Here is a 59,609-nt window from a genome sequence, read left to right as displayed (position 1 = left end):
ATTCCTGGGTGATGGCTGCCTGCCACACACACCCTTGCAGACCCCTGGGACAGGGTGAGGCTCAGAGGAGGAAGGGAATCGGTGTGGAAGATGATGGGATTAGCCAGATTCCACTCCAGTTATCTTTGGCTGCTGGTATGTTTTCTTGAAGACCAGGATGAGCACTGTTCAGAGATCACTCGCATCTGAAGAGTCTGAAGCAGGCCTCTGCACCCAGCATCCAAGCATGGCTGGTTAGCACCAACATGGGGGTCACCGTAACACAGACACTGTTTCCAGCTGACATGGTCTCCTATAGGAAAAGCTCCACTGCAAGAACAACCACAGTCTTAAAATCTGGGTTTAAAATTTCCATTGCCATCTCTTGGGACCTTTCAGAGATCCAGCTCAGTTTAAAGGGCCATTATCAAACACAATGATGAAATCTGGCTACTTTGCAGTTGAAGATGTGTGAGTCCTGATCTCTAGCTCTTGCTCTGTTTCCACATGATTGTTCCTCTTTAACCGTAAACAGACGCCACCTCTTACCTGGCACAAGTGAAGCTGAATACATCAAATTGATGATCTACTTCGTACCTTCTTGTCTCATCTACTTTTTCTACCTCTTTAACTACTGCTCCACCTTCATGCTTTTCATTTTAAAATGAATTGTTCTTTTACATTAAACAAACTAAACTAACCTTGCAGAAGAATAAAAAAGACAGTGAGAGAGACTTCTAGAGTTGTCTTGTAGGACTGTTCTCAACAGGTATGCAGAAAATTGGATAGGTGCAACTTAAAGTGCAACTTAAAATGTATCAAAGAGGTTTGAAAGAACTGGTGGTGATTCTTTTAAAGCTTTATTCTTAAATCCTGCTGACATTTTGTAATAGCCATATAACCATTTCCTACTCCAGATAAAGCAAATGTTACCTTTCAATGTAAAAACTAAGTAGAGAGTTTGAAGGGCTAGTGTAGGGTTATTAATCACAGAGATGATGATAAGGTTACTCAGACGTGTTATAAAAGTAAAATGGTTAAAATCAAGATGGATTTGTATTCTTACTGAGACGGGTATGAAAGAAAAGTTAGCTTTGGTGAAGGTACAGAACTCTGACCCTGCACATGACACTCAAGGAAGCTTGCAATTTCCCAGGTCAGGCCCCATGAAACCCCTGTGAAACCACATGAAGTCTGACTGGATGTTACCAACACCTGAAAATCAACATAGAGGAAGGGGGAAAGACTACAGGCCTCTCACTTAGTACAAACAATCTAAAATGGCTAGGATTTCCTCACATTTTTTCACTGTATCTTTAACTTTCATATAACCAGTTGAGACTGCTGCCAACCTTCCCACCACCCTTCTCACTTGACCAGTTCCTCAAATTATCTGTGATCCAAAGAACTTTGCTTATGTGACATATCATGAAAAATGCATGAAGAATTTGCTATAGACAGTGAAAGTATGAGGGAAATAAGTTAATGGAAGACTAACTCCTACCTGCTTTACTGGCCTCGGCACAGCAGATCACATGTACAGTCTCAGATTAGATACATGGTGTAGAAAAGAACTATGACCCCTCAGAGATGTTCCTAGAATAAAACCAAACATACATAAACTGACCATGGAAATCAGAAGGTTTCCTCCTACCAAGAGAATGAAATTCTGGACCAAACACCCAAATAAAGTAGGAAAGTGGAAGGACAGGAGAGACAAGGAGGAAAGAGCGTATTGCTGAATAGCACAATCTCTTTATGAAAAAGATTGGGAATGTGGCTCACTGCAGAAGCAGAAGACTGTACTCAGCAACCTAAAGGTCATTTTCAATTCTAGGTTTCCTTTCTTCCTTTCCAAACCAGAACTGATGAGGAGTAATCCTAAAGGAAAAACAATCTGTTCTTTCTCTGCACTTGCCTGTGCAAACATATAAGTTAAAATGCATGTCACCTCTTTCCCATGATCCAGCAAGGACAAAAAAGGAAGAATGAAATCTCTTGTGTAGCCCATAGCAAGTATAAATTCATGAGGTTTTAATATGCAGTCAATGTAGCAAATCAATTCCCATATTTTATACAGCTTTACAAATAAAGCACATCTTCTAGGATTTATCACAAACCAGAACAGAATCAAGCAGGTAATACACAAGGACAAGATATTTTACAATTGATACTTACCTGTTGCTTTTGTAAGCAAATGAGAGTTGTGTTCATGTCTGTTTACATGAGTTGACCCCAAATCACTCTGGAACTGGTTCATAATTCCCACTCAAATTTGACATACTTGAGATAGTTAATTGTGAAAGTCAATAGACAAATAAAGAAGACACATTATTCATTTCTCATTAAAGAAACAGGCTAAAATGAACTCAATCTCCAACAAGCATCACAGAATCCATGGTGAAACACAATCCAAGATATAAATCCATAGGCAAAAAAGATTTCACTGTTTGCAGAACTACTTGTATTGAAGGAGATCAGAGAGAGATAACATCAGTATGACAGAATCTAATCACCACTCAACAAACATTTTGGAAACAAGTCAGCAACCACATCTGCTTCAACAGAACCAGAGCCTCATGTGACAGGAAGCTTATTAGAGACCCTGTCTCTCATTATTTTGCTTTTGCTTATAACTTCCCAGCATGAATATTCAATATTGCAAAACAAAGCAGTTTCCTTCACAGACTGTCCAGAATGGAGGAAGAAATTGTGCCAGACATTCCAGATTCTGAAGAAATTGGTGCCTGTGGAGCTATGGATTTCTACCAACGAAACATCTGGCACAAAATAACATGAAACATGCTTCTCTTTCCTCTTACCATTGGTGTGAGGCAAGAATAACTCCACTGAAATTTGCTTGATGTATCAAGCCTAAAAACAAGACAAAAGAGAAGCAAATCAGTCCTTCAAATATTGCAAGACATCTTAAAGGAATATAACTCAAAATATCTCATTTCCTCAATAGCATGTTACATTGTGAGACATTTTTCTTGCTTACTGCATGTAAAACAGTTGCTTCACAATATTCTGAATGCAACTTAGGAATTCCCATTTGATGCCTCTTCATGGCTTTGGTCCCACCTCCAGGAATCAGAGCCTCTGCACAGGTAAATTCATGTGATTTGCAACACCACTCATCTGAGAACCTGCCAAGGACCAGAGCCAAGTGTCCTCAGTCCCAAGAAGGGCAATGGGAGCTCTGTGTGCTTGGCCCTTCTTAGCTGAAATACTTCCTCAAGTGAAATGAATTAATCTCAAACACCTCTATATTAGGTGGTCCATGTGCATCAGACCTTTCTCCTCTGCTGTCTCAGTTACTGGAGAACACGTGAGCCTGCCCTTCCTCACTGTGCCCAGCAGTGATGTGTGTTTTGGAAGACTGGGGTTGTGGATCTCTTAAGTATAGGCACTTCTATCCATTGTATGGCATCAGTCATACAACATGACAACAGTTCCCACTTCCCCTTCTCACGCTGCAACTCTGCAGGAGTTCTTCTTGCACATAAAGCAGGACTAGCATTGGGATCTGTCAGTGATGAGCAGTGGGATACCATTCCCTTCCCCTGGCAGGGAGGTTTTGCATGGATGTATCCACATTAGGTCCCTACGGGGTGCAGAGACAGTTTACAGACAAAAACTCTCCAGCAGGGTTACACTCCGCAGACACAACAGACAATACCTTCCCTAGGTCTCTGGATAACCACTCTTTGCTCTTTCTCCATCACCTTGAGGACAGATAAAAAGCCTTTCAGAGGGATCTTAAGTCAGTGTTGCCATTCCAATCCCACAGATGCCAAAGTGATTTTTATACTCTTACTGCTCAACTAATTGCCAAGCCCCAACAAAGGGAGTTTAATGGGTTGCACCAGGCAATAAACCATCATCTATTGGCTCTAGAAACAAGGAAGGAAGAGAGGGAATGTAAAGCTGGAACAAAGCACAGACCCAGAGCAGGTCCAAATACTTGCAGAAACTGTTTAATCCAAAGATTTGATACCAGATGTTCTATTCAGACAACTTTAACAGAGCTCCACAGAACATTAAATGCTTCTCATGTTTTCAGTATTCAAACCGCTCTGTCTGGGCACTTCTGCCACAGGGTACAAACAAAACTCTGCTTAATATTAATCAAAGAAGTGGGTTCTGCTCCACAAGTTCAATACAAAAAAGAGTAAGAACACATGCTAAGTTGTTCCTGGGAATGCTGAAAACAACAGAGGAGCTGTCTTGGATTACCACATTTCTGAATTATGCCAGCCCAAAGTCTGACTTTAGGGAGGATATATTAGCGCTATGTTACTACACACATTGTGCTAAACTGGAGCACTCTGCATCTTTGGTTAATAAATATCCTGTTGATAACGTACCAAACATCCCTGTTTTCTTGTTTACCTGGAGTTTCCACAGACTGCTGCACAACTACTGGTCCATGGAAAATTTTCATGTTTTTCCTTGAACATCTATTAGGGTGTCACTTCTTTGGAGATAATACTAATTTTTGTCTGTGCCCATTTTTAGCCTCATGGACTCCTTGTTCTCCTATTAGTTCCTTATCTCTAGCCCACCAAAACCTATAACCATACTTACTCAGAATTATGACTACTGCTTGCACACTTCTGTACAAGACCTTTTTCCAAATAATTTTCCCTCTTGAAGTCCAGGATTATCTGCATTTGTCAAACAATACAAGGCTGCTGAGACTGGGCAGTGGCAGCTGAAGCCACTGCTCCCTTAGTTTCTCAGCTACCAGTGTAACTTCTTAGCCTCTTTGTGCTGATTCCACTCTGCAAAGGGGAAGGATTACAGGACAAGGATTTGGCCTTATTTTCTCTCTCTGCTACAGGTCCTTCCCTTTAAGGATTTAATATGCATCCTTTTCTTCACCAGCTCCATCTACTGACACCTGCACTTCCTCCTGCTTTTGCCTTTTGCTCCCTCAGTCATCAGTAACTCCAACCCAGAAAACAGCTCTTCTTTAAAAGATGTGCTCTTCCAGGTTGTCACTTGGCTTCCTGAAAGTCTGAAAATTTTGCCAGCCTTCCCTTAGAATCTTCTTCTATAATTGACTGTAGTCTTTTTTTATGTAGGTCATCATGCATCCCACCAAGTGTAGCTTGACTATGAGACGTGCAGAGACGCTTTTGCCTCAATTGCATCGACTTTTTGTGTATTTACTCTGATTAGACACTGGATGGTGCTCTTTGTACTTCCATGCCAGCAAAAGCTCTTTCAAAGCAATCCCTCCTCTCATGAGAATTGCAAAAATTCCCCAGGGTCAGATACAGTTACATGCCTAAGCCTCTAACTCCTGTGGGAAGAGCATGTTTTGACTACAAAGAACGCAGCTGAAGCTGCAGTGGCAGCAGCTCAGCTAGGTAAGGACAAATGCCAAATCAAGTATCACTACCTATTACAAATCCACCAAGTAGCAGCTTTCACATTCCTCCTCAAATATTTTATTTGCTAACTGGCTCCTTATCAGTGTTCCCCATAGCAACAGGAGAGATGCAAGTGGAATAAAGTAGGATGAATGGCATTATATCTGCATGTAAATGTAATTCGGATTATGCATGGAGAAGATGATCTGAAGGAGGTTAACAACGTAATGTGAAACCTCCTGTGGCCTCAGAGAAGAAGGGATCTATAGTGCTGCATGAACAGTGAAAGAGTAAGGCAGGGAAGCATATCTCAGCAGCAAACATTTATGAGAGAATCAAACCGAGATTCCATAGAAAATGAGTTCATTTGATCTTTTTCACCTGTTAAGAAGCATTCATTTCACAACAGATGTTTGTCTTCAGCTGTTTTTCAAAGAAGGTCAGAAGCTTTTTGACACTTTTAAAGGTGTGATGAATAATCAAAGAAAATCTGCTTTATAGCAAAAAAGCTATAAGGAAATAAGAGATACATGCTCAATTTCCCCCCCATTATTGCTGACTTTTGTGTATCCTCAGGCTTGTAAATCCAAGATAATTTCTTCTCTTCCAGATCCACTAAAAGGCTCTTTTTCCACTGAAAAGTGTCATAGAAGTATAAAATATTTTGTGTGTCTCCATCTAAAGGATGCAGCTCTGGAAAAGGCACTCTAGTAAAATAAAGCAGCAAACAGAGAGACCACTTTAACACCTAAGAGAAATTGGGAAAAATAGGGAATAAAAGGATTCATAAGGATGGGATGATATTGAGGAAACAGCTGGAATAACTGGGGGTACTCACTGACTGAAGATGCAGGATTTAAACTTGTACTAACAAGTACCTGGCTTGGTCTGCCTCTGGGCACATAGGCACAAGCAGAGGCCTGGAAAAGGCTCTGGAATCACTGAAGAGTCCCACCTGAGGCCTCGAGCTATTCTTTTGGAGCTTCCAGCAATCCTACCTGGATGAAAGAGTTCAGAAGGGTGAGCTTGTTCAGCTGAAGGATTTGCAAAGATCTGGTGATCCTCTGAAATCCTCTGGAATCTCCTCAGTTGGTCCATGGTTTACACAAAGATTGCTGAGTCTTCTTGGGTATCATGTTCTTCTAAATATCGCCAGAGGCAGTTCTGAAACAGACATACTAAGAGTTAACAGAGGTTGGATTAATAAAACACCCCAAAATGCGCACTGCTGTTAAAGTCTTGACATGGAAGCCTTCTGATTACACCACTTAATATGACACACATGGGACAAGGAATTTCATAATACTTGCAATGCTCCATCCTTCTCTTGGCATTGCAATCATTAGAATTTATGAGATATCTGATCTGCTTGTGCCTAAGAGGAAGAAAATGGGATAAATGGCCCAAATCCTGCAGATCTGATATGGGTCATCTTATCGATGTTAATGAATTGCTCTTCTCAAGATTTGGAAGTTGAATGCATGAGATGCTACCGTTAACATGGTCTGTTCTTCTGAAGATTACTATTCCATGCAATACTTACATGCAAAACAGACCCAAAAAGCAGCTCCCCCATTGTTATTTTAGGTTTTTTTAAAAGAAAAATATTACCTCAGAGCAAAAACCAGGAGTTCTTTCTGGGTTCCACTACCTTCATTGTCTCTGCTGCTGGACCACGTTGGGCTTTGCTGGGCAATGTCTGATGAATGTGTGGGGACTGACATGGGCCCTGCTGATGCCTGCTCTCATCTATCATAAAATCCTGCTACAGTAACAGAGCTGGCAGGAGGGACTGTGCGTCCACACTTAGCTACTGCAATACAAAGTCCAGTATCTCTGCTTAAGTCACTGATGAAGGCAGTTTTGGACTAAGGCTAAACACTGCTCAGTCCGACACTCAATCTTAAGACAGTTTAAACCAGTATGGGAAGCTTTGCCAGCATATCTACTGAACCCCTTTTCTTCCTTCCCTGTGTGTCTGTAGACAACTTTGTTAATATGGGTATAGGGAGTCTAAATGGGTTATGGCATATTTTTAGATCTTGCAGTGAAGGGGTATGTAAGTACAAAGCAGTGTTGGTTTTGTGCCTCCCTGCAGTGACAATTCTAATGAAGCATTGCTGAGCAAGGTTACCCAAAGGACTATGCTCTTAATGTGTCCTTTGCTATGCACATTGAATAAGTTTCTGATTCCTTGCTTATTTTGCAGTAAGAAAAATTGTTTAGTTTCATGGTACATCACAATATTCAATGAGCTTGCCCCTTGGGAACCCAGAGGGCTTTCAAATCTTAATATAGACATCTTTCAAATGAGATCATTAATGCGCATATATCTGGATTTAGGGCCAATGCAAGCACTTTGTTTTTTGCCTGCCAGATTTTCATTTTTGGCTTCATTTGCTTCCCATATATTCAAAGAACTGGACCACATGGAATCCTTTAAACAATAGATGGGATAACATGATTTTTCAATAGCTCATGAAAAGGTTTTTAACCACATGAACTATTCCAGGGTTCACTAAGAAGTTACCATTGCAAATAATGTAATTGTTCCAGACTGAATTCCTTGCATTCCAGAATAACTTTTGAAGCAAAGAGCATGACTGGTTTGGGATTTTTAACCAACCTCTTTATGGTAATACTTAGATGAATGTAAATTTTGTCCAAAAGGTTTGTATTAAAAGGAAAGGACCAAAACCTACAAACACTCATATCTGCAGAACTAATACTTAATTCTAATGCCCTATCAATCTCAACAAAAGGAAAATAAACTTCTAAACATTAGGGAAGTCTGAAGATTTTTTATTTTAAACAAATAAAAGAGTGAGGAAAACAGTAGACAAACTCTGGCAAACCTAGAAATATTTAAAGTGCAAGCAGTAAGTTCTGGTTTTCCTCTTCTCTTTTGCTAGAAGGACAAGTATTTGCCTACTGAATGAACTCAAGACTTGCTATCATGAGCAGCTGAGTCCCTCTTTAAAGATAAATACAACTTCTGTTTCCCTGGGCTTCACCTGCACTCAATTTTGTCTGGACAGATGTTGACTCTCTACATTCAAACATTCCTGTTGCACTCATCTCAACACAAAGTCATTTCATGGTTTGTTCAGGGAAGGAGTCTCTTACCAAAATCTTCACTGTGTAACACCTACAGGTAGAGTCATGTAGGATAGATGGTTATCGATAGTATGTGGGATAGTTGGTCTTGGAATTAGTTTTCCTACTTGCTCAGGCAGGGGATCCTCAGTTCTAGAGTTTTCTTCCTCTCTGAGTGCAGTGGAGTCTAGTCTAGCAATCCACAAAGCCTCTTCCCAAATCTGCCTTCTTACTCAGCTTTCTTGGATGAATTGAATTAAACAGTGGATGGTTTATGAGATGAACACCATGGGGAGCAGGGCCTGTAATTCACTGCATGCTCCTACCATACAGGGCACAATAGAACTGAACTTCTTTGTGGCCAGTAGGCCAGTAAAGCAGCGTAAATGGGAAACAGCACAATTCAGAGGGTCTTTTTGATCTCCATTTTGATTCTGTGTTACAGGCCAGCTTCTCATTTTCCACACATCAGCCTGTTTCTTCTGAATTCACACCAGATGTAGCCTTGGCCCTGCAAGTCCAGAACTTCAGTTTACCTTTTTAAAGACTCTGTTTTTTGTATAATCAGCTTCGCTGTTGTATAAAACAACGGTATCTTGTACCATTCAAAACTAAAGGAATTACTTCTGTATTTTATTAGTCTCACTTCCTACAAATACAAAGCTTTCATGATTATACTCTTCATCAGTCTATCAGAGGCCTTTGTCCTCTGATCATCCACACCAAGGGACTTGCTGGAGTGTGCAATGACTTCCCCCAAAGCTGTGTACTTTGTTGCAAGTTGTAGTTCAATGTATGTAATTGGGTCTTGTCCTGTTACGGAGTTGGGACACAGCCAGGGTAACTCTGGCCATGTCCCAAATAGGATCTGGGCCTAGGATCTGGGACTAGTTTCAGAGATAGTGACCGTGACCATTCTTTAAAGCCTAATGAAAAGAGATGCTTCAGTTGAGGTTAAAGTGCTCCAATTAAAGAAAAAGAAAAAAACAAACAAAAGAAGAAAAAGAAAAACCACAGAAAGATTAAAAAACAGAAGTTTCACTTGGAACTTGAGCATACATGAACATCAAATCAATCACAAGACTGATCTACTAGGAAAACAGGTTTAATTAGCTCTTTTGCTACTTGTTTTACTTTCCTCAGGGAAAAAGAAAATACTTCTCTTCTAGATGTGTTGTGTAAATCACTTCACTACTCTCTTTGCAAACCAAACCACCACAGTCCCCCTCAATTTACTCCTGGTTTCCCCTGAGAGTACACACTCACTGCTTCTCACTGGATGTTACTGTCTAAACAAAAGCTGCAAACATTCTCCTTTCCAGTAAGGCTGTAAGATTACATTTGAGGCAGAGTGCAAGGTGCCAGCTACTCCTCCAGCTTGTGCTAGCACAGCACACGCTCCCCAGCAAGATGCATCTTCCATTACCTCGTGTCTGCAGTTTGTGGTACTGATGCTGAAAACAGCCATGTTCGACTTACAAGCCAAAAGTATTTGATAAAAATGCATGGGATTCTAGAGGCTTTGTTATTCCTGGAGCAGCTTATTCCAGAAATAGTCTCTGCCCACCTGCAGCTCTCAGCTCTGATCCATGCCTCACTGATTCATTAATACTGTGCTTGTCCAACACTTACAGCAACAGAATTCAGGATTTTTGGTGTCTGCTGGTTCTGCCACTGCAACAGACCTGTTTCTATGAATGCAAACCACTGTTAAAACCTCGCTTGCCTCTTCTAAGGCTTAGCTGAGTCATGTTGGAAAATCCTTTGAGACCAAGACTATGAGAACTACAAGTGATTAGAATTAAATGGGACATTTTGGGAGGCAAAGAGGAAATTACCCAGTTCTTCCAGGTTACAAGCCATTGTGACTAGATACTACATAAACCTTGGCCTCTTTCATGTTCAATTATTGTCTAGAAAAAGAAGTAAAGATTAAGTAAGAACCAAACCTACAAAGCTAGTACAGCTTTAGGCTGGAAAACAAGAAGGGGGGGAATACAAGCCCCATAACAGTTTTTCTGTTCCTCAAACTACTGTATAAACCCCATTTAATATGTACCCCCAAGAGTTCTGATTAAGATTTTGAAACGCTGCAATTCCAATAGTCAATATTTTGTCTATGGAAGTGATGCAAGAGATATGATATTTATCCCTTAATAAGCACTTGTAGGTACAACAGATATCAAGTTTGATATTATCTTACCTTCTGTTTGCAGCAGGGGTGATGCACGAGTCTGATCCAGGCCGAATCAAAACGTGTGGGAGTTTTGCCATGACATGAACAGGATGCAAACAGCTGGTGGTATGGGGAGGTTGGGGTACTCATACAAACACACACCAGGAGAGAGTTTGAAGCGCTCAGTTCCCTTCGTTAGGCCTAGATTTTCAACAGGATTCTCCCAATATCCACAAAAAGAAAGCCCGACACATCTCAAGTTGGGAACACTGAAGAGTTGTCTTCAGTTTAAGCCTGTACTTTACAACAGCAAAACCTGACAAGATTTACCTCAAAATAGGAAAAATGTAAAAGATTAGTTTTCGGAGGTTCTCCATTTCACGTTTGTATTTGGTTCAACTGAGCAAAAATGCAACATGAAACATAGAAACCCACACCTTGCCATACCATGTCTTTGATTGCAAGGCCTTAAAAACTGCAGGAACAAGTGAGATCCAGCTTAAAAATGACTTTTTGGGGATGCAAACCCTAAGGCCAGCTGTAACAGACCGGCCCATGACAAGACTTGGTATCAACTCTTCACTCTTTCTATGGTTTTACATGCCCTCAACAGATGTAAATCTATTTATTGCTAAAAACATGGAGCTCAGACCCCATCTCCCAGTGCAGTGGAAGGATTAATGCCCTCCTCCATCAGTGCAGAAGAGATCCTGTGACCCGGCAAGCTCCATCCACCACCCCAGCCCCGGCCACGCCACCTTCACTATGCAGCACAGCACTGTTCTGGGGCCCTCACAGCCCCGGGGGTGTCCCGCTGCCGCTTGGCCAGGCCGAGGCGGGAGAACCGGCCGGGAGCAGGGGGCAGGCGGCGGCTCGACCGCGATCGAGCCTCAGGGTGGACTCGGGGCGACGGGAACCCCGCTGGGCGCCCTCAGCCGCGCCGGCTCCTCCATCGAGGCCGCCGCCGCCGCCCCGGCCCTGCCCGCCACGGGCGGAGGCCTCAGCCCCGGTCCCTCCGGAGCCGGCTCTGCCCCGCCTCTCGGCCACTGGGTGACAAAGCACCTCAGCAGGTGCCGGGCGGCGGCCGGACCGAGAGAAGCCACCGCGGCCGCAGCTCTCCCAGCTCCGGTGGCGGCAGCCGGTCCCGTGGTCTCACCGTGGGCGCCTGCGCGGCGCTCCTCCTCCTCCCGCCGGCGGCGGCCGCTGTCAGGATGAGGCGGAGGAGGAGGAGGTCTGGGCCGGCAGCTCTCGACTCTCGCCGGGGCCCCCTGGCGTAGCGGTTCCCGCTCCGACGCCGCGGCTGGAGGCGGAGGAGGCCGAGGCGGCGCCGCCCGCCCTCCGCAGCCATGGCCCAGCCCGGCCCGAGCCCTCCAACGGACGGTAAATGGGGATGCGGCCTCTCTTCGCGGAGCCGGGCGGTTGCGGCCTGCCCAGCCCTGGGCTCGCCTGCGGGGCCGCGCCGGCGGGGGGACGGGGGGCAGGGGCCTGGAGGAGGCGGCCTTGCGGGGCCGCGAGGGTGGGTGGTGAGGGCAGCGAGGAGGTAGGATCGGCGGGGCAGGGTGCGTGGGGCATGGCCCGCGATGGGGAGGCCTGCGGGGCCCGGGGGGGGGAGCTGTGCCCGGCCGGAGGCGGGTGAGCTCCCATGGGGGGAGCTTGGCCGGGAGAGGTGGGCCGGGAAGGCCTTGAGAGGGCGAAGGGGGCATCGCAAGGGGTTATTAGTTTGTAAATGTGTTTAATGTGGAGCAAGGGCGGCTCCCCAGCGCTGAGGAGGGAGGATAATGCTTCGGAGCATTATCGGGAGCGCTGCTGGCTCCTGCCGGGAAAGGGGCTCCCAGCCTGCGTGTGCGGTGGGATGAGGAAGGCCTCCCGCCCTGGGGAGGAGGGGGAAAGGGTGGTGATGCTTGTATCCAGGTAGACATTGATCGACTGGGTAGGACTGTGTCATTGATTTAGCCGCAGCAGGTGATGTTGGGCTGTATTCGATCTGTGCGTGCAGCAGAAAGGCTCTTCGGGAGGTTGAGGTCAGGACGCTTCGTGTGGACAGTTCATTCCTGTGCTGGAAAAGACAAAAGAAAATGACAGCTCTTCTCTCAAGATGGTATTTACCTGTGCAAGAGGCAGCTAAGCTTTCCCTGAAGGTTTTTGTTATGGAAAGGTTATTTATGTCTGATCTGGGAGGAGTTACAGACAAGAAAGTATTTTTTCCCCTTAGAATAGGTTTCAGAGCTGTGTGCACATCAGAAAAAGTGTAAGTAATGCTTGGCTGGACAGATGGGATTGAAGGGGCAGTGTTTAGTGTATGGGATATATGGGAGGGGGCAAGAGAGCAAGAAATGTTGGTTGAGGCTGGACAGGTTGTAGAAGTAGGACTAGAGAGATGTGCAGAATCCTGAAGGATAGGTGCTTACCCAGCCATGGGACTATGCCAGAGCTCTCCTTTTAGGGAGCAGCGAGTTTCCCTGGGAAAGCACTATTAGAAAAGGGCAGTCATGGATTCGTAATTATGCATATCTAGGGAATTGTGTGGGCTTTTTCTTTTTTAGTGGAGTTGCACCAGAAAGTGCTTCTTAGGGATTTCACTAATTCAATCTACCTTTTTAAAGTGTTAAAGATGAAGGTGCTTAGCTTGTGGGGGTTTTCCCTACATTAAGGCCAATGATTGCACCCTTGTCCTTCTAGAGCACTAAAGGGAAGGTGAATTTGCTTGCTGTCATGCTTGTAAGATCAGTGTTGGTATGGGTTGCTCTTGTGTACTTTCTGATGAATAACCATTGTTTATTGTTCTTTAGCCTGTGCTTCTGAAAGCTACAGAGCAACTTCCAACATACTTTCTTCTTGGCTCTTGCAAACTTGTCTGACTGCAGGTGTGCAGCGGAGCTGTGCATTGTACAAATGTTCGCTGCCTCTTGACCAGGAAAGGTAGTTGTATGTTAGTAGTATATTTGAAGTTCCAAGTTGGGAAGATTTTATTTTGTTGATGATGTTCTTTAACATAAAAGAAGGCAAAAAGGTGCAAGTAAAATTTAGTAATTAGGTAGGTTGATGAAGTCTTTCTTGTAGGAGGTACCGATTGTTGTCTTTCTTATGCTTACTAGCTGTGGGAAGATGAGGATGCTGTAAATAAGACACATGGCAGAAGGGAACTGCCTGCACGTCGGATGGATTCTGAAAGTGGTTGCTGTGTTCTCACACTAAAGAATTGGAGCTCCTAAAATGGCTCCTCTCCCTCATCCTCCTTTGGTGGTAATAGGACCAGTTTGGGGAGGGGTTAATCCACTGAGATTACTATACTGTTGTTATCAAGTGTGTTGGTATTATTTTTAAATAACTTGCCAAAAATGTGCCTTGAAACTTCTCCATTCTATTTTCATATAGAGAAAATATTGAAGAAAGGAATTTCTTAGTATTTTTAGTTGTCTGCACTGAATTTATTGCTTAAAGGAGTAGTATAACCTCTGATTTAAGATTATATGTGACGAAATAGAACTGGATTAGTATGTTCCCCTAAGGAAAAATAATGGCTTGTTATAACTACTTATATTGATTAGAAATGCCTTATGCATTCTTTATTTCTTCAAGACACATCAGCTATGATTTTCTTCTTGTTGTTGAAAGCAAGTATAAAAGAACTAGTATTTCTCTTGTAGTAATAACATATGGACCATCAGGAGAGGAATATCATACAGAATGTATATTCTATTCTAATGCCCATACTGAAATGAAAATGGGCCGAAGAAGAGGGGAAGGCATAGCACAAAATACAGGAAAAGAATGCAGTTCAGGTCCTACCCTACTTTTGTGCTTTGCCTTAGTGTGGATGTTAATAACCCTCTAATTCTTTTGTGTGTGGTAATAGAGTTTCCATACGATAGCAATCACAGAAAGGCTGAGTGCAGAGTCCTTTCACTGGTGTAGCTCTGTGCACTGTGCTGTGAACTCACAGCTAATGGTGTCAACCTGTGCTGCAAGTAGGTGTGTGCTGCTTATTGATCCTGGTCAAAGTGCTTTAATTCATGTGTGTTGTCTAGATTGTGTGAGTGGAACACAAATGCCTTATTTTTCCAAACATTTTTCTTTTTGAGGGTGGTGTGCTCTCAGCCTCCCTGGGTTTAATTCGGGTCTGGATGCTTGCCCGCTCTGAAAATAAGGTTACAAACAAAATATTTTGGCATCAGAATGCTCGGGCTTTAATATTATTCCCCATTTCATATCTGGAAAAAGCTTCAAGAAACTGCAGTTACATAAAACATTAATTCTTCAAGACTAAAATGAATTACAATAATATGCAAATTATTAAACTCTTCTTACTGCACTAGTAAACTTGAGCCATAGTACAGGCAGACTGGTAATTAGCATAACTGTTGGTATTATTCTGTACTAAAGGAAGCTGTTAATGGCACAGTCTATCAGATATCTTAATCAGAATTTGCCAGCAGAAAGCATTCATGCAGTATTGGAATAACTTGTTTCTACCCCTGTGCTTAGGCCAGTGAAAATGGTGTCTTTTTGTTGTGCTCGGAGATTCTGCCAGCTCTCAGGGGCAAGAGCGTTCATCTCTACATGGAAGGTTGGAGGAGGTTGGCATATTGATTTTAGTACCACTAGCAGTGCCATGAGCAGCGTTGTTTCCCTGTGGCAGTAGTATGGGATCCTGGCAAGAGCACAGACTGGCTGCTGCTGTACTTCTTACATATTCCCACAGCTGAGCATTGCTAGTGGAGGGGTCTGGGACGTCGCATAGAAAATTAAGTAACAAAACTTAAACCTTAGATGCTTTTATGCTTCTAGTTATTTTCCTTGTCAGTATCACATTTAGATGAAATTGAAGTATCTGAAAATGTGACTACTCATCTCAAAAGCCGGGTGTGGTTGGCAGGGGACTGGTTTTGAGCACTGAAGTTCAGCTGTTGATGTAACTGTCAAATGTTAAACTCTCCTCTTGGGAGTAACTTCAGAATTGTTGGTACTTTCCAAGAGCCAAAAAATGTCTTTCCTCACTTTCATTTTGCTTTATCCTGGGTTTATTATTATTTAATATTACTAATATTATTAAATAAATATATTTTTCATAATAATACCCTACAAACATTCACAGGTTTGGGTTGTTTTTTTTTTAAGCGCTCTTTTTCTCTGTGTCAGTTCAATGCACTAATCTGGGATTTGGCTTCAAACACAAAGCAGACACCTTGAATGTACATGTTTCCACTGTTAAGAATTTCTAAGGAAGTTCTGGTCCATTCAGCAGGTCTGTTTGCTCTGGAGTAGAAATATACCCATTGAGGGTGTCTGGTTTACTGCTGAAGCCAAGTCCCAAATCTCTCTCTTAATTTTGAAGGATACCCTGACCCTGTTCATTATAATTAGCTGTTGACTTGCCTGAAGGCACAACGAATCTATTTTAGCACATGGACTGACTCTCTTGTATTTCAAACACTGGAAAATAGAAATTCTTTGCCCATTTCTATTGCTGCTTGGCCACTTGATCATCCTCACAGAGAAGATAGCTTTAGCAACTGTTTTCTTCCCTTTCTGGCCTGCTGCCTCAAGATGCTTAGTTGCTTTCCCATAGCCCTTTGTGGGTGGAGCAGATTCCCACTGTGGAACTAGTTTCTGTGCACTTCCTTGAAAGTGACTGAAGAGGAATTTTGTTGTAAAACTTTGAAGAAGCTAAACCAAACAGTGTGTCTCAGTGTGGGAGCGGACCAAATCCCATAGGCTTCATTCACCACATGTGATGGCTGAATGGCAGGCTTCCTGGGTTGTCACTCCAGCACTTTATTAAAAATACCTTTCAGATGTGAAGTTTTCCATGTTACATTGGGGTATGTGATTATATTGGGTATTGTTAAAAAAAATATGTAGTTGAAAAGCAAACCCAGGAGGTTATGGCTTTACTGTGATTGAAGTCTTCCAAGATAAGAACCGGGAACTCTGATAAGCAGCACTTACTAAGCAGACTCTGACAGTAAGGCTGGGGAGAAAAGAAAAGATAACCAGCTATAAATGCCATTGTGTGTGTGTGTGTGTATTTAAGAGGAGCATCCTTCACTCCAAAGGTCTAGTGCTTCTGAGTGGTTCATAGTCTTTACTCTCAGAATTGTTTCTAGTGACTGATTTAGTGGTGTTTGAATTAATGGTACTAGCCTCTGCAAGTTATTCTATAAATAGTGTAAGCATTGTGTAATTTTAGTCATGATATAGTCAGTTAAACATGATGATGAATTATCTCTGGAAAAATTGCAATCATTTGATATCTTCACATAAATTAACATAGGAGGAACAAGGGAGTAGCACACTTGTAGTTAATATTTCTGTCTTTCAGAAATAAGAGCATTGCTTTTTAGTTCTTCACTGAAATACACCTGGTGCTTGAGAAAACATCTGGGTTGTCCTGTTGCTTTATGGCAGTGCCAGTAGTACCTTAAGAATGCGGAACTGCAGCATGGCTGCTCGTGTAATGAGGAATTGCTATGTTTGATTGATTGATTTATTTCCATTCATGTCTGCTTCTGTCAACCACAACTGCTGTTGGCGTTCAGCTGACTTGTGGCGCTTCTTCTCTCCTTCCTGTTGCCATCCTATGCTTGTCTTCCCTGGCCCGACTCCTCCAAATACAACAAAGAGGGGAAAACAGAAGCTTTTGAATCACAGTTCACATCTGTTTCCATCTCCCCTGGCAATTTCTGCTTCCACACAGTTAAGTGGAAGAAATGTGGTCTTACTTGACCTTTGGTCACAGATTTTTAACTCTCCAGTCAAACAACCAGTCATTTGACCTTGTCTTGGGCAACTCCTGCTCTTCAGCTAATCCTCCAGTTTCCTCAGTCCCAGCCATCATCTCCTTTAAACGTTGCTCTCCTTCTCACAGGCCTTTTGCAACCTCCAGTCCGTGGGTGATGGTGTACTTGGCCCTTGTTTTGGCTGCTCTCTGCTTGCTCTGCTTTGCAGTGAGCATACCTTTACTCTCCATTTACTCTATGCTTCCATTCTTCTGCAGAAAATTGCATGACCCTACAAACTTCCTCTGTGAAAAATGTCTTGCAAGCAGCATTGCTCCCTGGCTGTGTTGGATCTTGGTTTGTTCAATATCTTTCTTTCTTTAAGATCTTTCCATTTCTTTTACTAAGAAGGGAAGATCTTTTTGTGCTTTACTCTTGGTATAGAGCAAGAGCAAGTCAACTGCTTTTCAACTCTGCCTTACATGTGTTCAGGTTCTGAATGTTTTCTCAGAACAGGTTTTTTGCAAGCAGTGATCATTACTCACTCATCTATTTATCATATGGTTGGCTGACATCTAATTCTTTAATACCTTCCTTGGTATCTTTTAAAGCAAAGCAGTTAAGTGCCTCACAGATAGCAAAAATTAAGTGCTGGAAGTTAATTTCTGCCTCTTGAAAAGCTAGAAAAATGTCAAAGTTCTGTCTTTTGGATGTCAGAGCAGTTCTGAAAGGTGGTATCAGTAGAGAGCAGGGCAGGAAACACGCACTGTTGAGCTTTGCTGGGCTTGTTCTGTGAGCCCTGTCTGGTCTTGTGTGTCTGGCAGTGTTAAGAACTGAAAAATAAGATCTTAAAAACCAGCCTGATTTAGTTACTTTAGTAAGTGAAGAGCTGTGTCTTACTGTGATGAGTCACACCAAGAGCAGAGATTTCAATTCAGGTGTTTTTTTTTGTTGCTAATATTTATTTTCTAGTTATATTTTGTGGAAAATGCTTTTCAGTAAAATATTGGAGCAAAAATGCAATAACAGGTCCAAGTTATACATGGCAAAGAGAATCAGAACCAATAACTGAAAGATAACAAGCATTGACAGTGAGGTGCTCCAATGGGAATGGCCTGTAGGTAAGAGAAAAGGCTTAACTGAGGATCAAACCAAACCAACTTTGATTATAGCAGTGCTGCCCATGCCTTTAGGGAAGTGACCTGAATAGGCTATGTGGGTTATATTGCATCTTTTGTCAATACGTGTTTTTAACTTACAGCTAATTGCTGCAGGATTTGAAATGCTTTTAAAATAGTAACAAAAGAGAGAAATCAGCAAAACCAAAGAAGAGCTCTCTTTCACCTTTTCTGTCTGAGTGTTTCTGTGTCGAACTGTTTACCCGCCACACCTATGCCTTGGTACAGTAACTTCTGGTATTTGCATGGGTGGTCACCATTGAAATACCAACAGAAATTATTTTTGTGTTCTATTTTCCTCTGTGCTCCGTCAGTGCTATGCAAACTGATGAGACAAGCACCACGGTTGATTGCTTGGAAAAAAAATGTACGGTAACTTGCAAACAGTAACTTGGGTACAACCACAGAATATAAACCAATCCTTACATCTGTATTTTCAGTGTTATTGGCTTAATGTACATAGGGAGAAACACAGATGGGTGCTAGAAGTTATTGCTCAAGCAGTAATTATGTTAAACCATCCACTCTTAATTTTCATATCTGGTACCCTTTTAAGAAAATGGCCTTTCCTAAGGCCTACTGAAATTCGTATTAGATTCCCATTGACTTCAGACACAGGAATTGGAGCATTCATCTTGCATTAACAGTAGTCTGTGCCAAAATCACTGTGATATAATTTAGCTGTGGTGTTCCTTGGTTTATTTTGGTGAAATATGAAGCATAAATTTGGCTCTATTAGTTCAAGCCATCTGACAAGCTGGCATCTTTGTGACATCCACCACATATTTTAGATTTTCTTTTAAAGATTGGTTTCAAGTAAGGTTTTGTTAATTGACACTTCATGATGCCTGTTTATATCTTCATTTTTGTGCTCTATCTAGGGATGTGTGCTAAATTAATGAGAAAGCAATTAGCCAGCCTCAGGATTCTGTGCTTGACTGATGCTTCTAGCTGTGAACATATTATAGCTGTCTGTCAGGTCTTCAGCTTCTGTTTGAGTTTTAGATAAAACTGGAGATGAAAATACTAAATCTCTAAATGGTGTAGGAGCTCTTGATGCTACAAAGGTTATGTTCGTTTGAGGCACTGAGGGTTACGTTTAGCTGATGGTACAGCAGGAAGGGTTGTAATAGCACATTTTAGGTCTAATCTAACTGCATTGTTGTACTAGCATATTTGCTTTTAAGCAGAAGTAAATCAGAATCACAAAATCAAATGTAAGCCTAATCTTGTTCTGGAACACAAATGTTTTCGTATATATTTTTATCTACAGCTCTAGGTTTTGTACCAGTCCAAATCCATCTCTACTGGAGTCACCCTTTCAAAAGCTGCATTTGTTCAAAACCCATGTGTGTACAAACACTGATGGGAAACTTGAGCTTTGGAATTTGCTTTCAGATACAGATTAAGTTTGTAAGCTTCCCCTGGAGAGCCTTGAATGGAAATCAGGATTTGAGGAAGGTCATTTATCACTTACAAATGACAGTCATCAAGTCTTAAAAACTAAATTCTGCTGCATGAGTACAGTGATCTGTTGCCGCAAGAGAAAGTGCAGGACAGAAGGAAGGCCCGGCTATTTCTTTTGGCAAGCAGCATGCACTTAGGTTTAAACTGATTATCAAACTAGACCCATGGGCTGTGGTTTTATGTTGCAGCTGAGGCAGCCTAGAAGGTTGCTGCTGCTGAATGGAGTGATCCTGCTCTCTTCTTCCTGCTCCCACAATGGCATTCCCGTCATTTCTTCTGTGCCACCTCTGTGCATTGAACCCATTACTCAGCCAGTTCAACTCAGTCACCTGGGTGATAATTACTCACTGCTGGATTAATGAGTTTAATTTAGTGATAGACCTGATGAGCATAAAGGGTGGAGACCTCATATTAGTAATATGAGTGTCCAAGGGTATCGTTCAGTCTCTGTTTATCACAGTTTAAATCAGTCTACATCCTCGCCATCATGTTTGTGCCAGTTCTGGATATTCTCAGCCAAGTGATAAGCCTGGGGACCTGTTTAGACTGAAAGCTGGTTTGACTTACTCCCCTGCCATCCCCCAGCTTCTTGCTGTGTAACTTCTCTGATCCTGTCACTGTACAGCCTCAAAGGCAGCATGGTGGAGATAAAAGGCATGTGTGGTCAGGGTGAAGTGGGAGTGTTAAGTTACCTCTTCAGGTGACCATCAGTACTTAAGTTGATGTAAAATGTTCATACCTACAGGCTTAGTAAAGTCTTCATGTTCTATACTGCTTGTATCCCAGGCATATTTAATTAAATATTAATGCTGGAGGAGGATTTTCATCCTTTTAGCTGTTCAGAAATTCATTTGGTTGACTAGTGGTAGCAAAAAAAACCCTGTATATATAGAATGATGGCAGTGTTTTCTGGCAAGAAATAGATTATGGAGGCTTGGGGGAGTAGTATCCTGTTGTTCTCAGGGAAGCTATTAAATTTCTGTAGAAACCTTGCTCCAAATGACAGGAACCATATCCTGTTCCTTATCAAAGAAAGATGGTAATCATCATTTATTATCTGTCATCTGGCAAAATTATTTTCCAGGCCATTTAGTAAGATTTATATCCTTTAAGACGTTACTCTAAGCACTATGTTTTCAGGCCTGCAACCTGCTGTTCTGACAACTAACACTTGTAAATTACTCTGGAAGTAAGTCTTCACCTGTTACTTTTCTCAGCATCTTCTCTGCCTACCATTTTGAGTGGCCAAGAAGGGATAGGGAGCCACAGAGGAAAAGAAATCTGGAGTTAACTCCCTTTTGTAATGCCTGTTCACACTGATAACTCTCAGGTTATGCATGAATTACTGCTGTTTCTGAAGCTTTGCTGATACCTGTAGCGGTACAGTGGTGCTGTCTGGTAGCTGCACATGTGGAAGTGGGTTTGCATGCTATTATTGACTGTAGCAGCTTTTGAAAATGTCCCCAAAGATGCTGATTTCCTTGAAATGGAAGTCTCTTCATACCTGTAGTAATGGTAAACTACACAAGCTATTGCCTGTATAAATTTCACAGCAGTGATGACTTTTGGGGTTTTTCTGCATTATTTTCTTGGTCTAGCCATGTGCTTATGTCTCCAATTGCTCATTCATTTTTGTCACCTTCCTTTGAACTTTCAAGTGTGCTACCTCATCATAAATTTATTCTTTCTGCTCAGAAACTGGGAAGCAGAGTATTCGGGATGGTCCAGTCTGGATGCTCCCAAAGCTACACCTCAGTTGTTGTCCCAGTGACAAATGTCAGGTGAGCACGAGATCTCAGACTAGGGGTCTGGGGGGAATTTTTGAGTTAATGGAATAGTTTTATTTTTGAAGAAGCAATTTAATATAGAAGAACAATGCAGCAGGGTTGGTTTGTTGTGCTTTCTTCCCTGAAAGCTGAGTCATACACTATTCACTTTTCCTCCCGAAAGAGGACCGCCTTTAATAAATCTGTAGGCGAAGGGATAAACGTAAGGAGTCAAAGGGAATTTTTTCCCCCTCCCATTTTCATTTGATACCCAAATGAATCAGCAAATAAATGATCTTGAAAGAAGATCAGTACTGAGTTTGTCTTGGCTTAGCAAATATTTACATTGTAAGAAAACATATTTGTGGTGTTCAGTGGCAGATTGTGAATGTGGCCTCCTATGTAGTGATGTGCGTGTCAGAATCTCTCCCTCAGTGGCTGTCAATCAGGAATGCTCCCTCATTTGATCAGAGGAGCAGATTTCTGATGGTTTTTTAAAACAGACAATATCCTCATTTTAAATTTTGTTTTTCTTGCAAGATACACTGAAACCCTCACTGTCAAGTGCAGTTGCTATGTGAAGCAGTTAAATCCTCTTCTGCGTTTTGAGGTTATATCATGCAAATGATGAGATGTGGTAGCATGGAAAACCTTGGCAGAAGCAGTTCTGTGTAAGTATGAAGACTCATTCATGTTTTCAGTGTTGCTTTGGTCAGGAGGTATTAAGTGACTTGACATTTTTGGGGGACTTGCTTTAAAATACTGTGGCATTGGAGTAGGTGGCTCTGCCTGAAGGAGGTGTTGCTACAGGCTGAAGGAGCCTCCTCTGTCTGCTTAACGCATCCATTGTGTTGGATGTTTAACATACCACTTAATGCGGTAGGACAGCCTGATGAAATAAAAGGAGTGGTGAAAGTGTGTGTGAAAGCTGACATGTTTGGTGCATTGTTTAAGCTTCTATGTATTAAATGCTCAAAAAGGTTTGCCAAAGGGATCAAGTCAGGCTGTGACTGCAGGGTATATAGATCTGTCCGGGCTTTGAGCTGATAGTGGTGTAATCACAGTAGCAATGACACTTAGTGCAAGCTGTTAAACCCCTGTAAAGAAATGTCGCCAGTACCTGGCTATATAACTTGCTGTGGGGGTTGACTCTGGCTGGACTCTGGGCGCCCACCAAAGCTGCTCTGTCATTCCCCTCCTCAGCTGGACAGGGAAGAGAAAATACAAGGAAAGGCTTGAGATGACAGGGAGAGATCACTCAACAGTTGCTGTTGTGGGCAAAGCAGACTCAGCTTGGGGAAATCGGTTTAATTTATTATCAATCAATCAAAGTAGTATAATGAGAAATGAAACCAAATCTTAAAACTCCTTCCCCCCCACCCCTCCCTTCTTCCTGGGCTCAGCTTCACTCCTGAATTCTCTGCCTCCTCCCTGCCAGTGGTGCAGGGGGACAGGGAATGTAGTGGTGTCAGTTCATCACACATTGTTGCTTCTTCCTCCTCAGGGGAGGAGGACTCATATTCTTGCCCTGCACCAGTTTAGGGTCCCTCCCATGGGAGACAGTTCTCCACCAACTTCTTCAACGTGAGTCCTTCCTATGGGCTGCAGTTCTTCATGAATTGCCCCAGCGTGGCCCCCCTTCCATGGGGTGTAGTCCTTCACGAACAGATGGCTCCAGTGTGAGACCCCTGTGGGTCACAGGTCCTGCCAGTAAACCTGTTCCAGCATGGGCTTCTCTCTTCATGGGGCCACAGGTCCTGACAGGAGCCTGCTCTGGTGCAGGATTCCCACAGGGTCACAGCCTCCTTTGGTCACCCCCCTGCTTTGGTGTGGGGCTCTCCCCAGGCTGCAAGTGGATATCTGCTCCACTGTGAGCTTCCATGGGCTGTGGGGGCCAGTTTCACCACCATGGTCTGCACCATGGGTTGCAGGAGAATCTCCTCTGCTCCCCTCACCTTAGTGACCTCTAGGTCTGCAGGACTGCTTCTCTGGCATATTCCCACTCCTCTCCAGCTGCAATTGAAGAGGTCTTTTTCTTAACTATGTTATCCCAGAGGTGTTACCAACATTGCTGATGGGTTTGACCTTGGCCAGTGGTGGGTGCGTCTTGGAGCTGGCTGCACTGGCTCTGTCAGAGGAAAGGTTTCCAGCAGCTTCTCTCAGAAGGCACCCCTTCAGCCACCTGCTATCAAAACCTTGCTAGGCAAACCCATTCCACCCCTAACCTCTCTCATTTACATATCTAAGAATTATCACTAAAATCCACATACAACACAGTCTTCACAAGCTTCACTCACATCAACAACAATGAAAAAGAATTCCCTATGCCAAAATCAAAAACATCATCGCATCACTGTATGAGAGTGATGAATTTACACGCAATGACACCCTTCATCCCTTCACCACAGTTACAAAATTCCCCATGACTTGGATACTTAACCTTCTGCTGAGTTTTGTGCAGCCATCCCTATGGTCTTGTTTGCTCAAGCAGTGCCTAGTTTGAGTAAATGTACACAGCTTGTAGAGTAAATAAACCCTTCATAAACCCCAGAAGTCATTGAGCTTCTTTCCTGCAGTCGTCTTTTAAAATTGATCCTCTTGTGAAGAGCGGTTATAAAAAATGAAATCTGTTAAAGCAAAGGGAATAAATGTGCCACTGAGAGAGCAGGGAGAATGCTGATGAGTGGGATGAGATTGGGAATTCAGTTCTCTCCATTTTGTGTCACTGGAGATGAATTCAAAATTCACCAGAGAGTAGCTTGCTGTGGATTTTTGAAATACTCTGCTCTGTATTCAAGCTTACCAGTTCTGCCTGCCTGAGATTCGCTGATGGTAGCAGCAGGATGCAGCCAAAATGCTTCCTGTAGGATAACCATAGTGTTCGGGTGACTTTTCTGACACTGTGGTTCACTCACTGCTGCCCTGTTTAAGTTATCACTGAAATGATGACGCCCAAAATTAAAAGTGCTAACAAATAACATTTTCCTGAAATGTTATAAGGGGTTATTCTCCCCACCTGCATTCAGCAATGGAAGAAATGAAGTAAAAACTAATGATGCCAAAACCCCTCATGCATCAAGTTGAAACTTCCGTGGGGAAAACTGTGCGCACAAAACTGAGAGGGCTGATGGTAGTGCTAGTTAAATGGTGAAGGCAAGAACCAGCTGCTCTGTTAAGGGATGTAGGAAAAACCAGGCTTTAATGATGGAGGTAGGGGACTGTCCTTGGGAAGAAATGGTGCTTTTAGCAATGAAAGTAATTGCTGGAAGAAAATTCAAGCCCACTTCTGTCAACACAGACATATGCAATTAACTGCATTCCTGTGATACTTGATGTGAGTGAATGCTGTTCCACTGCAATCTAATATATATAATGTTTAACTAAGCATCAATGTAAAACTAGACTTAAGTTACCTGGGGCAGAATGACTAAATGGGTAGAAGAGGTGAGGAGCTTTACTCGTCACATGAAATGGGCTCATCAAAAGTGGGAAGAAGTCAGGAGTGGTTCCACTTTACTGAGTGCAAATGGAGTGTCAAGGGATGGAGAATTGGACCCCAGAACAGCAAGTGCCTGGGTTTGTGTCCAAGAAAGAAGAGGAGGGAGGCAGTAACAAAGCAAGGAAGTCCTTAACATGTGAACGCTGTGAAAAGGGAGAGAAAAAGCAGGAAGTGGAAAAAAAAAAAAAGAGGAAGCAGAAACAGCACGTTGGCTTTTTTCCCATGTAATGATGCTGTATAAACATACTTCGAGGAAGATATCAGTAAAAATGGTTGTACACCAAAGACCCAGGACAGCATGTTGTCTTACTAAGAAGCATTGAGTGACATTTTTGGTAACTGGTGTTTGACCTGAACCTGGAAATGCTCTCAGGTTTGTTTGCCTTCTGCATCAGTGTAAAGCAGATGTAACTTTGGTGCTGATCTTGAGCAACACTTCACAGTGAACAGCAGCTGGTGGAAACGGCACCAAGATCTTCAGAGATGATGCCCCTGGGAAATGCAAGCAGCTCATGTCAAATGCCGTGAAGATGGTCCTATAAACAGTGATGCAAGTTTGTACAGTATCATGGCAAACATTGCTTAGCAGTTATTGTGTATGGCTGTTCAACCGTGCAGGGGTAATTAAGCCATTTAAAGGACCCTTATTTTGTCTTCCCTTTATTCTTGTTCTCGTCTTGATTGTATTATAGAAGAGTATATTCCCATTTAGTCAAACACTTCAATTTCTTTAGATTTTAATTGTGGTGGCCTTTCTGTTTGTTTTTTTTCCTGAGATCCTTAATGTAGCATGTCATACAGTGTTTAACATAAAGGAAAATAGAGTAGGAATAGGCACTACTAGGGCTAAAAGTTACAGTGGAAAGGTGTGTTTCAGCCATTCAACTTGAATGAAAAATAAAATTACTTTCAAAGTTTGTGTATTGCAAACTTCCATTAATGTAATCATTATAACATGGTTAGATGTTCATAACATGCAGTGCTCAGCTGAATATTTTTGATCCTGCAATTATTGATTCATTGGAATAAATAAAAAGATATTGTAGCAGGTATGATGCAGCGAGGTTCAGTTCTGTATCGTAGGCGAGATCTGCATTTGTCAACAATACTAAGTTTTTACGTATATAGCATTAAATTTGCACTGGACTGTTTGCCTGTGGATGTTTAGTCAATAGAGAACACACTGTGGATATTAAATTGTTGGATGAATGCAATAATGTCTCTGAAAGCCAAAATGGGGAACTGCCTCAGAGTTACTTCTGCAGAACCACTCAGTGGTAACAGTGGCGAGCAGCAGCACGTCTTCCTCTGCAGAGCTGCTGGTTAGAGCCATTTCTTTTTCCTCTTCTGTAGCTTAAGTTACTTACCATCATTGCATGCAGTGAAGTACTCTGGAAGGAGAGGTGTGACAATCCAGAGGGATTTGTTGCCACCCTGAAAACAAGTGTCAAGTGAGAAGGCTGGTGTAATTCTGTGTCTTCAAATAAAACTAGGAAAGCTATGCTGACCAGAAATGGATTTAACCATTTCTCCGTGTGAATAAAATACTTAATGCAAGTTTGGGAAAACCAAATAATTCTTTCCTTCCTTTTTTTCCCCCTTCAGTTTAGTCTGTCACTGCTGAATATCTCTGTGGAACAGTAAATTTTGTTCCTTGAAAATAAAGCAACTTCCATTTATGAGTCAGGAATTACTTCTGTTCAACGTATTTATTAAAAGAACCATGATCTATTCGTTTGCTTCCGGGTGCCTGTCGCAAACGGGATGTATCGGAGTGTATTTTAAGGATGTGGGAGCTTTTGGGGGGTTATTTATGTATTTATTAATCAAATCCTGTTTGAAGAAGACAAAGAAAAGCTTTTGCAGTCTAAACACACGTCCTGGTGGCAGACTCTTACATTAAAAATTTATATGCTAAGATAATTGTGGCTCCAGAATGATGTCATGGTAAATGAAAATGAGTACTCTTAGGAAATAGATATAAATATGCAGCCATATATGTTTATTTGACCATACTTCTGTCTTGAGCAATCATGACAGGAAAAGAAGGAGGTAGGAAATGACAGAAGAATAACAGAAGTGAATGGTGGTTGTTGTTGTTATTAATGATAATAATTTCATTTTTGTCTCAAGGAAGTTTGTTGTATGTATAGGGTTTTTTTCCTGTTCTGTTTTTCAGATTTCAGCTATGTAGGACTGAACTCTTGATGTCATGTTTGACACTTTAAATATCAAGTAGAAAGCTTGGTATTAATTTTATAAGAGATTTAGTACTCAAAAATAGCCTTATTGATAATCAGCTTTGTCTGTCTTGCTTCTGGAATGGTCACTCCGTGTTTGTGTAACTGGAAGCTTTGTCATACATAAAATTTAATCCGTTTGGGAGCTGATCTGTGGAACAGCATTTCAGTAACTACTCGGTGACAAATGTGTGTTCGTTCCTGGGTTTTTGTTGAACTGAAACTTTGCTGTGTAGTGGGTTAAGAGAAAGTTGTCTCTTTTTCACTAGAGTTTCTCTTCGTGTAATCCTGTAGTTTCATGGTTCTCCCATCAGTTGATGACTCCACTCTGAATTAAGTTTCGCTGCCCTTCTTTTGGGTTCTTCTACCTGGTTAAGCCACAAAATAGCATACTCTACTTGGCTGTAATGTTAGTGTGAAACAGGGAGATGGTGATCCTGAAGTGTCTGCCAAAATCTGGGTTCCTTAGGAACAAATAAGTAATATTTGTGTCATCAGGAGCCTATTTGCCTTAATACATTGGGGGGGGGGGGGGAAGTGTTGTTTACAGCCAATAAATTGTTGGCCAAAGGGACTTCTTGTGTGCGTGTTTGTTTTTCAGTTTGGCACATCAGTTTTCATTTAACTTCTCAATGGTCAGGAGTTAAGGAATTTGGTCTGCTTTCAGGAGTTAAGAAAATGGGTCTTTAGGGGTTTTGTTTGTTTCTTGATGAGTTGGGGCTCTAATTACGGAATCAGGTCTTCTACTGCTTTTATGACTTCCAGCATGTTCTGTGCCTGTTTTGATCTCATGTGTGACACAAGATCCTCTTTCAGTCAGGTGTAGCTCCACCAGAACTGACCATCTGTCAGACTTTTGTTTACTATATACTTCACTGGTGTCATTAAACACTGATAGCTACATATCTGTGCGTGGAAATAGGTGCATAGGGACAGCGATCCTGGCAAGTTAATGAGTACTGTCACTGCAAAATGAATGGTTGGGATTGGGATTGATTTTAAATTGATAGCCTGTTGATGGTAAATAAAAAGTTTTCAGCTCTGTTACAGGCCTGGGGTGAGTTGGACCTAAAGGCTAATTGAAAAAAAGCTATGAATGAGTCCATTTCCTGCCATTGATTTCAGTACCTTTCCAGGCAGACTTTAATTGGTGGTGTGCAGACTACAGTTACCTGCATCTGGCAGCTTGGGTTCACACTTTCCTTTTGGAGTGTCTCCATACAAGTCACAGAAAGAAGAAAATGTTTTTGTGAGCTTAATCACACTCAACAGAAAGGAGGTAGTTGTCATGCTGTCTTAGAAAATAAACCTTATTTTGCTTTTACTTTCTATGCACATGAATTTCCAGGGGATGATGGGTTGCATAGATTACTGTCCTCCAGTTGGTGTGCCTTGGATCACTGCAGTGTGGATATGCTAAGGTCTGTCCTGAGCTATGTATGTAGCACAGGTGGTAAAACCACTTCAGACTTAGTACCTGAACAGAGCACTGATGTTAATGCACAGTAGCAGTGGTGCCTGACCTGCAGGTGATACCTTAAATTGTTGGGGTTTTGAATGCCTGCTGCTGGTGCTGCAGAGCTCTGTTGTGGTGGAGGTTGATTATTTATTTATTGCTTTTTACACATAACTGCCAGGCTGCAGAGAGGGGGATAGTGTAAAAATGGAAATAGTTAGATTGCATTTCCCGCATGGTGACTCTGCCATTTCTTTCTGCTGGGGCAGGAGGGTTTGAAACAGTTGAGTCTGTTGTTCCCACAGCTTTAGCACACTTGAACTTTGTGCTTTTGTGGTGTCCTCTCATCCTTCCGTCCTCTGCAGAAGCAACTCTCACCTTGGGAAGAAATACAGCTTGTTTGCTTTGCGCAACAGCTCTGATGGGCGCAGTGGCACAGCTGCTGCTGTCTCTCTGTGGGAGATAGATGGAAAGAGAAACCAGTAAACAAGGAGGGCTTGAGTCTTCTTTGGGATGGGGGTTTGACTTCAGTTGGTTTGTTAACTGTCAGAATTAATGGTAGAGTTAAACTCTTCTTGGTATGGTCTTCAAGGCAGTGTTTGTAAGGTGAGTGGTGTCCACATTCCTCCATCCTGTGCTGCACCTGTCCTATGGAGACAGGCTAAGAGATTGGGCTTGTTCAGCCTGGAGAAGAGGAGGCTCGGGACAGACTTAATAACAGTCTTCCAATACCTAAAAGGGGCTACAGGAAACCTGGAGAGGGGCTTTGGACAAGGGCCTGTAGGGACAGGCCAAGGGGAATGGCTTTAACCTGCCCGAGGGGAGACTGAGGTGAGCTCTTAGGCAGAAGCTCTTCCCTGTGAGGGTGCTGAGGCGCTGGCACAGGGTGCCCAGAGAAGCTGTGGCTGCCCCATCCCTGGCAGTGTTCAAGGCCAGGTTGGACACAGGGGCTTGGAGCAAGCTGCTCTAGTGGAAGGTGTCCCTGCCCGTGGCAGGGGTTGGAGCTGGATGAGCTTTCAGGTCCCTTCCAACACAAACCATTCTATGGTTCTATAAATGTGCATGTGGCTTCAGGCCTGCAGGCTGGCAGCTGCCTGGCTGGGCCTGCGCAGTTTAGCCCGCACCGCACCATACAGCTCACTCAGGCTGTAGTGCCTCTAATGGTTTCCTTTCAAGAGCTGAAACTGAGATCAAACCCACCTGCTCAGAGCCAAGCCTGGCTTTTCATTCCTCCGAGGTGTGAGGCACTGTGGCAGCAGGCTGAGGGGCCAGCCAGTGAGCTGCTCTTCCCTCCGGGCTGTGGAAGTGGCTTTGCTGGCATCATCCCCCATCACAAGTAGTGGGGAGTGGAGATATCAGCAAACCCTTTCCCTTTGCAAGACTTCAGCAGGAGATCAAAGGCAGCTCTCTAGCCTTGGGAAGCATTTTTGCTCTCTGGTCCTGGCTCCATGTGTGCTATTGCTTCCCTGGTTTTGATGTAGCCACCTTCCTAACTCACTTGAAGCTTTGCTCTCAGTGTGTCGTCTTTGCTGCAGGTTCCTTTATTTTATGGAGAATATTCCTCTGCAATTGGCTTTGCACTATCCAGGTAGGGTTGCTGGCAAGAAAAACTGATTTATTGATATTTAAGGTAATAAAAAATATATATACATTGGGATTTCAGTAGAAAAGCAACACTAAAATTTCTTTAGTCCTGGATCTACATATATCTTTTAGCTGACAGATATAATGCTGTATTTTGTAACACTGTATGCCCTCATAACCAGCAATTGGTACAACATACCTGTGCTTTTAAAAGGTGCTTTCGTTTGTATCTGCTCTAAGTCACCAGGTACTAAAAATAAATATAACTCAGCCAATCCCAGTGGCATTGAACATCCACTGTTTTACCACTGTAAGCTCTAGATCTAATTCCAGCTGTTTGTAAGTAAATGTTTGATGCAGCCTTTGTACTATGTTGTCACTACTTGCTTTTGGCGAGAAGCGTGTTGGGTGTCATGTGTGAACACTTCTGATGGATCACTATTTTATGTATCTAGTCTGTGCTATACAGAGGCTGTAACTCAAAAGAAGAGATTCAGCTTTGCACAACAGATTTGGAACGTGTCCATAAAATGCTTTTGCAGAACAGATAGAGAATTGTGTAGAGGAGCAGCATTTGCTCAGTGCATTGCACCATGGAGATGGGTTTTGTTCTGGCTCATCTGTCTTTTGCTTCTGTTTCATGTTTGAATTTTGAATTCTGAGGTATGCAGTATAAAACTGATATCTAAACCAGATCTATACTTCTTGAGGTGCAAAGTAGTCAACATTGCACACAAAAATCAATATTACAGGGTCGGTGGTTGTGTGGGACCTCTATAGCACAATACAATGGTATTATATGTTTTCTTCAGTAATAACTGCATTGTAACAATCTTTAGGTGCTTTGTGGACTTCTTTCTCTTTTGTTGTACCACCAGATTTAAGGTGTTTAAAGGACTGTGACTGGTTGTCCTGAGGTATCGTGGGGGAACAGCTGAGTAAAGACGTTTTTAAAAGGATAAGCCCCAGACCTCAAGCTTGCAGAATGGGATGCCTGTTAGTGATGTACCTTATCTTCTGTTTCATTTCCAGTTGCTCTTCTACAACGGGTGGCTGAATTGGAAAAGGTCAATGCAGAATTTCTGCGCACAAAACAGCAGCTTGAACAAGAATTTAATCAAAAGAGAGCAAAATTTAAGGAGTTATACCTGGCTAAGGAGGGTAAGTTCTCAATTCTCTGAATTATTCTGAAGGTTATTAAACTTCACATACTTTCTGTATGAAGAATAATGTTTGTAAGGCCAACTACTACTTCCCATTTGCCTGTGCATGCCACACACTTTCTTTTTTTAAGGATAATTAGGATTTAAGGGGGGTTTCTACTAGGATATCCAGTGTGGTTAAATGGCATACGGTATTGTTTGATTTGCCAAAAATAGAAAAGTAACAGTAATCTTTTACACAGCTATAATAAGAACATAAGAAACAAGCAGAGAGTGAAATTCAGTAGGTGGCTACTTAGCTTCCTAGAATGAATTTTTAGGATTCAGTTTGCCTGCATGGATAGGAATCAGCAGAGTAACTTGGTGTACACTGAAAAACACCACTGAATTTTAATACTCACTTGCTGAAGTCATGGTGTGCTCATTCTCTGTGAACAGCAGCTGATCTGGTAAGTGGAAAGAAGTGGTCTAGATGGTGTACTGTTTGTGCTTTGTGCCTAGCTTTTTAATGCAGTATTAATTTGTCTTCAGTTTCCATCTGAGGTAGAATATAAGCAGGCGAACATAAAAATTTTAATACCAGCCAAGGGCATCTATTTCAATAACACTCTTTAGAGGAAAATTTGAACCATATGAGTTCAAATATCTGATGCAGAATTGCAGAGCAGAGATAGCTGTTGTTCTGAGAGCCAAATTGATTTATTTCTAATCCTGATGATTTTCCTGTCTTTAACATATGAAAGCAGAGCCAAAAAAAAAATGCATTAAGACTGCAGCTGCTTGTATAAGCTTGTGAGAGCAGAAATACAACAGCCATAATGAAGATCAGACCATACAGAAAGCCTTTTTCTTTGCATTTCTAGCAGCTTGATAAAAGGAAATTTAAGCTACAAGACACTGCTGATGAGATCAGCAATAATTCTCCCTTTCCAGAACAGTAAAAACAAAAGAAAATAAAAATCAATTGTGATGGAAAAAACATCCAACTTTCACATGTACTTTCGCTCCGGTGAAAGGATACCAGAGGAGAAAGTACAAGCAATTACTTTTCTCTCCCCCTCCCAAGCTTTTTTCCCTTCCAGTTCTCAAGACCTTTTCCTAAATGTACATTGTGACTGTTGCAACCCATCCTTAATACTGTTTGAAAACTAAGTAATATAAATACTATATGATCCTGTTTTGTTTTGTTTTACATGAGAGTTAATGCCTTTTTGAGTACCCGATTAGCTCTGGGTTCCAATCTGTCTCTCAAGAGGTAAGGTGTGAGGCATCAGGATTGATAAGCGTTCTGGTACTGAGGAAAAGACATGGAGATAACTGGTGTCTGCTGTACACTGGCCAGATGTTTCTGCTAAAAGTGATTGCCATTGAAATAGGCGATGTGGGCATAAAACCATATTTTGTGTTAGTGCTTTTGGAGTCAGTTGTATAATATACATCTTCTAGAGCTTTTTGCTTCAGATTAACTGAAAACTCAGGAAGATAATGTGAAGTTAGTTTAATTTCTATTTGTAGTTGCAACAGTTAGACAAGTAGTGGATGTTTCACTGAATGTATCCCTTTTTTAGTAGAAGCTCAGTTTTGGAAAAGCCATGATAAAGCGTATATTCTTCTGTGGGCTCCACGTAGTGGTCACAGAGTGTTTCTGTTCAAGAAATACGAAGTGTTCTATCCAAATTCAGGATCATTTTGGTGCCAAAAGTGAGGGAAGAACTGGTTTCCTGTCTGTTGTTCTTATATTTTCCAGATTAATTACCAGAGTGAGTTAAGTAATAATGAACTAATTAAAAGCACAGTTCACTTTCATCCAGTCTATTGATTTCGTGGGTTATATCTGCAGTGTCTGCTTTTTGGCTGCATCCATGAGAAGGTACTTGTTTAATGAAAGGCAAGGGCAAGTGACATCAAGAAATAATGTTCCCTAAAGGTACCTGTTAATGTTTGTTTGGTTGTTATGGTTAGTTGCTTTAATATCAGTACTTCCTTCACCCCCTTGTTAGAGCGCTGTTCTTTGCCATAGCAGCTATGGATCCTCTTCAGATTGAATTTATTAATCAAGCTAAATGTAAATAAAGCTCATTGTAAATATTAGTCAAGCTAAATGCAAATAACACTTCTTTTCAGAGGACCTGAAAAGACAAAATGCAGTGCTGCAAGCAGCCCAAGATGATCTGGGACAACTGCGGACCCAGCTGATGGAGGCTCATGCTGAAATGGAGAACATCAAAGCTATCGCTACCGTGTCTGAGAATACAAAGCAGGAAGCTATCGATGAGGTGAAGAGACAGTGGCAAGAAGAAGTAGCTTCATTACAAGCTATTATGAAAGGTAAAAACCAGGGAAGCTGCTGCCATGAAGATCAAGCCCCTCTTCAGGAGGCGTTCAGTGCTATGTGCTGACTCTTGCACAGAACATGGATAGCTGCTTTTCATGGCTTGGCAAAACCTGGGTGCAGAAGTGATGGATGAAGCATAGTTCCTAAGTTTGTGAAAAAGAGCTTGTTGGTTCTTTTCTGTTAATATGAGGGTAGCATTTAGAAGGAATCATGGCAATGGGAACACCCACATATATGCAAAGCATTTTTGAGGGACTATGAGTGTGATGCTTCATCATTCCATGAAGATAAGTGTAATGAATGTAATTTGACAAGTCTGAAAACAGCTTTAGGCTGGCAGCATGATTCTCTTCTCTTGTTGTGTGTAAACACTGTTCTGCTGTCATACAGTTGTGTCCTTCCAGTACTATCACACAGACTTTTCCCCAGGCTAGTGACTGAACATGCTGCTCTGTATCAGTCATGGGTCTTTTTTTTTCCTTGATAGTTTTGAGCTATGCTTTGTTATGTTTGCATGTTGCACAGCTGTTGACGTTTCTGAGACAAACTGTGTGCAAGGAACAGAATGCAGGATGTAAACTGGGGACACTGTTGCCATAACTGGCTGCTCTTTAATGTTCACAAACAAGACCACAGTATCCTGAGCCTCCAACCTGTTGGCTGTAGGCAGTTTTTCTCATAACCTGATTGTGCTTTTCCCCAGAGAAGACAAACATTCATGTATATTGAGTACACAAATTTCTGTTTATTTATGATCTACATAGGTACAGGCACCTAGATGAAGGTGCAGTTGTGCCAGCTTCTGTGTGTAAACAAAGACAGCTCCTTACCTGAAGGGGTAGTATCAGGGAAATGAAAGCTACATGAGATGTTCTAGTTTTTCTGTATTTTGGAGTAAGTAAGTAGGGGTTAGATTGCTTGGATGATGTGTTTGGAAGTACGAATGTGCTGGTAAATAGGATGTTAGAAATGTATGTTATTTTGAAATGAGGAGTTACACAGTTTTGGGGGCTTGTTGGTTTTCTGTTCTAGTGGTGGTACAAATCAAGATGCGATTCCTTTGGATCTTTTGCTTCTGTTAGTTGGGTTTTGGGGCAAGAATCAAAGGGAAGAGAGAGGAAGGGAGAGTTGTCCTGTTTTGATCAATTATGATAAATCATTGGCTGGTTGGAGGTAGAGTTCCTAAGGCTCTGTTTTTTTAACTTCCACTGAAAATAAGTTTTGAAACTGCTCTTTTATAGAGACTGTTCGTGACTATGAGCTCCAGTATCATCACAGGATGGAGCAGGAGCGAGCTCAGTGGAATCAGTATCGAGAAAATGTGGAACGGGAAATAGCAGAGTTAAGAAGGAGACTGTCTGAAGGTCAAGAGGAAGAAAACCTAGAAAATGAAATGAAAAAGGTACGTTGAAATCTAGGTTTTCAGTTTCAGTTTCAGTACAGACCTGTAGTGGTATGGATGAGTTCATTTCCACTGCCTGCTCATAGTTCGTCAGAAATATGCACAGCCTCATTCTGCCAACTTTCAGCTGTGTGTTCAAGAAAGTCACCATGACCTAATCCTGCATTTGAATCCATAAACATATTGTACATGATTCTGAGGATTGCATCTGAGAAGCTGGTTAAGGTTTGGCCTTGAGCTTGTAAAGGCAGGAGGCCTTGTAAAGCCTCTCATTGTAACGTCAGGTGAACTCAAGATTCTTCTGAATTGACTGTGAAATCATGGAATCTCTTTTACACTTGTGCATCTTTATTCTTTTTCTCAGATCATATAATCTTCTGAGGTTTTTAATGGGTGCTATATCTAAAATATCTTGTCTTTCTTTAAGGTGAGTCATGTTTGTGCAACACAATACTAGTAGCTTCCTAGGAAGTGCAGAACCTTGCTGTCACAAAACAGGCTCTGGATAATGAAAGATAATTGCCCTGCAGTTTGGAAACGTTTTATTGTTGCTGTTGTTCAGAGATCTGTGACTTAAAAGAGTTCATGAAGTAGATTGCTGTTAGTTTGGCAAAATGTTACAATGGAAGAAAAGAATTTTAAGGATCACACCTCTAGGAGAGTCTGAATAACACATTTTAATACAGGAAATGAGATGCTGTGGCATCTCTTGCATATGACAGTATCTTTATGTATCATTTTTCAACAAGATAGATAATATCATTCTATTAGAAGTTTGAGTGGAAACTTTAACCTCAATTTTGGAGTCTCGGTTATTACTTCACCGTCAAAAGCAGACCTAGTGACCAGCACTCATTTTGTTAGGAGATAGAGGCTATTCAAGGTGCTTAGCTCACTATCACACTGATGTTTAATTCACATCCTTACTCCCAGCCTTCCACACACCCCCCTTTTTGTGTTTTTAATGGACACATTTGCACTATGTTACAACCATGGTGTCAAACTTCAGCTGTGTTTACCAAGCACTAAAAGCTAGAGTAACTTCTGTCCTGGAATTTGATGCAGTTGTGCCTTTCCAGTTGGTTATGTTCAACAGTCTGATTCTGCTTTCAGAGACCTTTCTGACTGTTTCTCTGAACTGGTTGGTTCCAGCATGGATACATTTGTTGCTCTATATTCAGCATTGAACTGTGTGAAATCAGACTGGTGATGACATATTCTTTCAGTTATCATGAATAATGAGGAAAAAGCTTTTTTAACAGGCCTAAAAATGTTAGCCTGTCATTAGTTTATATGAGTCAGATATAGGTAGCATTAAATGAATAGAACAGATACAATAAATGAAATATAAAGCAACCTGAGAAGTTGAACTGCTCCCATCTGCTCTAAAAATGTGACTGCTGAGTTGCTGGCTGCGAGTGACAGGATATGTATGTACGTGTGACACTGTCACATGTCCCTGGTATTGAATTCAGTGCATCATGTGATGTCCCTTGCTTTCCTCATGGATTTTATTTGCACTCCTTGGACAAGCAAACTAGCAGTGACAGAATGTAGCAGAAGTCAATGAAACATGAAGCAGTTTAATTTTGTTTAGTCTACAGAATTTTCTTTAAAGCTTTTCAGAGCCCAAGGTGCTGGTAGCATGTGTATAATGGTATTGCAATATTGTTTTATTTTGCCTGTTAATTTTAGGTTTAGAAAAGTTGAGTGGTTAAAAATATTGTCTATTTTTCCTCCTGAAAGTCTTGCTCAGAATTGAGTTGTCAGTAAGCTTACCAGAAACTGAAAATCAAATGGGTAGCCTTTAAGATCTGCATTCTGTGAGGGTGGTGGGACACTGGCACAGATTGCCCAGAGAAGCTGTGGCTGCCCCATCCCTGGCAGTGTTCGAGGCCAGGTTGGACACAGGGGCTTGGAGCAAGCTGCTCTAGTGGAAGGTGTCCCTGCCCGTGGCAGGGGTTGGAACTGGATGAGCTTTAAGGTCCCTTCCAACCCAAACCAGTGTAGGGTTCTAGTTTAGATTTTAAACAAGACACGAACATTATCTTTTAGTGGCTGCCTTTGCTGATAGGTTAAGAAAGTGTCATTTTTTGATGCTTCAGCTTTGGGGTGCAATTCGCAGCCTTCCCTCCCCTGCAGTAGAAGAGAGAGAACAACTGAGCGCTCTGAACCTCCAACACATAAATCCACCCAAATTAGATTGCTTAAATTCCTCATGGCTTGAAGAATTTTACTGTGGTGAATATTTGAGTGTTCTGCTTGCTCTTGTGGAGTCTATGGGAGCTGTTACCTTCACTTGGAAAGATTTTAGTGCATCCATTTAGGAAATGGGGATGTCAGGATCGCCCGTTGACACGAGTAATTCTGATTTTGAGCACTGAATGCGGTTTCTCATTTTAATTCTTGCTATATTTACCTGGCTGTTTCTCTTTTTTTCCCCTTATATCATTCTTCTCATTCTGCTGTCCAGCTTTGATATATTCAGAACTACTGTTTGAGAAAAATCATGGGTTTTTTGATCAATTGTGTATATATAGTATTGAAACAGTTAGTACAGTGACACCAAAACCTGATGCTACATCAGTAGTAATTTTAAGTTGAAGAATGGTCTTCTAAAGCAGAGCAAAGCTACACTATGCATTACTGTGCAGATCCTTTTTATCTTTGTAAGTAAATGAATGGCCAATAACTCATCCTGCAGTTCTGTGTTACTCTTTCATATCTGCTATGTGGTAGCACATTGCAGGACAATGAAGGCCTTTAATAACAAAAACGAACATATTTTGGAATGCCTGATCCATAAATTTTCTCCCAAGTATCAACAGTGATAGATTTACTAACGTTCTCTTTAAAAACAAATATTCATGACCTAATCCATACATGGATTTAAAATTTAGCTGCCTTCTGTGAATGGAGTAATACTGGCCTGTTGTCATAGAGATGACTGCTGAACTAAATAAATAGCAGTAAGACGAGTATTGAAAGTGGAAGTTCAGTCAGCTGTATTTGTTGGCATAGAGATTTTCTCCAAATGGCTCCCATAATGGAAACTGTTGTGGTGAAAACTATGATAATGTGTTATTCATAATTTATTGCCTTAACTTCAGGCCCAGGAAGATGCTGAGAAGCTGCGTTCAGTTGTGATGCCCATGGAGAAAGAGATTGCAGCGCTAAAGGAGAAATTGACAGGAGCTGAAGAAAAAATCAAAGAGTTAGAAGCATCAAAGGTGAGGTGGAGCTGCAGCTGTATCTGAATTTATATCTTGCATCATGCTGGTTTGATGTAGATAAGTCAAATTTTATAAGAGAGAAAAATATGGATTGTGAGAGTGTTCATGTGCAATACATCTTTTCTCCTGGACCTCAAATAACATATTTGGCTTAGATACGTTTTTCCATCTTCCTGTTTTGAGGGTTGTGTTATGTGTGTGTCATCTGTGCTAAGTTCAAATGCCATGGCTTCAGGTCTGCTAGTAATAAAAAAGAAAAAACTCTAGAAAAATAGCTGCTTTGCATCTCTCCAACAGCCTGGCCTTTAGGTTATTGTCAGGCTTGCAGCCACAGGAAGATTTGCATTTGGCAAAATTCTTGGGATCTGCTTCCATCCAGCATCTGCTATGTTTCGTTGTCTAACCCTGGGCTTAAAACTGAGGCAATATCACCAGGATTTTTGTATCTTAACCTCAGATTCATAGAGATACTGGTCATTGCTGCCAAGAAATCACGGTCAGTGATTTATTTAGCATTCCTGTGTTCTTCACGTACATCAGAACCCCTGTTGAATTTTCTCATCAGCTCTGAAGGGTAAATAATATCTACAGCACTGTAAGATAGTTGCATTTAATGGACTGTTTTATACAGAAATGAAGATGTCTGCTGTAACAAATACTTTAACTTGAAAGTCAGATATGCTGAAGTTGCAAAGTAACTTACCATGGGGATGTTTTTAAGACACAGGAATAAATACCTTCCTTATAAATTCCTGAGATTTAGGAGTACAGTGTGAATTCATTTAACAGTCTAAAAATATTTTTGCTAGATTGACAGGCCATGCTTGAGTGTTTTCTTTCCTCCTAGATTCTTTGCTCTTTATAGGTCAGATTTTTTTCAGGTTGAAATGTGCCTAGGAATAACAGTTCTGCAAGTAGTTCTGCTTTTTCTCTTGATGCAAATAATACTTCCTTTTCATTGCGAGGATGAATGTGGGGAAGATGAGGAAATGTGAACTGTCTCTTGCTGGCTTGTTCTCAGAATGCTTTTTGGTTTTCTCCTTTTTTATCTTTTCTTCTTAAGAACAGTCTAGAACTTTCCTTCAAACTTTTCTGCTGAATTTGGTTATAAAAATCATAGGTCATTCTTGTGGCAAGGCCTGAATAAAATTGATAGGGTTTCAGGACCAATTTATTTCAGAAATAAAATTGTGCTGGTGTCTCTGTCAGGCCTCTCAAATCTGACAGTGTCATTCTATGGGATTAGTAAAACACAACCACACATCTCTTGGAAAAAAGTGGATAATCACTTCATACATGTTTCTAGTTTATTGGGAGGTCGGTTTTAAAGAAGTCTTGCTTTAGATGGTGATTCTTACCAAAGAAAATTACTTAGGCATTTAATTCTTACCTGTGGTCAATTTTTTATCGTTATTCCTTCTGTCTGAAGTTGCCAAAAGCCCTACTTCAGGTCGCCTTTTTAGCTTATTGGGAAAGAATTGCTGGTCTGTATGTAGCAAGGAGACATTTAAGCACAAACTTAGGAAGTTGTGTAAGTACTTTAATACATGGCAGTATAAAACTGCAAGATATTATTTACATGATGTATATTACTAGGTGGGTATGAGAATGATGTGCAGAATGAGCGGTGTGTTTGACTTTTCTGTTGGTTCATCTTCTGCCTGAGTCATGTCATTTTCTTTTTCAATGTCGGGTATTTAGCTGGATTAATGAAACAATGTGTTTCTTTTCTCTCCTATCCCACATCCCCCTTCCTGTTCCTTCCTTCCCAAGGGCTGTTCCCTGGGGGTCAGATTTCTCCATTCCAAAGGCATTTAGTGGATAGAAGACTTGGTGTCCTAGGGGAGGAGAAGTTGTCTCCACCATCAGTGGCAAGTTAAAGCCGAAGGGTTGTCTTGAGTTCCGAGTTGGTGTCTGTGGCTTCTACACTTGCTGAGGAGGAAGATGAGCAGCAGCTCTGTGGAGCCAGTTAGGAATTGCCTGAAGGCTTTTGTTTCCTTTAAAATAAAAACTCTGATTGCTGACTCAGCAAACCATGAAACTGAGTAGTGCCAGAAAAGAAACCTTTCAACCCATTCCTTGCTCCAAGATGGGATCCATTTCTAAGAGCATCGTGTTTGACAGATGTTTATGTAACCCTTTCTTACAATCATTATATTTCTTCAGTATGTCATCATGTAATTGCTTTGCATTGACAGATTCTCCTGTCTTTTTGCAGCAGTCTTTCATGGGTTTGAAAACTGTTTTCTGTTTCTAATGAGTAATATATTCAGAAGTAAATTCAAGTACTGTTGGCACACATATATATTTGCACACTGGTGGTTGAATATTTGTGATTTCTAGAAATAAACTTGTCCTTCAGCACCTGCACATTACCCAAACAGGAGATGTAGAACTTCTAACAAAAAAGAAATGCCTGAGTGTGGTCATGCACTGAGATGGTAGATTTCCCTCTTTTTATCCAGGTTAAAGAACTGAACCATTATTTGGAAGCTGAGAAGTCATGTAGGACAGACTTGGAGATGTATGTGGCTGTTCTCAACACACAAAAATCAGTCCTGCAAGAAGATGCAGAGAAGTTGCGGAAAGAACTGCATGAAGGTATCTATCTAATAAGAATCTTTTGACTCTTTTACACTAAGGTTGCAAAACCCAACATAGCTATTAATTCTTTTTTGATTTCTTATTTGAATTGGATTTAAGGAAATTGTGGGGGGAGGAAGCAGTACTTTTAAATGTGAAAGCCCTTAAAATGTTTACAGAAGAGTTGAATGTGGAGTTCTTTTATGATGGAGAAAAACAACAGCCATTCACTCTCTTGAGGGATGCTATTGAATTTCTGCTTAGTTCTTAGAGTACTGCAAGTGTTTTTAGTGGTGTCCTTTATTTGTATAGTTATGAGCGTCATTTCCATAATGTGTTGATGTATCTCCCTAAGGTATGTCAGTTTGAATGCCTGGTGGTGGAATGGATGTGTCAGTGTACAACGCAGAATCGCTGTAGAGGAATGAAAACCAGAACCTTCTGGTGAAATAAATAGGGACATAGAAGACAGTGTTTTGAAACCAGCACTAGAAAAAAGTCAACTTAGAAGTCATGAATGAAGTTAAGGCGTTAGTCTCCTAATTGAGGAATCCTAAACTGTCAGTAGTATGTCCCTACTCACAAGCCAAGTTTGGGAATTAAAATGTTCTATTTCATCCTGAATAGTTGTTGGGCAAAGCCTGGCTGTTCTTGATTAGAACAATAATTACTTTTATTCATGAAAATGCTTCTCTTTGGAAAAGAGGGTAAAACTCTCAGTTTAGAATAACTCTCTGTTCTTGAATAGTCTGCCATCTCTTAGAGCAAGAGCGACAGCAGCACAACCAGTTGAAACACACATGGCAAAAAGCCAATGACCAGTTCTTGGAGTCTCAACGTTTGCTGATGAGGGACATGCAACGTATGGAAATTGTTCTGACCTCTGAGCAGCTCCGACAAGTAGAAGAACTGAAAAAAAAGGATCAGGTTACTTGCTGCTTTTGTCTTTTTTCTTGTTAATACTGTAGACTTAATGTGATAGAACAAGTATGGAAATCACGTATTGGAGACAAGTTATTAAATGTGTTACTAGCTCAGAAAATGATAGCTGACAGTTCTAATAGAAATTCTCCATTTGAGTGACAGCTGGTGGTTCTAACAGAAACTCTCCATTTGTGTGAATAATATTAATGTATATAGTAACTTTAAAAGTAATTTTGCCCATATCATTAAATGAAAAGGTAAAAATATCCACAAGTTAATCTGGGAAGAAGAAAGAGTCATCTATGGCAAAGAACATTTGGACTAAGGATGTTAGGGTAGCAAGTTTCACTTCATAGGTTTTTTCCGATACAGCACCTAGTTCTGGCATAAATCAAGAGCTTCATTGTAAATTAGCTTATGCATATGATTAGTGCTCTATACTGTGTCTTTTGATTCTTTTTTCATATGTTACATTCCACCTTTTCGCATTTTAACATTCAGGCTTGTATAATGACTGTTAATGGGGCCATTAGTGATGAAAACATGTTACTAGGTTCTATGCAGTAGCCAGTGTAACAGCTACTTTTGTTACTTATTTGGTAATCCTTATAGTAAGAATTTTGATCTAGGTAATATGTTCTCTGAATAAAATTACTGTAGAACATGAATTTGCCAGTAAACTTGACAAGTAAGTTTGGGTACCTTGTGAAATGAACAATAGATTTGTAACCAAAAGAACCCTTATGTGAGAAATACCAGGTTTTTAACCAAAATAGTCTTTCCTCAGTACTGCCTTTGTGGCTTAGTTTTATCATAGAAACTATAATGTCATGACTGCTACAGAAAAATTCTGTCTCATTTATATGTGTTCTGTATTGACCACTGATTTCTAGGAAGAAGATGATCAGCAAAGGCTTAGCAAGAGAAAGGAGCAGAAGCAAAAAGATTCAGATGATGAAACAAAAGCTTCATGTTCTCTCGCCCAGGAGGAAACACTCACCCAGCTCTCTAATGAAGAGGTAAAACAAGTGGATAGTCCAAAGTGACTTGGAACGCTCGTGCATTCCTCAGGGTGTTGATTACAAATACAAATGCCAAATTAATGCCCTTTATTCTCTGTAGCTTGTAATTCTTATTAAGCAATGAAAAATCTTTGCAGTTGCACCTGAATGGATAAATTTTAATAAAGAATGGAAGACAATACTTTATAATCCTGAGAGGTACTGTTAAAACCTGTAATTTACCTTCTGCATTCTGGATGTTAACTGCTGTTAAGTTCTCTTGGGATTTATACCCACGTTCTAGCACATCTAAGTGTTCAGAATTAAACCAATTATATCTGAACAGTCATCAAGTCTATTGTATCTGCTTTGCTGACCTACTTGTTGAATTCTGTGCTGACCTGGCACTGGTTAGACAAGTCAGATCACTGACTGGGGGGTTAGCCGCTTGCGTAGCATGTGCACACACCAGTATGATGTGTAAATCTGTATGTATTGAGATGTATCCAGCTGTGCCAGTTGAGGAGTTTGGCCACATCTGTTCAACAGCGAAAAATGAGCTTTTTTTATTTTTTTAGCCAAGCCAGTAGTTGGGGCTCTGCACCAAGCTGCTTGAGCTGTATTAGTAACCCATTCCAACAGCCAGAAAAAGGGATGCTGCTGCATGTCATGAGTTAGCAGCCATTTGGGTGTTGTAGAGTCATCCATAGGGACAAGCTACAATTGTGTGTGATGTTTGCCTCAGTGAAACTTGGGAGGAAGCAAACCCTATGAGCACACAGGTTGGAACTTGGATGCAGTATCAAAATAGGCAGTTACTTATCCTTTTCCACTGCATTTTGCTTGCCTATCTAACAGGTTCCATTTTAGTTGTAAATCAGAATAGGGACAAATTAATAAAATGGTCTTGTGCTATAGTCTTGCTTGGAGACAAGCCAGGAGACTTGAGAATTTGCAGTGTGAGCCAGTTTTTTGCCTTTTTTATTTCTTAATATAATATGTATTACTTATTATTTTATTTATTATTTTACTGTTGTATCCTAAAGGTGTTAATTTATTATTTAATATTATTTATTATCCTTTTTGAAGGGAAAAAAAGTTATATAGCTGTAGAGTCTGTCCTTTATTCCCATCAATTACTTATAACAGTTGAGAATGCAGAAGGATGTACGGAAGCCTGACAGTTAAGTGTGGCTGAGGTCTAGTTCTATGCTCTTATCGTACCATAAGGACACAACTTTCTATTGCAGATACAGTGTTGTATACTAACACTTCTGTCCAGCTATGCAAATGGGACATATTATGGCAAACAAAAGTTTTATCTTCTAATGTTTTCTTTAATCTCACTTCCTAGGATCCACTATAGTTCCTTCATCACAACATTTATTTGATTCTAGGAATTACACATAATGGAAGTGGTTACATTTTGAGAAAGGATGTAGTTTCCAGAGTGGTTCGAATTTGTTTCTGGATTGGGATTTGTTGCTGTTTCTGATGGTTTTTAACTGTATGGAATGTGTTTTACAGGTGGTAGTGAATTATACTGTCAGTCATATCTTTCAACTTGTCGTAATTTAATTTCTGAGCTCTTCTCTGTTGAACAGTTTGCAATAAACCAAATTATTCATTAACTGTATCACCAGTATGAAATTTTATGTAAGTCTGTATTCTTTTGGCTTTTTGTTATGAGCTTGAACTCATGTATATACATGTAAATATACATACTATGTCTAAAATTATTAAAACAGGCATTTACAACAGTCATAAACCCAGTAGCACATAATATTTAGTTCTAAGTTATAAACACCTATATGGAAGTACCAGCAGCCTGCTCATCTCTGCTGGGCCTATTTCAGAAATCACTGTTTTTCTCAAGAGGCTTGTTCTCACTGTTATTTTCTTTATATGTCTAATGGCAAAGTAGAAGTGCATAACATATTGGAAGGTATTTTGAAAGCAGTCTGATGCTTTTTAAATAAAGCATTACTGCTCTCTTTTCAGTGCTGCAAATACTAGAAATAGATCAAGAGACTTAATGTGCCTTGTGTACATCACAGCACAGTTAGTGTGGCTTTTGCTCTTGGCATTCCCCAGGATACCTTTCTGTTTAAGCCCAGGCTTTTCTTTTTCTTTTATGTACAAATAATCTTTTAAAGAAAAGTATTTATTTCTTTTACAATATTGTTTCAGACACTCCAAGTAGAAGAAAGAAATAGAAATATCCACTTGTCTGGATAGAACAGATTATAAGCGTATCATTCTCCGTTTATTTTTATGTTAAAGATTTTTGTTCTGTGAAAGACTTTTGAATTGCCTTGTGGCAGTGGAGTGTTTGCTTTCTGTTGTATAGATAGTAGGTCTAGAAGTGATATTGTAAGTATATCACTTCAGTGGAAGAAGGGCCTTGTTTCAGGTACTGGAAGATGTAAGGTGACCATGTCCTTGCCTGTCTGGCAGGAAGACAGATTCTTACGAAAGCACTCTGTTAACAGAAAACTCTGGCTTTTTGCTTGTTTCTTGTTTTCTAATTCAAGCTGCTGCATTTCAGTTCTCTATCCTTTTCTCTGCCATTGTAAGCTTAGGGATCAGATGTTCTTGGCAAAGCCAATTTAAAGTGGCCTTTACTGTGTCTGAGAATGAGCGTCCATCATTCCTCTTGTACCATGCTTCTAGAACGAAGTATATAATTTTTTCTTCCTTGTTTTTAATTCCAGGTGCAGGTAAATAGCACCCATGGCTCAGTCCATTCTTTGGATGCAGACTTGCTTCTTTCTTCTGGTGAATCTTTCAATAAATCAGATAATGATATGTTTAAAGATGGACTGCGGAGAGCACAGTCAACAGACAGTCTGGGGACATCTGGATCGTTACAGTCCAAAGCTTTAGGATACAACAACAAAGCAAAATCTGCTGGGAACCTGGATGAGTCGGATTTTGGACCACTTGTTGGAGCAGATTCAGTGTCTGAGAACTTTGATACAGCTTCCCTTGGATCTCTGCAAATGCCAAGTGGGTTTATGTTAACCAAAGATCAGGAAAAAGCAATCAAAGCAATGACACCAGAGCAAGAAGAGACTGCTTCACTGCTTTCCAGCGTTACACAAGGCGTAGAAAGTGCTTATGTATCTCCTAGTGGTTACCGCTTGGTTAGTGAGACGGAGTGGAATCTGCTGCAGAAGGAGGTGGGTACCCAGCACATGTGTCTGCTGTGACCACTGCCTGCACGTTGGGGACTGTCTGCTAGGTGCAAGCTCTTCCTCATTTGCTCTACATAGAGTCAGCTTTACTAAATACAGGCTCTTTTTGCCCTTAGGGGGGTCTGGCAGAGGTAGCTATTGATCACACAAATACGTGAGAGGATAAAAAAAAGATAGGAGAACTCAAAGAAAAGGAGAAAATGGGAAGCTGAGGAAAGGATGTTACAGTGCAATGGGGGATGACTAGGAAAGTGGAAAGATTAACAAAAGGAGAGAGCTGAGAGTGCTGTTCTGTATGCCAAGGAGTTTTACTGAGGATTGTGCTTGGAGTGCAGCATAGAAATGAGCAGCCAAGATATGCATGACACACAAAGCAACCACAAAGAAAGCTTCAGAAAATTGTTGGGGACTTGCATCATCAAAAACCAATTTCTGAGACCAACAAGCAGCAGATTAAACTTAACACTGTGCCAGTTTCAGGATGGGTGACCAAGGAGATTGTTGATTCTGGGTGTTCTGCCTGTCAGTTTTTCAGCAGCTTTATATGATGCCAGTTCAAAGCTTGCATTTGATTTCCTGCTGAAAAGTATTGTGGGGCTCTTGTGGTTCTCGGAGCTGTGTTAAATCCTCTACTTTTGAGTATTTCCTTGCCCTCTTGAAATTTCAATGATGCTTTACTCCAACCCTTTCTTAGAATTCAGAAAAGAAATGCACTGCTTCCCATGTGTTTCTGGAGGCAGGAGCAGGGCAGGGTGTGTGAATGTCTCCATGTGGGTGGGACATGGAGCAGCAAATACAAATACAGTTCCAGCTCAAACCTGACTTGCAGCTGCAGCTTTGACAAAACTTCCATTTTCTCCCCGTGGCCAAAACCATTACAGTTTCACACACACTGAATGATGAACTGTTGCACATCATGGCTTATTGCTTTTGTGCTAATAGAATCATAGAATAGTTAGGTTTGGAAAGGACCTTAAGGTCATCTAGTTCCAACCCCCTGCCATGGGACTCCTGCCAGGAAAGCTGATATCCTGCAGGTAATAAACGTTATCATTTATGTTTAGAACAACTGTCTTTTATCTGTAATATTTTGTGATCACACAGCACATCTGAGAGTATGTAGCACTCTGGCATTCCTTGAAGAACTTTATGGCAGGTGATAACTCTGTGTTCTCCAGGTGCAGAATGCAGGGAACAAGCTGGGTAGACGCTGTGATATGTGCTCCAATTATGAGAAGCAGTTGCAAGGTATCCAGATTCAGGAGGCTGAGACAAGAGACCAGGTGGGATTTCTCTTCCAGCTTTAGCAAGAACTTTGTAGTTATTTGAACTACTGAGGGTGCAACAATCTGCTGATTTATTCATTGGTTTTGATTCAATAACGTCAACATAGTTAAAATCTGGATAACTGCTAACATGTTATTGTCATAACCTGGTTTGCTGTTGGTATATGATCATGAACACCATGTGTATGTGTTTAAGGATTCACCACGGAGAACCTCTTTATTCGGTACTGTGAGACCATGCAGTAAAAGCACTGTTCTATAAAAAGTGTTGTGCTCATGCTGAAGTCAGTATCTTCCATAATTTATATTCTAAAATGCTTGTCATGCATTAAATTCAATATCTTTGGTAATGCAGGGACTGTTAACAGCAAAGGAAAAATTAGAGGACCTCATCCTAGAGACTTAAAATGACTGTGAAGTATTGGAGGATATTTGTTTCCTGACGTATACTGAGGAACATTTTTCAGATGGGTACAGAAGGCATGAGTCACATTCTGCTTTGAAATAAGTGATTGAAGCTGGTTCAGTGCAGTTTCATGTCCTGTGTTTGGTGTAATCAGGGATGTGTGGTGTTTCAGAAGAACAACAAAGGAACTTCTGCGTTGCGTAGGGGTTTGAGGGGGTGTGATGGTGTAGGTTATATTGGTGTTTGGGAAATAAGTGCTCTCTAAAAGAATGGAAAACTATATGATTTTTTTGTATTAACACAGGTGAAAAAGCTGCAAGTGATGCTGAGGCAGGCCAATGACCAGCTGGAAAAGACAATGAAAGATAAACAGGAACTGGAGGATTACATGAAACAAAGTGCTGAAGACTCTTCTAACCAGGTACAGGCATTTTGTAATCAAGATGGTAGGAATCATGAAGTGGTATTCAAAAATACGTGCAAGAACTCATCTTCTGTTAGATGTGGATGGACTGCCTGTGGTAGAGGCAACAAAAGTGAGAGCTTCTAGGGTTAGTTATGCTGCACTTGAGTCTCCCACAGTTTCTAGGTAAGTCTGACATGTCTCTAATAGTATGATGTTACCCAATTTTCACCCTGAAATTTCAGCTCTAATCTTGAAATCCATTACAGAGGTGATAATTGGAATTTGAGTGGGTTTGAGTTCTGAAGTGAGTTCTGTGTGAAATCCCCCAGACATGCAAAAGTAGCCCTGTGTTCTTGGTCACTGTTCTTGTCAGTAGAAGAGTAGTACTATTTGTACCACTTGCTCTCATCAATACTTGGCACACAGTTAATGGTCTTGTGGTGAAGACACCCAGTTAATGAGCAGCTGAACAGGGAGTACCAGTAGTTGGTCCAAAGTATGCACTTAGACTTCTTTGAAATAATAGCCCATTTAGAAGATTTTTCAGTCTGAGCTGTGTACATAACTCCTGGAACAACAGAGCCAAATAAGATGTGTGGTAATCATAGCTTTAAGCAAAATGAATAGTCATCATCTTTGGCCTATTAATTAGGGAAATGCTGTATACAAGACATTGAATTTACTTCACTTGAGCTGGAAGACTTTCTCTCTTCCATCCCACCCAGTATGTTTTTTCTTACTAAGGAAGCAGTCCTTAGCAAAGTCTCTCCCAGATGACAGGAACGTGTTTATACATCCATTCTTTTGGACGTACCAGAGTGCTCTTAGTTAAGTAATTCTTCATGTTACTGTTAAGCCTGTGGTGCTGTAGAATAACTTAATTGTAAAGCTTTTGAAGATCTGTGCTTTCAGAGAAAGGTATGAAAAATTACCTTGAAGAAAATGCTGGACGCTGTGGTGGTAGCTCTGCAGACCCCATTGAGGGTCTCAGAACTGGCTTACATTAAAGTCTGGTTAGAATTAACTGTCTGTTTGTGGCTTAGAGTTTGGTAAAAGGAATATATTACTGGTATAGAAGGACAGTGTCTGTTCTTACCGACTTGAGCTGCATTAATGATTTACTGAGTGAAGAACTGACAAGATTAATGGATTAGTTTGAAATTCCCAATTACATATTAATAATGATAACAAGCAAGAGAACTTCACTGGTTATTTCTTCTTCAGAATCTGTTTCATGCTTTATATCTTTGTGTGGGTTTTCTTTTTTTTTAAGATCTCTTTGCTTATGGCTAAATGTCAGAAGTCAGAGAACCTCCTCAATGAGCTGCAGCAGGCATTTTCGCAAGCGAAGAGAAGTGTCCAGGAGCAAATGGTAAGACAGCTTAAGCCCAGAGATCACTTGAATAGTGCTATTTGTCTAACCTTTGGAGCTCCATCTGTTTGTAAAAGACTTTGTCTTGCTGCCCAGCCAAGGTTGGCTAAAGAGAGCTGTGCATCTCAGTGTGGAAAGGTAACAGTCTCTGACAGCAAGTTCTGAACCTGTAGCGGTTTGCGGGTCAGTCTCACTTCTGTGTGTATGTGGATTGATTAATATGGAGATCACTAGTCAACTTCTTTTCCCCCTTATCCATTATGCACATTCCATGCCCATTTAATATCTTGCTTCACCTCAGATCTGAAGATGCAGTAGGTTTTTTCAGGACACTTTTATAGGATTCATCACAAAAACCATCACTATTGAATTTTTTCTTGAGTTGGAAATGAGTGCTCAGTGTTTTTACGGGTCAGACTTAAAATACCAGTCTTAACACCCAGGGAGAGATATGGGTGGGAACTTATTTAAGGACCTCATTTTCCAGGGCAGAACAAGTCTAACTTCTTTACAGCAGCTCATTCCCTTCTGTATTAGAATCATGTTTCTTCTTTTTTCCTCCTTTGCACAGCATTGTGGGGACTAAGAGCATTCCCATGAGTCCCAGTATTGCATTTCTGGGGTCTGGGGTGGTCTGTAGGACATCAGGACATTGCTTGCAGAAACATTCTGTTTGATGTTCTGCATCTGAAGCAATTATTCCTTTTGGAAAAGTTCAGTGGATTTTTTTTCATTTGTAATGCAAGCAGAACTATGTTCTCTTAATCCTTTTTCTTAACAAGGGATCAGTTGTTTTGATGTTTTCCTCCAAAGACAGTGGGAGGCAGACACCTGCCATGGGAAGTTTCAGGATGAATATTTAAGGTTAGAATAACCCGATGCAGCAGCTGAGCCATTCAGTGATTTTAGTATACACCACTGACAGTTCCCACAACCACAAGTGATTTCCGCCCTACTCCTCTCCATGAGCACACCTAGCTCAGAAGGAAACTGGGAGGGTTGACCAGGCTGTGTTTATCACTTGCTTCCACCTGCCTGCCTGTACAGCTAATGTTGATCTTGCCTTTATTTCTAGTGCATAGGCCAAAAATATTGTTGTTCCACGCATTTTGTTTCCCTTCTTTCCAAAGAATATCCAATCAATTCACCAGACTTTTGAAAGCAATGATAGCAGATGGGGCATGAAGAGATCTGAGCATGACCCTAAGTGAGAATTTATGCTTTTCTTTGCATCAAAGGCTGTCCTGACACAGTCGAGGGAGCAGGTTGCAGAAGAGTTGGTGAGACTGCAGAAAGATAATGAAAGTCTTCAAGGAAAACATAGCTTGCATGTGTCCTTACAGCAAGCTGAAGATTTCATTCTACCAGAAGCGGCAGAGGTAAAACATTTTACAGTCATTAACAGAAATAATACCTGTGACTGGATCCTGCTGGAAGAATCTTCCTTATCAAAAAGCTGACTCAAATAGCACAATGAAAAGTAACCTGGATTTTAACCCTGTATGTCTGTGATGTGCAAACTGATCCCCCTGTGCCATGAGCATACTGCAGGGTGTGGATAGATAATAAATGAGTTAACTATGGCCTTATATCTGCTCTGTTGTCAGCAGAGTGTGTGTTTATTCCAGTTTAAGCTGCATTTTGCAACTTGGCACACAGGTGGTCAGACCCATGGCTCCGATGTAGATACTGATACAATAAATGAAGCTAAGTCAGTCACTGCAATATCTGTCCAGGCATTAGGACCAGTAATAATCCAGAGCCTTGAATAATGATAAGCCTTATCATACCGTTCATGGCCACTCCCTTAAACTCAAGTTTAGAAGACTGGTGGGGGTGAAGGCAGGGGGAGAGCATCATAAACCTGTTGGAGTTGCAGATCTTTACACATTCTTCATTTGGTAGGCCAAGCAAACAGTGATTTTGTTTTAACACGTTGCTGGATGCTCTCGTGTTGTGGGACAAACCTCAGGGTAGCATAACATGGTCTCTGGCTTGTATGGTGGTAAATACAGTACTGTGTGTAGCTGAAGATCATAACACAAATCTTTGCTAATCATTGATTCAGGAGCTCCGTGAGCTGATTTTAAAGTACCGTGAAGACATCATCAGTGTGCGGACAGCAGCAGATCACCTTGAGGAGAAGCTCAAGGCAGAGATTTTATTCTTAAAAGAACAGATTCAAGCTGAGCAGTATTTGAAAGAAAACATAGAAGAAACTCTGCAGCTGGAAATCGAGAATTGCAAAGAGGAAATAGGTCAGCAGGGGTAAAAGTCTCCACATAGGAATATTGGAAATCATTAAGATAAGTGAAGACTTGCTTTGGTGAGAAGCAGGCTTCCCTGAGTATTAAATACCACCCTTTTTTGACAGCAGATACATGAAAGCTGTACATCTGAAAACAAAAGTACAGTTCTTTGTTTACCTTTGATATAGCACATTCTTAATTCTCTCTTAAATGCTAGCAGAAGTATGTCCACTTTCCTGTGGTTTTCTTGCATTTAAGCTTTAACATTCTTGTTTTTCAGCTTCCATTTCCAGTTTAAAAGCTGAACTGGAAAGAATAAAAGTGGAAAAGGAGCAGGTAAGGAGCCCTTTCACAGAGGGATTTTTGTTGGGTTTTTTGTTACTTTGTGGGTGTTTCTTTTAAACAGAGAGGGTAGGATTCTTTTTTTCTGCTACTTCTGTCAGTGCCACTGTTGTTGTCTTTCACATCAACCTTTGCATACCAGAGAAAATGAATTTGTTTCCCATCTGCACCCTTGTAGCTTTTGTGCCTGTTTCAAAGGAAACACATGAGGTTGTGCCTGGAATGTTAAGGGACTAAACAGCTGAACTGATGCCCATGTAGGACTGGGACACATTCATTGTTCTGCTACTTAAGAGCTGTTGGTCTGTTTGTTAATCTGTAATTTCAATACTTTGTTAAATAATTCCTAACTCATATTAGGCTACCAAATAATAACCTGAGTGTCAAGTTTGGCCATCGCTCTCCAACCCCAAAACCAAATAAATGGAGGAGAAGAGATGTCATGAGGTGTTTTCTGTATCCTTTGGAGAGATTATTTAGGTGTATTTCTGAGTACCAGGAAGGACTGTGGGTCTGGGAAGGGGGGGTCTGTGAGAAATTGAAATGTTGGGAGGTTTAGTTAATACTTTCTTTATTATTATTATAATATAGTTGGAAAGTTCATCGCAGGAGAACATGCAGCAGCTGGAGAGCCTGAAGGAAGCAAAAACCACTCTAGAAGAACAGCTGAAGAAGGAGACAGCAGCAAAGGTAGCTGTGATGTCTGGCTGTGAGATGTATATGCATCTTTTGTGATGGTGAGGCTGTGGTCAGAGAATGTGTCACTATATAAGAATGAAGAAAGCAGCTTTTGAACGTTGATAAGATTCTGGCACTGAAATAGTGTCCACAAGATGCAGTTTAAATCCTCATCCCAGGCACTTTGCACTTGGATTTGTAAGGTGGTGGATCTGAGTTGCTGCTAAATTGAATCTCTTTGGGATTGGCTTCCCAAGTTAGGCTTCAGTAGCACTTCTGCATATAGAAAATATCCTGACAAAGCAAACCTGGGTTTGAAGCTTTGATGCTTTTGAATGAATGTCATTTTGTTGTTGCTGTAGGAAGGAGCCCTACTTTGGCAGCCAGTTACATTAATTGTGATCAGATTTCTTTCTCTCTATTGGTTTTGGTAGTGGGTTGTTTTTTACCCCATCCCAAAGAATTGTTTGACTAAAACTCAAGACAGCAAACTGGTTGTATGTTTATCAGCAGATTAGTGCCCTTCATCTCTGGTCATCTTTCATTAAAACTCTGTCATGGTTTAAGCCCAGCCAGTAACTCAGACCCATGCAGCTGCTCTCTCACGCACCCGCCCCCTTCTTCCTCCCCCTGCTCCTGGAGGGATGGGGAGGAGAATTGAAAGAATGTAACTCCCACGGGTTGAGATAAGAACAGTCCAGTAACTAAGGTATAACACAAATCACTGCTGCTACCACCAATAACAATAATGATAAAGGAAATAACAAGGGAAGAGAACACAACTGCCCACCGACCGATACCCAGCCCGACCCGAGCAGCGATCTAGCCCTTCTGGGTAACTGCCCCCAGTTTCTATACTGGGCATGACGTGCTGGGGTATGGAATAACTCTTCAGCTAGTTTGGGTCAGGTGTCCTGTCTGCTTCCTCTCAACTTCTCCTTCTACCTGGCAGATCATGAGACTCAGAAAGTCTTTGACCAGAGTAAACCTTACTGAGCAACAACTAAACCAATTGGTGTTATCAGTGCTGTTCCCAGGCTGAAAGTCAGAACCACAGCACTGCACCAGCTACTAAGAAAGAGAAAAATGACTGCTACTGCTGAACCCAGGACAGACTCAGAAATCTGTTTTTTTACTTTGAGATCCTTGGACATAGTGCTGTTAAAAGACATGCAGCTTTTTCATGCTTTAACCAATCTAATGAGGATGTTTGATGGGTATTAGCCCCTGATTTTGCAGTTAGGAAAACAGGTGTAGAAAGAGCAAGCAGTTTCATTTCTTGCCAGGGCTCTGAGGATAACCACACTGCTTTGCTGTAGTATCATGCTTTAATCAGTTTATATGAGCTTCTCCTTTTTACTTCAGTTTAAAGACAACATAATCTTTTTCTCCTCAGGCAAACCTGGAACAGCTAGTATTTGAAGAGAAGAATAAAGCTCAGCGGTTGCAGACTGAATTAGATGTCAGTGAGCAAGTACAGAGAGATTTTGTAAAGCTTTCTCAGACGCTTCAGGTAAGGGAAGTGCAACCAATTTGTAAGGTGCTGCTTTTGTTTCTTTACTTCTCCACAGCTGTGTGAAACAAGAAGTAGCAGTTGTAAATTTTCTTACTTTAGTATTTATGAACTATTTTTAAAGGTATTGGTGTAATAAACTGATCAAGTATTCCTAGGACAATATTACTGTTAAAGCCTACTGGGGATTTTATTCTGATTACTTGATTCCAACCAATGCTCAGCATCAAAGATACACAATTACTGTACTAAAAGAAAGTGGAGAGAACCATGGGTGATGGTACCTTTAGATCTCAGCATTTCATTGTCCATCTCCTGATGTCTTCCAGGATGTCACTTTTCACAGTAAATCATTAAGGTACAAATATTTGAGGAAAAAGTGAGAAACTTGTGCTGTTTGATATGAATATATGTTATAGCTCTTTGTGTTGTATTTACTGATTTATTTGTGCTATCTAAAAGTCTATCCTTGCTGTTGTTGCTGTTCGCTATCCTTGTGTTTCCTCCAAAAAGTGGAGCCAGTGTTTGGTGGTGAGGTACCAAGAGGTGGCTGAAGGAAGGAATGAGCATCAAGGCTCATTCCAGTATGTCAGGCTGATTTCTCTGATAAGTGTGGAGAGCAGGAAGGAACCTGCAGTGTTGGTGTCTGTGGAGTGATTGACTGGCTCCTTGGGAGGCCAGGAGAGATGGGTCTCACCTTCAGGGTCTGTGAGCCCCCCTTACGTTGCCGCTTACCAGCATCCTTGTTCACAGCAGCAGTACTGAACTCCAGCACTGTCTGCTCTGAGTTCTTGGCCATTCTTCTAAGTGAAATTCAGCAGAAGTAAAAATACAACTTGTCTGAGTCAAGTATTCAGGTTTATTTGCAAAACTAAAGTAAGGAATATAGTGAGATTGCTTACTCAGCAGAGTTTAGCTGGACGGACACTAGGAACTGTCTTCTTTTGTTCTGGCTGTTTCTGGAGGAATAGGTAGGACAAAGGAGGCTATTGAGCTGTCCTGACCAGTGAAGCTCCTTCTTGTTTGTCATCACCCTCTCTTTTTTGTTGAGTACTGCTTGCACTGCATTACATAGTTCTTAACTAGGTTCACCACTGAAGTTGTGCGGTGCACTCTTCCAAACGTGCAGGCCTTCAGTGAGCTCAGCCCGTGTGCTGCAGCTCTGGGGTTTGTGCTCTCTGTCACCCCTCAGCAGTTATTACACACCAGCAGTGAGTGCTTTCAGTTTAAACCATGGTTTGTGCCATCACAAAATGTGCTGCAAGATCTGCTAACACGAGAGATTACCATTGAATGAGGATTTTGATTTCTTGATAGCTCCACAGGGTTATTTCCTTCCTGTCCTCATCAGCAGAGCCTGGGTGAGTGTCACTTCTGTGAGATGTCCACTGGCCATATTAGGTGCCAGCAATGGAGAGGAGGGGCTGAACATCAGTTAACCACTACTTGGGAATTTACAGCTGAAAGCCCAGATCCTGATAGAAAGAATGTGAAAGTGTGAATGGAAAAAGTGAAATACTAAATAAGAAGTTGTGATCTCAGCATTCATTTCTACACAGTGCTGCTGGGCACTTTGTCAGCATGTAAGAAGGAGCTCAAGAGAGATTACCAGGAAAGCAAGTAGGAGTGAGTTTGGAAATAGGGTGTTTCCTCAAAGGGTGTTCTAGCTCTGACTTTGAGAGGCTTGAAGGCAGGTGTGAGGTAGCTCTGCACTTCCTTTATGTGCTCTTTGTGCAAGTTTATGTTGCTTTGCACATCTCCTCCTGTGTGCCTGGCCACTTTGGTTGGTGTCAGTGACTGATTCTTGGGCAAAACAGAGAGTGATGACAAAGGCCTGCTTGAGTCCCCCAGAAAGTGGCTTTTAATGGTAAAGCCAAAACTGCCTTCTGTCTTCCTTCCTCCTGTTCTTGGTTCTGCAGGAGGCTTGTGCTCCTTCATGCCTCGTGTTTCTCAGCTGATGATGCTTTGCTTTCAGTTCTGCCTATGTGGGTACCAGGGTTGCTAACACGGCGGTTGTTCAGCTCTGGCTCTGCAGCAGCCTGTTTCAGCAGCTCAGCCCTGTCTGTTGGTTCCCTGTAGGTGCAGCTGGAGCGGATCCGGCAGGCAGATTCCCTGGAGAGAATCCGTGCAATCCTGAACGACACAAAACTGACGGACATTAATCAGCTTCCTGAAACATGACACCCTGATGAGCGGGCTCCAAGGCTGCGTTTGGGGTTTTTAACTCATCTTTATAGCAACATTAATTATTATTTAACTCTAACCGAAAGAGCAGAAGACAACAGAGGGGAGCAATGACTTAAGTTTTGTTTCTAGAGGGGGAAAAAGGTTTTGTACTGGGCAGGAAGAGAGCACAAGGGTGACTTGCAGTGTAGGAAGGAGAACTTTCTAATGGAAACACTAATGCGTGTGGTGTTTCGCGTTCCACTGAGTGGGATCAGTCCTTACATTCTGAAAACCTTCTCCTCTTTCAGCCGACTCCGTAACCTAATGTAGAGTTTTGGAACATTTACCCCTTGTCTTTCCCTCTTTCCTTTCCCCCCACTACTGTGATCAAAGTAGCTGCTGGAAACCATATTGTCCCTCCAAAACATTGAAGAGCAAAGTGGTTGAAGTTTTTCTGTTTGACTAGTCGGTAACAGTATTCAGCTAGCGGAGAGAATGAGGTGTAGAGTATGCTGTATGAATATTTTATATTAAAATATGACTTTATTAGCAGGACACTGGATATTGATATTATTTCATAACTCAGTACTATTCCCCCCCCCCTTTTCTTTTTCCTTTTTAAACCATTGACCTTTGTGTTGAAGAACCTGAATGCTGCTGGGATGTGATGGACACGAGTGAGCTGTGTCTCCTAAACAGATCAATGCTAATCCAAAAAACAAATGATGACAAATGTACTGAGAATTTAGCTCCTTGACATTTTTTCTGTTGAATTCTGATACTTAAAAGAAAAGCACAAGAAATGCACTGTTTTGTAATCTCTTTTCACAACTGTAATTTAGAACGTGGAACTACAACTGGTTCTTTTTCCTCTCTTAAAGCTGAGCAGTACCTGTAATCGCTTTGCTATGTAACAAACAAAGCTAGTAGAGACCCTATGCATTGTCTGAGCTTTGGCATGGGGTTGCTGCAGGCTGGCTCTGCTCCCGTGGGTGACACCAGATGTGAGGTTGGTGGCTTTCGCTGGGCAGCAGCAAGGTAAGGAGCTGAATGAGGCATCAGCCTGGCCTACCACCTCTCCTGGGTCAGCCTTGCATGCACTGAACGGTGACTGCACTCTCGGTCACAGAGCACAAGTGTGGAGGAGCTGCGTTACTCTGCTGGGTCAAGTTGGACAGGTACAGTGCATCTCTTACTTTAAAGTATGGCATTGCTCAGAGCTGACTGTCCCGTATTCTTATAACTGTGCATTTAAATTACAGCAAAGGCAAGAAGTTCTTGTGATCAAGCGGGTGGTAGGTTTGGATTTCTTGTTCTATAGATGCATGGTGGTGGCATGACCATTACTAACCTGACCATTCCTCCTCCCTTTCCTCCCCTTGTCACAGCAGGGCTGTGCCCAGAGCTGGCAAGCAGCAGTTTCAGGTGTGACTACAGGTGTTGATAGTGCTGGTGGTGCTTAGGGAGTTCTTGAACTGGCCCCTACTTGCCACTCATTAAAGGAAAGGAGGCCAAAGGAGCAGGTTGGTGCTGTCCAACATTTGTATTGCAACTTTCCCCTTTTGCTTATTGTTCTTTCTTTACATGCTTGGCCATAGATCTGAAGGTGATGAAGAAAACGAGAAGTGACACAGAATGCCTCAGACTATAATGTACATGACTGTATTTTAAGTGCTTAAATCCTATTTTTAGCAGTGTATATCTTGCTATTAACAGAACCAGTGTTTTTGCAGAGGAATGCCTTAAACCAGCCCAAAAGACACATACAAGCTCAATTGCTTGTCACTCATTGCAAGAATTAAAGCATTTTATTCACCCTGGCAACTAATTCCTTTCATAACCCTGACATCCAAGAGCTATTTTTCCTACCTTAGTAATGACAAGACTAATAGATGGCAAGGTTGTCATCTTCTTAAAATGACACTTAATGTCTGCATATGGCTCAGGTTCTTTATTAATTGGCTATTACCACGATTTCTTTACCCTTTCTCACTACTCGCGGAAAGGTGAGGTGACAGCAGCTGTGTCCTGATGCGTAGATCTGATACCAGATGTTTTGCATTCATTTTTCTGATGGTTCCATTCTGTTGAGTAAACTTTGGAGAAAAATCCTCCAGGCCTTTATTAGGAGCTGCAGAAACAAAAGCTTTTTCTGTTCCCTTTCTTCCCAAAAACTAGCTCATAACCATTACTGGTACCTGTGCAGCAGTGTTTGTTTAAGGAAGCCTTAAGTGTTGTATAGCAAAACTATACCAAATCCTGTACAGCTCTTCAGCAAGCTGGATGCGAGGAGCTGCACCCGAAGACTTATGCAGAAAAAGAGGCTTTGGTTGGGTTTCTGGCCGTGCTCCTAGAGCAGGAGAGCAAGGGAAGTGGCTGGTCACAGTTTGTCATTTTGGGGAGACACAGTAACAAGTACAGTGGTTGCCCAGTGGTGTTCTGTATGTGTGTGTGTTGCTGTGCATGCTCCTGTGCTGGTCTCGGGGGCCAATGCTGGCTGGTTGGTCTGGTTAGAGGAGGCTGGAGGCAGTGGTAGGGCTGCAGTGCTGATAAGAGCAAGGACACTGGTAAACCAGGCACTGCATGAGTCTGTGAAGGAACTTCCTCTTGGTTTGGAGAGGAAGGGTGTACAAGAACTGTACGGTTGTTCCCTTTTACCCCCCATATTCCATCACACACCTGAACACCTTCCCTCCTGTTTAAGGCCTAGCTGTGACCGTGTTTCTGATTGGAAACCTGCCTGTTCACAGGGGCAGTAGGAGCCATGCTCACTGCAAAGCTGTCCTGCCCCAGAGGGGCTGTCCTTCCCCAG

At 41.5% G+C, this 59,609-nt stretch overlaps 1 protein-coding gene and 1 long non-coding RNA gene across 3 annotated transcripts; one reads left to right on the top strand and one right to left on the bottom strand.

Moving 5' to 3' along the window:
* Nucleotides 1-2,381: 2,381 nt before the first annotated feature.
* On the bottom strand, nt 2,382-10,794 carry LOC130599926 (uncharacterized). Its single transcript, XR_008972323.1, has 4 exons — nt 10,660-10,794; nt 6,359-6,524; nt 5,742-5,850; nt 2,382-2,853 (listed from the first exon to the last, which is right to left on the bottom strand). It is a non-coding gene; the product is annotated as an uncharacterized LOC130599926 (long non-coding RNA).
* An 880-nt stretch (nt 10,795-11,674) lies between these two features.
* Nucleotides 11,675-57,352, top strand: RABEP1 (rabaptin, RAB GTPase binding effector protein 1). 2 transcript variants are annotated; one of them, XM_057410739.1, is made up of 18 exons: nt 11,677-12,012; nt 31,574-31,702; nt 33,829-34,032; nt 35,281-35,441; nt 38,552-38,671; nt 41,140-41,275; nt 42,006-42,184; nt 43,075-43,200; nt 45,897-46,364; nt 47,558-47,662; nt 48,376-48,492; nt 49,751-49,849; nt 51,088-51,228; nt 51,918-52,107; nt 52,379-52,434; nt 53,032-53,130; nt 54,515-54,631; nt 56,711-57,352. In XM_057410739.1, the coding sequence occupies exons 1-18, from the start codon at nt 11,979-11,981 to the stop codon at nt 56,810-56,812; spliced, it is 2,583 nt and encodes an 860-aa protein (XP_057266722.1). In that variant the 5' UTR covers nt 11,677-11,978; the 3' UTR covers nt 56,813-57,352. The 2 variants fall into 2 exon arrangements, with proteins under 2 accessions (XP_057266723.1, XP_057266722.1); XM_057410740.1 differs by lacking the exon at nt 47,558-47,662 and having other exon boundaries at nt 11,675-12,012.
* Nucleotides 57,353-59,609: the final 2,257 nt, after the last annotated feature.

This window comes from Pezoporus wallicus, unplaced genomic scaffold (assembly GCF_028554395.1).
Source record: "Pezoporus wallicus isolate ANWC-B61680 ecotype Strahan unplaced genomic scaffold, APGP_CSIRO_Pwel_v1 contig_8705, whole genome shotgun sequence".
NCBI classification, from domain to species: domain Eukaryota; kingdom Metazoa; phylum Chordata; class Aves; order Psittaciformes; family Psittacidae; genus Pezoporus; species Pezoporus wallicus.
Note: the sequence above shows the minus strand (reverse complement) of the source record. Positions and strands in the feature narration are given on the sequence as shown.

Excerpts from the sequence above, each read along its gene's own strand:
- RABEP1 (XM_057410739.1), top strand. The coding sequence starts at position 11,979 with ATGGCCCAGCCCGGCCCGAGCCCTCCAACGGACG. Across the intron at positions 31,703-33,828 it reads GTTATACCTGGCTAAGGAGG|AGGACCTGAAAAGACAAAAT; the intron begins GTAAGTTCTCAA and ends ACTTCTTTTCAG. Across the intron at positions 47,663-48,375 it reads AGGCTGAGACAAGAGACCAG|GTGAAAAAGCTGCAAGTGAT; the intron begins GTGGGATTTCTC and ends GTATTAACACAG.